The sequence below is a fragment of the Sinocyclocheilus grahami genome, unplaced genomic scaffold (assembly GCF_001515645.1).
Source record: "Sinocyclocheilus grahami isolate Dianchi unplaced genomic scaffold, SAMN03320097.WGS_v1.1 scaffold204.1, whole genome shotgun sequence".
Taxonomy (NCBI): domain Eukaryota; kingdom Metazoa; phylum Chordata; class Actinopteri; order Cypriniformes; family Cyprinidae; genus Sinocyclocheilus; species Sinocyclocheilus grahami.
The window spans coordinates 325,072-383,204 of NW_015505383.1; the positions used below are offsets into that span (position 1 = coordinate 325,072).

The following is a 58,133-nucleotide window of genomic DNA, read 5'->3' on the forward strand; positions in this document are numbered from 1 at the left end:
AAAAACTAAACTAAAACTAACAAAATTATTAATGAAACTAATAAAAACGAAACTAAATTGTATTGCAAATTTGAAAACGATATTAAAATAAAACGAATTTAAAAATGCAAAACTATAATAACCTTGGTCTCCAGCAACATTTCCAGTTTTTGTTATTGTTCGATTTGTTTGTTTTCTGCAGTGACTCGGAGCACTTTCATACCCTTTTTTTCTGGCTGAAGCACATTTGTTTCAATCTATAAGAATAATCAGCCTACACTACCTGTCAAAAGGTTTTTTTGAACAGTAAGATTTTTAATGTTTTTTTTTGTTTTTTTTTAAGAATTCTCTTCTGCTCACCAAGGCTGCATTTATTTGATCCAAAGTACAGCAAAAACAGTACAATTTTGAATTCTTTTTACCATTTAAAATAACTGCTTTCTATTTGAAAGCAGTTATTTTAAATCTTCAGAAATCATTCTAATATACTGATTTGCTGATTCTCAATATCTAAAACAGTTGAGAATTTTTTTTTCAGGATTCTTTGATGAATAGAAAGATCCAAAGATCAGCATTTATCTGAAATAAAAAGCTTTTGTAACATTGTACACTATTCCATTCAAAAGCTTGGAGTCAGTATAATTTTGTTTTTGGGAAAGAAATTATAGAAATTTTATTTTAATTAATTTAATTTTAGCGCTGCAATTTTATTTTATTTAGTTACTTTTATCAAAAAAGATAATAATGTTACAAAAGATTTCTATTTCAGATAAAATGCTGTTCTTCTGAACCTTCTATTCATCAAATAAACCTGAAAAAATTCTACTCTTTTGTTTTCAACATAATAATAAATGTTTTTGAGCAGCAAATCAGAATATTAGAATGATTTCTGAAGGATCGTGTGACCATGAAGACTGAAGTAATGATGCTGAAAATTCAGCATTGCATCACAGGAATAAATCATATTTTCAAATAGATGTTACTGTTTTTTCAAAATGTTACTGTTTTTGCTGTATTTTGGATCAAATTAATGCAGACTTGGTGAGCAGAAGAGAATTCTTTAAAAAAAACATAAAAAATCTTACTGTTCAAAAACTTTTGACTGGTAGTGTATGTCAGCCTATAGTTTGATATAAGGTAAACATTAATTTATTTGTGCTGTTTTATAGGAGGAGGTTTCATAGACTTGGAAACTTCATTTTTCAGAAGTTTTTAGGTACAGACATCTGTTATGGGTGTTCTTGGCAGTTTTTATGAGGCTTTTTAAAAAAAAATAGTGTTCATATCGATATCGGAATTATATCGTATCGACCGAAATTAAGAATTATATCGTGATATAAATTTTGTCCATATCGTCCAGCCCTACCTTAACCCAATAACAGTGTTTAGAGTGAAGAGTACACCTAGTATACAGGAGCTTTAGAGATTCCAGAGCAGGAGGGGAATTAAAAAATCACTTTTCTTCTGACCTGGTAAATGCCTTTTTGCATTTTGTTAGTTTGTTTGTGTTCTCCCAATTTGAATTGCTTTAAAATAGCTTGAAATATCAGAAATTAACTTTTGCATTGTGCAAATAATTGTAGTGTCAGCATTCGCTGATAACCGTTCCTGATTGTAAATAATGGTGTGTTCAGTTCCTCCGGGGAAGTTCATATTTACGAGTTGGGAAGTTGTAATTACGACGGTTGTCAGGTGCGTTCAGATAACTTTAGGTTGGAGCAAGATGGCCATGTACCTTTTCTGCATAATATTTTTTAACTCTATATCCATAAAATCAGGAATAAAGAATGCACATTGGGTGTGCTTTTGCTTTGTTTTTATTCATTTGACGGATGTGCTGTAAACTGTATCATTATATTCTATAATAATTGTACAATACTTTGGTATTTTGTATATGCAGCCTAATTTTTCTCCCTGACACTTTTACATTTTCACAATTTAAATATCGGGGGCACTTTTAGTGACAATATTGCTGACAATATTCCTGTCCAGGGTTCAACCTGAGAGAGGTTTGAGCCAGTTGTCAGAAGTGTCACTTGCCCTACTGGTGCTGTGTTACTAACTAGCTTATGTTGACCAAATATGCGTGCCTTTACAACCAACAACTAAACTTAACCTGTTAACTGTCCCACTGTTTCAGCATAGACCTGATAATAACATTTCCAACTGAAATCTGTACATCTTGGATGGTTTTAAGTTTAGACTGGTTTTTAAAGAAAGCACTTTGCACATTATTGAAGTCAAGCTAGTTCTAAATAGAAAATGGGGGGGGGGATACGAAAAGAGCTTTCCAATGATATACAGTTTGTCTTGATTAGGAAGGTTAACAATGGGTTAATTGGGCCCACCGCTTGGCCAGTGACAGTTAAAATGTTAAACATGGCTTTCTCTGATGAGGTCTTGCTAATATTGACTTTGAAAGTTCATAAGCATAAGGTGCTGTAAACTGTATCATTATATTCTATAATAATTGTACAATACTTTGGTATTTTGTTTATGCAGCCTAATTTTTCTCCCTGACACTTTTACATTTTCACAATTTAAATATCGGGGGCACTTTTAGTGACAATATTGCTGACAATATTCCTGTCCAGGGTTCAACCTGAGAGAGGTTTGAGCCAGTTGTCAGAAGTGTCACTTGCCCTACTGGTGCTGTGTTACTAACTAGCTTATGTTGACCAAATATGCGTGCCTTTACAACCAACAACTAAACTTAACCTGTTAACTGTCCCACTGTTTCAGCATAGACCTGATAATAACATTTCCAACTGAAATCTGTACATCTTGGATGGTTTTAAGTTTAGACTGGTTTTTAAAGAAAGCACTTTGCACATTATTGAAGTCAAACTAGTTCTAAATAGAAAATGGGGGGGGGGGATACGAAAAGAGCTTTCCAATGATATACAGTTTGTCTTGATTAGGAAGGTTAACAATGGGTTAATTGGGCCCACCGCTTGGCCAGTGACAGTTAAAATGTTAAACATGGCTTTCTCTGATGAGGTCTTGCTAATATTGACTTTGAAAGTTCATAAGCATAAGTTAGAATGGGTTGGAAAAGAAAAAAAAATTCAGTAATATTCCAAGAAATGTGTGTTTATAAATGTATCCCTGTCGTGGCTTATTTACTTATTTTAAACCGACAGCTAAATGTCAATTCAAGACCGTTAGCCGCCACCTTGGCTAGTAGATAAGCAAAATACAGACTGCATGCATGTATCTGCGTTCATCTGGTGGTGGGTGTTCATTTCACACCTTGCTTCAGAGGGATGCTGCTATGCAACTTTCTTACTGTATGACTAATGTTTTCATCCACAGGTCCAAAATGCCACAGACAACTCCATATTCAAGCAAATTCAACCCTAGCACTTACAGCAGCAGCCATAGTCACCGCCAACCTGTGGAGGAGAACTATGGGGGTCTGCACTATCGTGATAATAAGCTTGTGTCTGGTTCTCTGGAAGCCCTGATACAGCTCTTAGTCCCTACTGTGGACTATTACCCTGACGTAAGTATACAGCCTTCTCTGCCTGTGATAATCAGTAGTTTCATGGTAAAGGTCAAAGTTTGACTGACGCTTGAGATTTGCCTGTCATTTTTCAGCGATCATACATTTTCACCTTCCTGCTAAGTTCCCGTCTCTTCCTGCATCCGTTCGAGCTCATGTCTCGTGTTTGTTACCTCTGTGTGGACCATCACAGGGTTGGCGACCCACAGATAGATAAGGTAATCTTATATCACCAAATGAGTATTTTTATGTCATAATATTGTTGTCTGTGCTGGAAATATAACTCAGATGTGTTGCATAACCATGTGGTAATGTCTGTTTTTGGATAATCCACTAAATTAATCAAACTTTGCCAATGAAAGGTATTTGATGGACGTAAACCAAAAGATAAGATTTTTCATAACAAATGAATGAATAAGTCTGGCATCAGTGCAAAAACGCATTCAAATTATGTAACACTTGAACAAAAGATTCAAAAGAGTCATACATAATGAATGATTTGTAACCACGTTTGAATCATTTTTTAAATAGCCGATACACACACACCTGTGTGACAACTCATGAATCAATTCTATTTTAATATGCCAAAATATCCGCAAACACCATGTGACACAACACATTAAAACTAAATCATTCCCATTAGGGGTTTAAATCTTTGGGTTCATAGCAAATGCATTAAAGGGATAGGTCACACAAAAATGAAAATTCTGTCATCATTTACTCACCCTCATCTTGTTTCTGTCTTCTGTTGAACACATAAGATGTTTTGAAGAATGTTGGCAACCAAAGCTTGCCATGGAAGTCAGTGGGGACCAGAAAATGTTTGGTCACCAATGTTCTTCACAATATCTTCCTCTGTGTTCAACAGAAGGAAGAAACTCATACAGGTTTGGAACAACATGAGGGTGAGTATATGATGATAAACTTTTCATTTTTAGGTGAGGTTGAAGTTCTCTGGTTTTCAATGTAATATTAAATTTTTTCCATATTGATTCAGTATTTACCCAATATTATTATTAGAAAGTAACTTCAAAATATAGTGTTTGTGAGGATCTTACCCCCGAGATCTTATATATTTATTTATTTATTTATATAACTTATTTATTCACTCAAAAATTAAAATTACCCCGTGATTTACTCACCCTCAAGCCATCCTAGGTGTATATGACTTTCTTCTTTCAGATGAATACAGTCAGAGTTATATAAAAAAAAATGCCCTGGCTCTTCCAAGCGTTATAATGGCAGTGAATGGGTGTTGAGATTTTGAAGCAAAAAAAAAAAACTGCATCCATCCATCATAAAAAGTGCTCCACACGGTTCCGGGGGGTTAATAAAGGCCTTCTGAAGTTAATAGATGCGTTTGTTTTGAAATTGAAATCTACATGCTAATACACACTATAGGCAATGCTGATGTTGTTAACATTAATAACTTGAGAATAAAGTATAATAATAATAATTTGCACGGTTTGATGTGTTATGAGCTAACCGATCTTTAGATTAAATCACCATTGGTAGCGAGATTTATTGTAATGCTTTTTTCCTCAGTTGGTCAGAACAAACGTGGCAGACTTGTTACTTGTTCAGATGACAATATCCAGTGAAAATTCTTATTTGGGTCATATATTCCAAGATGTAGGCTAGAATCTGTGATTGCGAAGTACAGTAAATATCCACACCGGTACGGTGACTGACAGCCACACATACTCCTCAAAACATTAGATTAATCCGCACTGGAGTTGTGCCGGCTCACAACCCACGCTAGGAAGATAATTCCACAAACAGCTGCAATTGCAGGTTTTCAAACAGAGATGGTGACAAAGAGGCAAAACTTACGGACTGCAGCTTTAAGAAAATATCGATATTTAAAACTTTATTAACCATAATCTCTAGCTTCTGCTAACTGTCGTTACGCACTTTCACGAGAGAGTGGCGTTCGTGAGTGACGAGCATGAAAACGCAGAGGAGAGAGCAAAACAAAACACCGGTCATGAATTAGAAGTACAAAATGAGGATTTGTAAAGAAAAAATGTTGGAGGATTTCAATATAAGCCAAGAGGACACTGGTTTTCCTTTGCTGTGAACAAAATTAGTTTGTCGTGAGACTAGCATATTCTCACCGGAGCTTATGCTACACCTACATCATCCGCTGGAACACCACTCTCATGTGAATGCGCATACAACAGTCAGCAGAAGCTAGAGATTATGATTTATAAAGTTTTAAATATGGATATTTTTCTAAAACAAAAGCATCACGTTACTTCAGAAGGACTTTATTAACCCCCCGGAGCTGTGTGGAGCACTTTTTATGATGGATGGATGCACTTTATTTTGCTTAGGCAAAACTTACGAACTGCAGCTTTAAGAAAATATCGATATTTAAAACTTTATTAACCATAATCTCTAGCTTCTGCTAACTGTCGTTACGCACTTTCACGAGAGAGTGGCGTTCGTGAGTGACGAGCATGAAAACGCAGAGGAGAGAGCAAAACAAAACACCGGTCATGAATTAGAAGTACAAAATGAGGATTTGTAAAGAAAAAATGTTGGAGGATTTCAATATAGGCCAAGAGGACACTGGTTTTCCTTTGCTGTGAACAAAATTAGTTTGTCGTGAGACTAGCATATTCTCACCGGAGCTTATGCTACACCTACATCATCCGCTGGAACACCACTCTCACGTGAATGCGCATACAACAGTCAGCAGAAGCTAGAGATTATGATTTATAAAGTTTTAAATATGGATATTTTTCTAAAACAAAAGCATCACGTTACTTCAGAAGGACTTTATTAACCCCCCGGAGCTGTGTGGAGCACTTTTTATGATGGATGGATGCACTTTATTTTGCTTTAAAATCTCAACACCCATTCACTGCCATTTATACAGCTTGGAAAAGCCAGGACATTTTTAAATATAACTCCAATTGCATTCGTCTGAAAAAAGAAAGTCATATACACCTAGGATGGCTTGAGAGTGAGTAAATCATGGGCTAATTTTCATTTTCGGGTAATTCATAATAGAAAGGTGATTTATTCACTGGGGGGGGGGGGGGGGGGGGTTTGTGCATTTAAATTGACTTTACTAAAATAAACTTGATAATGTCAGATATTAGTAAACAAATTATTTAGTAGATATTACCTAATAGCTTCTATCTTGTAGCAAACCGTAGGTGATTCAGTGCTAAATTGTCTTGCTTTACTCAACAGAAAAGAATACGGGAAATAGCACCGAAAATCGTGCAGCTGCTCACAGAATGGACAGAGACCTTTCCGTATGACTTCAGGGATGAGCGCATGATGCGCAGCCTCAAAGAGATGACCCATCGTCTTGCCTTCGGAGATGAGGTCAGCAGAGATGATCCTGATGATCTGGCAGAAACATCATGATTGCATCATGTTATTGTTTGTTTTTGAACGGAGTTGAATCTTGAATAAATGAACAGTGACATATTGACTAAATTCTTAACGCTATTGTATTGGGATATCGCTAAATTGGACAACAACAACAGGACATGGTTATGGAGCCAAATGCAAATGCGTTGGATTTGCATGTACACTGTTTGGCTTCAAACCCTCTGACGTATTTCCTTTTTGCTCAAGCTGTGATATCAGCAACACTGCTTACAGTTACCAAATGTTGTCTTTGGCTACAGTTACGACTGGATATTATAATGCTGATGTAGGAAATGGTTCTGTTGTTTTTAACTAGCTCTCACGGAGGGCTATGCAGAGACTCATTCAGCGTCTCTTACGCAAGCTGACCACCCTCGGACAGTACGAAGAGTCGCTGGCGACATCCACCGCTGCAGCGATGGACAGACCACTTGTCCTTAAGTCCAAACAGCAGTTAGTACGCAGAGACGAGTGCGTTTTGAACCTGTGCGATGACCCTTTTGTCTTCGCCCAACAGCTGACACACATTGAGATGGTGAGAAACATCAAGGTTCAGTCTGATTGGCTGTCACTCAGCACTGAAGTTCTGTACTTCATGGATTCAGTCTTAAATAGTGAAAAAAAAAAAAATGAAGATTTGCTGCAACTTTACTCGCCCTCAGGCCATCCAAGATGTAGATGAGTTTGTTTCTTCATCAGAACAGATTTGGTGAAATGTAGCATTACATCACTTGCTCACCAATGGATCCTCTGCAGTGAATGGGTGCCGTCAGAATGAGAGTCCAAACAGCTGATAAAAACATCACAATAATCCACACCACTCCAGTCCACCAATTATTGTGAAGGGAAAAGCTGTGTGTTTGTAAGAAACGAATCCATCAAGATGTTTTTAACTTCAAACCCTTGCTTTCAGCCAAAATACGAGTCCATAATCCATAATTTAGCTTTCTCCAGTGAAAAAGTTAATATGCACCGATCAAGTGCACTGTTAATAAGTGAAAACAGTTCTAAACAAATATGTGTGTGGATTGATGTGAGAAGACAACAGGAGATGGACTTTTTCCACTGGAGAAAGCATTTTTGTGGATTATGGACTTTTGGTATTTTGGCCAGAAGTGACGGTTTAAAGTTAAAATGCATTAATGATGGATTTGTTTCTTACAAACACACAGCTTTTCTCTTCACAAGACTTTAGCTGATGGACTGGAGTCGTGTGAATTATTGTGATGTTTTTATCAGCTGTTTGGACTCCCATTCTGACGGCACCCATTCACTGTAAAGGATCCATTGCTGAGCAAGTGATGTAATGCTATATTTCTCCAAATATATACTGGAGAAGAAATAAACTCCTCTACATCTTGGATGACCTGAGTGTAAGTTTTCAGCTATTTTTTTATTACCAGGTAAACTACTCCTTTAAACCTGCTCTCATGTTTTCTGCATGCAGGAGAGACTCGGCTATATTGGCCCTGAAGAATTCGTTCGAGCGTTTGCTCAGAAAAGACCCTCGGACAACCATAAGGTAAGCTGGTCACATAGCTGTAGTCAAAAATGACATCAGACACTGTAAATAAATTAAAACAGAATGGCCACAGATAAAGACCAAGCTTGACTATTTCAATGACAGTTGAACTTTTATCTATCAGAGTTTCTTCAGCAAAAGAAAAGCGAGTAACTTGGAGGCTTACGTTGAATGGTTCAACAGACTGAGCTACCTGATAGCCACAGAAATTTGCATGGTGAGCACACCTTTCATCTATTTTTGGGAATACAGTAAAGCAGTGCTATCAGTTTTGTTGTTGACGTCAAAGGTTGTGTAACCACTCTCACTTGTATAATTCTGAGCTTGTGCAGTTCATTTTGTTACTTTTGAATGATCTGAAGGTGTCGGTTTGCTACTTCATTTCCAATGTAAAATCTGCATCTTGAAGCAAAACCAACTGAGAACACTGTTCTATGTAACCGCGCATGATTGTAATCACTGACACATGCTGCCCTCTGCTGGATTGTCTTCAGCCGGTGAAGAAGAAACACAGAGCAAGAGTGCTGGAGTTCTTCATAGACGTGGCACAGGAATGCTTCAACATCGGCAACTTCAACTCATTAATGGCCATTATTAGTGAGTACATATTGAATTGTGTTGTCATTAACTATTCTTTTTAAAATGCCAGTGTCTTGATTTGCATTGAAATGATCTCGCATTATTAACAATGTTTTACTCTGTAGCTGGGATGAACATGAACCCTGTATCCAGACTGAAGAAAACCTGGAATAAAGTCAACACAGACAAATTTGACATCCTGGTGGTAAGGAAAGCTGTTATGAGGAAGAGAGAAAGCTACGCAGTGGGGTCCAGCAGTCTGAGACCACCGTCTAATTTACACTCTTTAATTTTAAGATTTTTCTTTTTTTTTTTTTTTTTTAAACAAAGAAACTTTGAGATAAAATTAAGGTATATTTAAAAAGTCTGCACCATTTCTCTATCACCACACAATTTGTCACAATGACATTGTGATTTGCACAAATAAAGTTTATTTGAATTGGAGTTACGTTCGAAAATTACAAATTGAAGTCTTATTACAAGTGGTCTCAGACTTTTAGACTTCGCTATATATGGATGTTTTAATCTATACTATCAACACAGTTAATTTTGCTGGTTGGTTTTGTTTTTTTTTAGCACCAAATGGACCCATCTAGCAACTTCTACAACTACCGCACTGCATTGCGAGGAGCGACTCAGAGGTCTAGTACAGCACACACAAGCCAAGAAATGGTAATTTTGTGTGCTTTTTATGCAAAACTTTCATTTTTAACCAATCATTTCACATGAATTCCATGTGCATTTAATTTGAATGTCCTCTTCTTGTCTTTCAGATTGTTATCCCATTCTTTAGCTTGTTCATAAAGGATATCTACTTCCTGAATGAAGGATGTGTCAATAGATTACCTAACGGCAACATCAATTTTGAGGTACGTTGGATGTAATATTCTATAAAACTGTATCATTTGGTTATCTAGTTGCTTGGAAAATAAAGCTTTTCTTTACTCGTATTACAGAAATTTTGGGTGCTGGCCAAGCAAGTGAGTGAGTTTCTGTCTTGGAGGCAGGTGATCTGTCCTTTTGAGAGGGACAGGAAAACCCTGCAGTATCTCATCAGCGCACCAGTGTTCAGTGAAGATGGTGAGCCTTCGTTTTTTTTTCTAGTCTTAGAAAACTAGATGGTGAATTGGCTGTAGGTGGTTTGCGAAAAGAAAGAAAGGACCAATCACAATTCAGTATTCAAATAATACGATGATATCACCTATTTCTGTAACAAATATTTCTATAACTTTATTTTAAGGTAACGTTTTTACAGCGCAATTACACAAATAAGTACCGTATTTAGTAATCATAATAATCTACATGTACTTACTATAGGGTTAGGTTTACTGTTAGTTGCATGTATGCATAATTTACTGTTATTGCTGTAGTAAGTACATGTAACATGTAACTGTCACATTACAATAGTGTTACCAATATTTCTGTACATAAAATGGTTTTGGGTGAATTAATTGGGTTTATGGAATGAATGTATTTGTGTTGTGTTGCAGAGCTCCAGCTCGCGTCATATGAAAGTGAAGGTCCTGAAAACAATCTAGAGAGGGACACTCGCCGTTCACTCAGGTCTGAAGTCTTTTCTGAAAACCCTTGTTCCAGACATTAAGTTATAATGATTAAATAACAATGACTTGCCTCTACTGTATATGCACACTCAATTTCATTTCCCGTTTGTTTCCCATTGCTGCAGATCGTCGCTCAGTAGAATGTGAACGGTGAATTTGGGATTGTGTCCTAACACAAGGACTGATGGCACTGAAGACTCTGAAGGACTTTTATAATCGTTCCACTTTTCTGTGGTTTCATCGCTGAAATTGAGGCTGGATTCTCATTGTGACAGTAACACTATGCTAAAGGAAACATACTCATCTCATTTACCTCAAGTACCTTAATGAAATGTGTTATAAACATGCTATAGATCTCCTGGGTGAATTAAGAGCATGTCGCTGGCTGACCTGTTCTACTATTACATTGTTTTGTTTTTTGCTTTTGGTAAGTGGTATTAATAGTTTGTGTACTGAACATATTTGTTACGATATTATGAAAATATATTTTTATGTGTATTATAGTTTCATGTGATCAGTGTGTATGTTTCCCTATAAAGGATCTCTGAATTAAGCAGATTTTTGCGTGGTCACTTTTTTTTTTTTTTTTTTCTTCATTCATATAGGATGTTTTTTTTTCTGTATTTTGTTTATAGTTTATGCATCGTGAGGATTAGTCAGTTGATAGTGTAGAGATGGATAGCAAATAAGTACTTTTTTATCAAACTAGTATTGCTACTACGACTTGTGACCAATTTAGATACACAGATACATTATTTTTTTTAATCATTTCAATGTACTAATACAAAAAGAATGTGTTTGAGCTCTTTAGGATTAGTTCTCACACGCACACAAAGTAGAATTGAATGCTGTTTCGCAGTTAAAAAGCTAATATATGATACAAATATTCACAAAAATGTTGCTTAATTTTTATTTAAAGGACAATAAAACTGTCGACATCAGATAGTGTTCTAACAGCACAAATTCATGGTACAGTTGTTTTCATATGGTATTAGTTTCTTGAAATTAAATAGAGCATAACACAAAGTCACACCACAAATAAAATACAGTGTTATTAAAAACGAAGAGTTTTATTTTTGATTTCTCAAACATTTGTGACCCTGGACCACAAAAGCAGACTTTCGTCACTGGGGTATATTTGTAGCAATAGCCAAAAATACATTGTATGGGTCAAAATGATCGATTTTTCTTTTATGCCAAAAATCATTAGGATATTAAGTAAAGATCATGTTCCATGAAGATATTTTGTAAATGTCCTACTGTAAATATATCAATTTCATTTTTGATTAGTGTCACAGTGTTTGTTGTGGTGACCTGGACTGGTCACTTGAGGGCGCTCTTCTGTTTTACGTTGTTTGTGTTAAACTCCATTTCCCATAGTCCCCTGCTCACTAATCCTGGTCTGATCGGTAACACCTGTTCATCATTATCCCATCTATATATATCATGCCTTCTCTGTCTGTCATTTGCGTCTTGATTGTATTGTCTTCTCAGTTTGTGTTTTCTGTGGTCAGGTTTTGGATTACCTTTTGCAACGTTTTTGTTCTGTTTTGTTCGGTTGTTACTTTCAAATAAACTGCACTTGGAACTTACCTTGTTTTCTCCTGGCATTCCGTGACAATTAGTAATATGAATTGCTAAGAACTTAATTTGGACAACTTTAGAGGTGATTTTCTCAATGTGATTTTTATTTTATTTTATTTTTTTTACACCCTCAGATTCCAGATTTTCAAATAGTTGTATCTCAGCCAAATATTGCCCTATCCTAACAATAAAACGTATTATTACAAAACTTATTTATTCAGCTTTCAGATTATGTATAAATCTCAATTTTGATAAAATTGACGCTTAAGACTGGTTTTGTGGTCCAGGGTCACATTTATTATTTTAAAAAGTAACTAATTAATCTAAATCGTAAACATAACGTTTTATGTTTAGTAAGTGATGCCCCTCCACATTCCCTGTTGATCGCATTGGCATTGTCTAATGCAAAAATATATAACAATACATAATATCACAAAATATATCACAAAACAACACTGTGCAACAAGTTTTTGTTGTTGTTTGTTTACATGAGCTTATGTATGAGAGGTCTAGTGACATGAGAGGTGATGACGCTCTCTAAACGTTGCGTTACATATCGGACACTTCAGCCTCTCATCCCTGACCCTGGACTGCCTCTCATTTGACCTCATGTGTTGCACCAGGTCTGAAGTCATTTGGAAAGAAAGGTTACATTTAGCGCACCAGTTCTGGATAGGTAGACCGAGAGAGTGGGTCAGTAGCGACTGCAGACGAGTAGCTTGTGGACGCTGCAGCTGAGAGGTCCTGGACCAAATGTTTGCGCTGGGAAGAAGAGCCAACTGTTTTGGAAGATCCATGTTTAGTAAAGCAGAGCTGTGGAAGTTGAGTGGGAGAATGGCAGGGAGGACAGACGTCCGGTTAGGGATGAGGTCGCTGGTAAAACTGGTTGACATCAGTGGGATATCAGGCATGGTGTGAGGAGGTTGCATGAATGCGCTCTTCTTGTTCTCGTCACCTTGAACATCTTTTGACACTCTAGTGGTGAATGCAGACTTTGTCGCTGTTGTACTAGACTTCAAATCCTGGTTGTCTGGGTCAGTTGTCATGGCATTGTGGTTGGCTGCATGGAGAATTCTGGCCCTCACTGACAGGCTTTTTGCTGGCAGATGACCAGGAACATCTATCTCACCTCATTAACACAAAACTTTTTCACTAATACCTTTTCATCTCCATGGGTGTCAAAAGATTCGGTTCGCCATCACTCTCATCTGTGTCTTGGTGTGAGGAGGTTGCATGAATGCGCTCTTCTTGTTCTCGTCACCTTGAACATCTTTTGACACTCTAGTGGTGAATGCAGACTTTGTCGCTGTTGTACTAGACTTCAAATCCTGGTTGTCTGGGTCTGTCGTGCAGTTGTCATGGCATTGTGGTTGGCTGCACGGAGAATTCTGGCCCTCACTGACAGGCTTTTTGCTGGCAGATGACCAGGAACATCTATCTCACCTCATTAACACAAAACTTTTTCACTAATACCTTTTCATCTCCATGGGTGTCAAAAGATTCGGTTCGCCATCACTCTCATCTGTGTCTGCTTCAAGAGACTGTCTTCTTTTAGGGCTCTTTGCATCTCCAGGACGATTTTTCGTGCAGTTCTCCTGCTCTCGTGCTAAATTATGGAAGTTTGTGGTAGGTTTGCTACTCACTGAATACATTTCTGGAACGGCGAGTTCCTTCAAGAAGCTTGCAGGTTTCTTTATGCAGAAAAATCTCTTGTGTGCCAACAGAGGGAATTCAGAGAGAAACCTCTGTTTGCATTCAGAGCAGATGAAACCTAAAAGAGAAAGACATAAAAAGTAAATGCACATTTCTGTAATGTTTATGTATTCATATAAGACGACACTGAATCATTTATTTAACAGTTTCAAAAACACCGATTCATTCAGAAACTAATAAATCAGGGTTTTTGAGTGACTGACTGAAACTCAGCCAGTTTTTTTTTAAGGACTGATTCATTCAATAATGAGTGAGTCATTGAATCACACATTCAACTGTTTTGTATTTTTTATGTGTATATATTTTTAAAAATGTAATAACATTTCCAAAAATGCTTGGGCCTAATGCTTGTTTTACAGTTTTTGATATAACTGATATAGATCTATTTTGATCTATCTTATTTGAGATAAAATTCAAAAACACTGATTCATTCAGTAATGAAACATGCATGGGTGATTCATTGAATCATTCATTCAGCCAATTCGTTCAAAAACACTGATGCATTCATGAACTGAAACAAGTGATTGTCTTTATTAGTGAGTCATTGAATTATTAATTTAACTGATTTATTAAAAATACACTGATTCTGAAACACTGCGTTTAATATAATGTGGTCATATAAATATATAATACATTCAAACCTTTTGTGTTCTTTTGCTCTGTGCTGAGGCCAAGCAGTTTGGTTAGATCTCTCCCATACCAAACTAAAAGCTCCGTGTCTTCAGGAATATCCTTAAAGGCTCTGAAAAATAGATGTCCGTTCTTCTTATACGCCTCTAGATTTTGCTCCTCTGCATTCCTGGCTGACTGAATCATCTGCAGGCATTCGCTGGACGCTGATGGGTCCATCTGAACAATGCAAAAGAACATGTCCTTAATATCTAAAAATTAATAGGGCCTACATTTACTATTTGTAATACAACAAAAATTAATCACATACTTCATAATAGCCTAAAGGGTAGATACCTTTTATTTTAGATACAGTTTTAGATTTTAAATATTTAAAGGAAAAGTTGTCAAATGTGAAATAAACAGAATGTTCCTATTGTGCCGACTTCTGACAACATGCCCCGCTGTAAAGTGTTCCAACGTAACGTGTGTTGAATGAACTCTATCTCTTTCCTAGGCAATAATGGTGAACATAGCTTCTTATAGCAAATACTTTATATAGCAAAGGTATATGTCCTACATGTAGCCTACAGAAATTAATTTTCATCCTAAGAAATATTCACGTGTAAAAGCGTGACAACCAGCCCCGGTCTAAAAGTCATCATAGCGCGCACATTACCTGCAGCACAAAGGCGGTCTCTCGTCTGTCCGAGCTCTTGCAGGCGATGAAAGCGATGCTGTCACAGAGGGAGGTGTGTGTTAGAGCACATGGACCGAGCCCAGCTCCTGCAGGCACAGCTCGAGAGGTGCTGATGCTGCTCAGCACAGCCGCTGCGTCCAGCAGAAAACAGTGCCAAAATCATTGTTGGCATAACATGTCTGATTAAATCATCTGAAAAACATATTTACATTATTTAAAAACCTATTTTCAAATGGTTAATTTTCCAATGTACTATTTATAGTTTCTGACCTCTGACCTTTGTGAAGTGTTTAAACACTGTCTTACAACTGTACCACCAAGGGTCCGGTGATGTCTATGGGCCACAGACTCACTGCTGTGATGGCATGCAAGGGATCTGCAACTAAATTTAAGCTTTTAAACTTTTTATATTTTGCTTTAAGTTCAATTGTTCCAATACCTATGCTCACATCAGATAGAGGATGGAACTCTAAAAGTTCTTTCCTTTTTATTTGGTAAAACATGCATGTGTTGAAACAGCTAAATGTGACATATACTGAAACAAAGCAAATTTGTCTTTACTGTCCCAATACTTATGGAGGGCACTATATACAGTGGGTACGGAAAGTATTCAGACCCCCTTAAATTTTTCACTCTTTGCTATATTGCAGCCATTTGCTAAAATCATTTAAGTTAATTTTTTTTCCTCATTAATGTACACACAGCACCCCATATTGACAGAAAAACACAGAATTGTTGACATTTTTGCAGATTTATTAAAAAAGAAAAACTGAAATATCACATGGTCCTAAGTATTCAGACCCTTTGAGGGACTAAGAAAATGAAAACAAGACTCTATTACCAAAACAATGTTTTTAAATATTAAATTTGTATATTCAGTGTGCCAGTCAATTTTTAGGTTCCAGAAATTATTTTTCTCTCTATAATTTGTCCTCTGTGAAACGGACATGAGAATAATGTTGGAAAAAGATATTTAGAGAACATTTTTATTTTGCATTTTGTATGCATACTAGTGCCTGCATTTAATAGGCGTTTAATGGAAATCAGGGTTTTCAGGTCCAGAAAGCTCCAGAAAGCTCCAGAAATCTTCCATGTGAACCAAACTTCGCACAAAGATCTGTTCAAACTTTCTCAACCATGGTGTGAACGAAATTAAAGAATGATTTGATATACTGTTGGCCAAACAAACATGGCCAAAAATGTATTTTGCTATTATAATCAATATATCTATTAACTGTCTCTAATTTGCATATTAATGTGTTATTTGGGCAACATGTAATAAAAAAGGATAATAATGAGAGGAACACCATAGCAACATTTTCATATAAAATCTCATATTTCATAGAAATGTTGATATAATTTCTTTCCCTGTCCACTTATTATGTCTACCTAAAATGCATGATAAGCATAGTATGTCCTGGTGTCCACATGTATGACATTGATGCATGTCTCACAACAGAAAGTCATATTCTGCTTTGAAACCCCACTAAAATATTATAATATAGAGTGCTGAATTTAGTCATACAGTGAATGTATGCGATTTTTAAAGACCAAGGGAGAGGGAGTTGTCCTGATGAAACCTCCAAACATTTGGTATGTGTACAGGATATCCAGACTTACATTTATTTTAGTCATGTCTAGTAATGCACAACATTTTTAATATCATTTTCATATAATACAATAAAATAACATTTTAAAAAATATAAATCATTTAAAAAATATATAATATAATTCTACATTAATATAATAACAGTTATCTAAAATTATGTAAAAAGTACAATTGAAATATTATTCAAGGATCTACTTGTAGGAATGACCCATATGGCCAGCATCCTTTTGCTATTGTTGTCCCTACTCTTTTTATGTAGCTACAGGAGCGCAAATACACATTCAGCGCATGCGCACGGAATGCGTAAACGGGGCCCGCTTTGAATAAAAAAGAAAACTTTACGGAATGAAATTAATCTGGACATGGATTTTTGAAAACGGGAGAAAGCGAAAGACAGTTCCCGGAGACCGCAGCAGGAGTGGCTTTTAAAGGCTGTTTATTGCTCGGTGGTGCGCTCCATCCACGCGCTATCACTGGATTCGACGTGTTCCCATACAAACAACGCGCATCACTTGACAAGAATGAACGGAGACAGCGATCATGCCTTTAAAGCGACTTGGGTCCTCCAACTTTTCTGCATCTCTCTCCTGACTTCCTTTGGGAAAGGAGAAGATGGGTCCTGCCATGGAGCCTTTGATTTGTATTTTGTGCTGGATCGGTGAGTTGAGTTTAACAGCGTTTCATTGGCTCTGTATGTCTATAGGCTGCTGTATGTTTATGAAACGTGCAAACACATGCGCACACACCTCTCTCTCACTTTCTTTCGGCGCGTACTTATCTGAAATATTATCAATAAAAATAATAACTCCAGTGAGCTCATTATTAATTCTGGTATGTTTAGGTAGCCTACAGTGTTTTTTTTCTACATAGCCCTCAGGAGCCCTTATATGGCCCTGTTTATCTTGTAAAGCAGCAAATGTTCACCATCATTCTAGGTCAGGCAGTGTTTCTGACAACTGGATGGAGATCTATGGATTTGTGGAACAACTTACTAATCGTTTTGTAAGGTAAGAAACTACAAGTTAAAAGTTGTTGTTTTTTTTATAACCAACTAGCAAATAACAAAAGCTATTGAAGGGGTTATAGAGTTTCAGCACTTCCACACCTGACCACTTGTGCCAGTCTCAAGCTCTTGCACATGTGTGGAACTAAATATAAACTTAATTTTAGATTCAGATTTAGTCTGTGTCAAATATATGTTTGGATTAGTGTGTGGTATGGTGACCTAGTTAATGCAAGTTAGGGCACAATGGTCAACCTCAAATAGTGTCACGGTTGTGATTTACACCAACCACTGCACTGCTATAAAGTTATATATCAGCCTCTTTCAGAAAACATATCATTTCTCTTACCCACCCACACTCTTAAAAATAAAGGTGCTTCAAAAGGTTCTTCAAGCGATGCCATAGAAGAACCATTTTTGGTTCCACAAAGAACCATTCAGTCAAAGGTTCTTTAAAGAACCATCTCTTTCTTACCTTTTTGTAATCTGAAGAACCTTCTTTCGCCACAAAGAACCTTTTGTGAAACAGAAAGGTTCTTCAGATGTTAAAGGTTCTTTATAGAACCATTTAGACAAAAAGGTTCTTCTATGGCATCGTGAAGCACCTTTATTTTTAAGAGTGTAGAGAGTAAATTTGATTTTACAATTCATAACTGATTATTTCTACTTCCTTTAGCCCGAAAATGAGAGTGTCCTTCATAGTCTTTTCCTCTAGTGCAGAAGTAGTCTTGCCTCTCACTGGAGACAGGTGAGATTTCATTCAGTCTATTTTGAGTTGCACTGTAGTATTTTTAGTATAAATCCTACTGTAACACAAATAAAAAGTATAAAGCTGGTGTGTTTGCCTGGGTGTTTAAGGGCAGCTATTGATCGTGGTCTGCAGAGTTTGAGCAAGATCAGACCTGCTGGTGATACCTACATGCATGAGGGGTTAAGAAAGGTAAGTGGATGATATATTATCACCAAAAGCATGTATTGCATATTTTTTTCTCCTATGTATTTCAGAGATCATAACAAATAAAAACATTTTAGGTATTAAAACAAATGACTACCCAGGGCGCAAGAGCATCCAGCATCATTATTGCACTGACTGATGGGAAGCTGGAGGTTTATCTACATGACCTTGCTGTGAAAGAGGTAAAGCACCATACTACATATATGAAATATTAAAGGTGACATATCATCAAAATCTGACTTTTCCAGGTTTTAAGTGCTATAATCAGGTCCCCGGTGCATCTACCAAACAAGGAAACGTGAAAAAGATTAACCCAGTAACTTTGTTTTGGTAAGCCTTTTTCTGCAAGCGTCTGAGAAAACGAGCGCGTCTGATTTCACTCCCTTGATGACGTGGCAAAGGGGTCTCATTATAATATTACCGCCCCTTAATCTGTAAGTTTACACCCACGTGCTGTCATTTTGATTTCACAACGGTGTGCCAGTTCTAATGCCATGGCGAAAGTTTGAGCAAAACATGCTAACTGTTCTGCACAGACGAGCACAGAACAATATTTCGATCTAAAATAAACATGCGATTTATTTCCTAGCAGTTTACCTTCACAGACATAACCGACTTTTTTTTTAACTCATGTGTGTTTTTAAAGTCAACTTGTGTGTGAATGAGAACTCACATGCTGTGTGGTGGCCGCTTTCTGTGTGTGTGCTTCGGATGTGTGCACTCAGAAAACCATATATCAGAAGTTTAAACTAATATGGTTTAAACCGCATGATTTCATTGCGATAAACATGATAATCAGAACCATAACAGATGTTTTTAGCAGGTCCGAGCTGTAATGGCGCAGCTCTATTCTGGAAAAGGGGGCGTGGAGCAGCAGCTCATTTGCATTTAAAGAGACAGGCCCGAAAAACGGCGTGTTTCTGCTTCCACTCAAAATAGGCCTTTTCAAAATGATATAATAAATGGTCTGTGGAGTATTTTGAGCTGAAACTTCACAGACACATTCTGGGGACACCAGAGACTTATATTACATATTGTAAAAATGGGCATAATATGTCTCCTTTAATACTGCATAACCAATGGCAGTATTTATTACATGGAAACAATTACATATTTGAACTGAGATGACTTAATAACTTCCACCTTACAGTTTTGACATGTTCTGGGTTTATTATTGTTTTTAATATTATGCATATTAATTTTTAATAAAGTATTTAATGAATTCCCCATTCGCTTTCTCAGGCTGATCAGGCTAGGCAGTATGGTGCACGTGTATATTGTGTTGGTGTGAAGGACTTTGATGCAAACCAGGTAAGACTTTTCAGCAGGGAGATGGAACCTGCTGTAGCCTAAATATTAAAGACATACAATTTTCATCTATTGGATAATAAAATGGATGGAAAATCCCATAGACTTACATTGTATATTATATCTAGAGACTACAATATCATATAAGCTTGGATGGGGACTCTTTTGACTTGGATCATTAAGCAATCAGCTTGAAACCATACAAAAATATCCTTATAAACACTTGGCAACCACCTTGAACACCCTAGCAACTGCATATCAACGTGCTAAAATTCACTCTGAACCCCAGAGCAACACCTTGGCAGCCACCCGCACCATCCTAGCATCGTTGGTGCATTTCACACTGGCGAGCAAAACTAATTTTCTTCAGAAAATGTGAAAAATATATTTTCTAACATTGCTTTGTCTGAATCTATTGTAGTTCATTAGTGTATCACTGTCTCGGGAATGTTGTTGTCATGACAATATTGTTTTTTTCATGTGCATTAGTAACAGCATTAGTGTAACAGAGGGATCCTTTATATTGACGTTAGTGGATGTGCTTGTCCGGGCAGGATGATGAGAGTAATTGCATTCTGCAGAGAACATATCCGGCCCATTTTACATTAGAAAGAGATTGATTCTGGCTTGGGAAAAGGTAGCAAGATTGCTTCAGAAATTGTCAGCTTCAGCGATGTGAGATTCTGAAGAAAAACAATTCTGACATGATATGCCAGATTTAATATGTTTCCATAGCTTATAGATATTGCAGACAGCAAAGATCAAGTGTTTCCTGTTGTGGATGGATTCCAGGCCCTCAAAACCATTGTAAATTCGGTGAGGCTTAGCACAAACAAAGATTGCTATTCTTGCATGCGGTTGGTATGCTGCCTTGTAATTGACTTGCATTTGTGTTTACAGATTTTAAAGAAGTCCTGTGTAGAGATTTTTAACCTTGAGCCCTCCAGCATTTGCGTCAATGGTACGTCTAAGGCCGCATTTAAATTACATGGTTTTCCTCCTTGCATGTGGCACATATCGGATATGACCCACGAATGTGTAAGCAGGAAAAAAGCACATGGATTACGATATTCGTTTAAATAAATCTGATATGAATCAGATACGTGCATTTGCATATGCCATGTAAGCGAACGGAATGGATATTCCAGGGTTGCCAGGTCTCCGAAACAAATCCCAATTGCTATTCAAAACTAGCCAAATTGTGTGTTTTCCCATCCATCCTAATTGCATTCCGGGGGGGGGGCAGTGTTGCCAAGTCTGCGGTTTTCTTGCGGAAATGGGCTGCTTATACACAGTGTCTACACCGGACGCGAGGTGCACGACAAATCACAGACAGTAAATTGATGCCTCTTTCTATTTATGACGTACTGACACAAAGTACAAATAATTTTTAATGGTCACTTTGCTGCGTCCAGTGTAGATTGCATTCACATGGGGCGTCGGCGTTAACGCTTCTCATTTACTTTGAATGGGTGACGTCATGCGTTGCCGAACTGAATTGTGGACCCATTGCGTTGCGCCTCTGGTGTTGCTTGTGGCAGAAGTTGAAAAACTTTTAACTTTTCAAGTGCCAATGTAGGCGTCAGCCAATCAGATCACCTTATGCAAATACCATAGCGCAGACGCTAGCCAATCACGTTCATGCAACACCAGAAAAGTAATGTGATTGGCTGTTCTCACTATGATGGTCACATCAGCACCAAGCTTCAAAAACGCTTTCCGTCAAGCATCGTAGCACCGTGTCAGTGTAGCAGTTGCAGCGCGACACGACAACTGTCTGTCCAGTGTAGACACAGTGTTACGCTGTTGCCGTGGGTTGTTTTTTAGTTTGCATGTTAAAGCCATCTTCTCCTCCCCCCAAAATGGGATTTTGAGGTAGAGGACCCCCACAGGGAGGGGAAAACCAAAGAAAAACTGTGACTGGGTTAGTTTTGGGCTAGTTTTGATAAGCAATTGGCTGGTTTTGTTTCGTAGACCTGGCAACCCTGTTTCTAGGTCAACGTCTAACTTGGGTTGTTTCACCAAGCGTATAGCATAAATGCAGATATTGGATATGGGTCACTTTTAAAAGATGTAAGCTGATTGTCCAAAAAATTGGATAGAGTCAACCAATCAGAATTGGGCATTAAGACATGCAGTGTAAATGCAGCCTAAAAGGTCCATTTAAACCCAATTTTATCCATTTGAACTAACGATCATGACTAATTTAAGTGTAAACACTGTGTTTTAGAAACATTCAACATTGTTTTGCGAGGACGGGGATTCACGCAGGGAAGAACCTCAGATGGTGTGGTCTGCACATTATCTGTCAATCAACAGGATCCTTACAGTAAGCCATTCAATGCATTCCTTCTATTATAAAACATATCCACAAAGATACGCCTTACAAAACAAGCCATATAATTCACCTCCCCATTTAGCAAATGAATAAGTGCCACAGTAAGCCACAATGTTGTTATTTTTTGTTAGCAAGAGAGATCCCAAATTCTGCGTGGCCTCGAGGCTCTTGCTCTTTTTTTTAGCCGATGGGGAAGTTTCATGCAGCCACATCCTTAAATAATGCCTCTGTGTTTCAGCCTGTGTTTGGCATTTTACGGTAGTCTCATGCTGCTCTCTCTTCCTTCTAGATGAGAAGCCGAGTGCAGTGAAGGATAATTACGTGCTGTGTCCAGCTCCAGTGCTGACCGAGGTTGGACAGTAAGTGGCATTGGACCAGCTTCAGTTGGAGAACAGTGGCTCTCCATTCAGAGCCACAGCTGTTACAAGCCGACATGCAAAGGGAACGAGTTCATCATTTTTTCCTGGGTGTTTTTATCTCAGTTTCTGTTTATAGCTTAGCTAATATTCAACTGATAAGGAGCAGGCTCAGTGCAGGGCTGAAACAAAGCAGCGTGTGTGATGGCAGCACATTTTTGTTTGCCGTAGGGCACTGCCTTAAAGAGACATGCAAAATGACTTAATGGTTGCTTTTCATCATGACCAAGTTTGAAACGGATGGAAGAAACTTTTCAAGAGACATTCATCTTGTTGTTTTAAAAAGAATACTTTAGCACAGCGCTGTTGGTCTTATGAACTATGCTCTGTCTTTGGCATTTAATCATATAATAACAGACTTTCCCTCTCTCAACAGCTCCCTCGATGTGCTCATTAGTCTGAATAATGGCCAGTCTTTCATTTCAAGTCCAATCACAATATATGCCACCACATGTGTAAGTACACAATACATTTCTTAACAAACCAACTTTAATAATACATAAGTTTACTAAGAAGGTCAGTAAATATCACAATAAACAGTCTGATTATAGGAACAGAATTAAACCAAATTAGTTGGTTATTGCATGTTCTCTTGAAATATTGTATTGTATTACAGTGTCAGTGTTATTTTAGTGTTTTATATATATATATATATATATATATATATATATATATATACTATTATTGTATTTTTGTAATATTTGAATAAACATGTATTTTTTTACGTTTTAATTATTTTATGCGCTTTTATTTTTATTAGATTTAGATTTTATTTTTTATTTCAGTTTAAAGGAACACTCCACTATTTTTGAAAATAGGCTCATTTTCCAACTCCCCTAGAGTTAAACAGCTGAGTTGACTATACTCTCATTCCGGCGTAATAATCAAGGAATTTTGCTGCTGTACCATGGGTGCAGCAGGTGCAATGATATTATGCAGCACCTGAAAATAGGCTTATTGGAAGTTACCTAGCTGGGACTATTTTCAGGCGCTGCATAATATCATTGCGCCTGCGCCGGAATGAGAGTATAGTTCCTAGCCATATCGGCCTAGAAAATCGCAACTTTTCATTTTCTGTCGGTCTTAGTACACGATGTAACTACAGAAGAGTCAAGTTTTAAATAGGAAAAATATCGAAACTCTTTGGTCGTTTTTGAGCGAGATGCTAACGGTCTAATCAGATTCAATGATCTATGCTAAGCTAAGCTAAAAGTGCTACCTCCAGACCCGGAGATCGGCTGAATGGATTCGAAAACGGTAAAACTCAACTGTTTAACTCTAAGGGGGGTTGAAAATTAGCCTATTTTCAAAAATAGTGGCGTGTTCCTTTAAGTAATTTTAGTATTTAAATTTCTGATTTTCTTTTAAATTTTCCCCATGTAATATTTATTTTTAAATATATTTCAGATATATTTCAATTATATATATAATAATGTTTTGAAACGAAGGCTTTTCTGCTCACCAAGGCTGCATTTATTTGATCCAAAATATAGCAAAAATGGTAATAGTGTGATATATTATTACAATTTAAAAGAGCTGTTTTCTATTTGAATGTATTTTAAAATGTTATTTATTCCTCTGATGCAAAGCTGAATTTTCAGCATCATTACTCCAGTCTTCAGTGTCACACGATCCTTCAGAAATCATTCTATGCTGATTTGATGCTCAAGAAGCATTTCTGATTGATTATCATGTTGAAAACAATTGCGTAATTTTTTCCCCCCCAGGATTCTTTGATGAATTTAACTGAAATAGAAAGCTTTTGTAAGATTTTAAATATCTTTACTGTCACTTTTGATCAAATCAATGCATCCTTTCTGAATAAAATTGTACACAACTTTTATGATTATAAATCAAACATATTTTTTTAATTTCTTATAGTCTGATGGGATAGTGATAGTGATTGTCATCCTGATGCTGCTGGTGTTATTGGGTCTAATTGTGCTCTGGTGGTTCTGGCCTCTCTGCTGCACTGTGGTGAGTGCTATAGATACACATCTTATGTTATTTTCCACAAATGTGTATATTAGTGAGATTACTATTTATAAGTGCTGTTTTTCTCCTCCTATGACAGGTAATCAGGGATCCACCTCCATCTCGCCCTCCACCTCCATGCCCAATACCTGTAAGTACAGTACATCAGGGCTTGAAAGAAATTATAATTTGCAGAAATGCCCATTTCTTAAAATGCTTGGTACATAACTTATAGGAACCTGAGGAGGACCCTCTGCCGAAGAAGAAATGGCCTACAGTGGATGCGTCTTATTACGGTGCCAGAGGGCCTGGTGGCATCACCCCGATGGAGGTAACGCGATAATCCAACGCCATCCAAAAGAACATAGAACAAAAGTTTTATGGATGTATGCTGAAGCTCACAGCATCCGCAGGTTCGCTGGGGTGAGAAGGGCTCTACAGAGGAAGGGGCGCGGTTAGCGAAAGCTAAAAATGCTATGGTCACAATGCCAGAGGAGGAGTTTGAAGAGCCCGCAAAAAGACCCCCACCCAGACCACCACCAACATATCAGCCCCCAGTCCCAGACAAATGGTACACACCCATTAAAGTAAGTTTCCTGTCAACACTTTGGCTTTTTATTGCTGGACTGTGCTAACGTATGTATTTTTAAAAATACTGTTGTGCTTCTGTGTATTTTTCTGTAATGTGAATGTTTTTAGGGGCGTTTTGATTACTATTTATAAGTGCTGTTTTTCTCCTCCTATGACAGGTAATCAGGGATCCACCTCCATCTCGCCCTCCACCTCCATGCCCAATACCTGTAAGTACAGTACATCAGGGCTTGAAAGAAATGATAATTTGCAGAAATGCCCATTTCTTAAAATGCTTGGTACATAACTTATAGGAACCTGAGGAGGACCCTCTGCCGAAGAAGAAATGGCCTACAGTGGATGCGTCTTATTACGGTGCCAGAGGGCCTGGTGGCATCACCCCGATGGAGGTAACGCGATAATCCAACGCCATCCAAAAGAACATAGAACAAAAGTTTTATGGATGTACGCTGAAGCTCACAGCATCCGCAGGTTCGCTGGGGTGAGAAGGGCTCTACAGAGGAAGGGGCGCGGTTAGCGAAAGCTAAAAATGCTGTGGTCACAATGCCAGAGGAGGAGTTTGAAGAGCCCGTAAAAAGACCCCCACCCAGACCACCACCAACATATCAGCCCCCAGTCCCAGACAAATGGTACACACCCATTAAAGTAAGTTTCCTGTCAACACTTTGGCTTTTTATTGCTGGACTGTGCTAACGTATGTATTTTTAAAAATACTGTTGTGCTTCTGTGTATTTTTCTGTAATGTGAATGTTTTTAGGGGCGTTTTGATGCTGTGTTAGCATTGCTGCGTAGACAATACGACAGAGTTGCTATCATGAGACCCACAGCAAATGACAAGGTACAGTGACCTTGGTTTATGCAATCTGTATATTATTATAATCAACAAGAAAGGAGCTTTTGTTTTGTATCAATAAAGAAATTAATTTGTTCATGTTTTTTAGATTCATTCAGGTAAAGAAAACAGTAAATTGATGAGTTGTGAAGACATACATGGAACGCTATACACAGGGAACAACAAATTTGTGTCATATAAATAGCACTCCACCTACAAAGACATCACTGTACACTTAGTTCTCTACTGCTTTTAATACAATTTGGTGTATGTTACTAAGCTAATAGCGTGAGACTATAACAAGCATAAAAATACTTAACACAAATTTTTAGTGAAATTGTATATATTAAAAAAAATTTTGTTGATACTTTGCATTTATACTTCGTATTTATATGTATATTTTTAATGGTAATTTCTCTCAGATTGATTTTTTTCACAGTGCATTAAGGGATTGCTCTTTTTGTAAAGCAATCTGCAATTTGGCAAAATGGGGTACAGTATCTTTGACAAGTCTACATTAATTCGGATCCAGAAAGTGTTTTCATTTTAAAAAACGCTGTCCGTCTATACCAGTATTTTAAAGCATTTTCCAAAAGTTTCTCATCCCCACACTTAAATGTTAGAAAATGCTTAAATCATCTTCCTGTTCGTGCATAAAATGTAATAAAAGCGCACTGAGATGATACTGACAGATCAGGCATAAAAAAGATTTCATGGCATTCTTCTGGCACATAGAACAAAAGTTTTATGGATGTACGCTGAAGCTCACAGCATCCGCAGGTTCGCTGGGGTGAGAAGGGCTCTACAGAGGAAGGGGCGCGGTTAGCGAAAGCTAAAAATGCTGTGGTCACAATGCCAGAGGAGGAGTTTGAAGAGCCCGTAAAAAGACCCCCACCCAGACCACCACCAACATATCAGCCCCCAGTCCCAGACAAATGGTACACACCCATTAAAGTAAGTTTCCTGTCAACACTTTGGCTTTTTATTGCTGGACTGTGCTAACGTATGTATTTTTAAAAATACTGTTGTGCTTCTGTGTATTTTTCTGTAATGTGAATGTTTTTAGGGGCGTTTTGATGCTGTGTTAGCATTGCTGCGTAGACAATACGACAGAGTTGCTATCATGAGACCCACAGCAAATGACAAGGTACAGTGACCTTGGTTTATGCAATCTGTATATTATTATAATCAACAAGAAAGGAGCTTTTGTTTTGTATCAATAAAGAAATTAATTTGTTCATGTTTTTTAGATTCATTCAGGTAAAGAAAACAGTAAATTGATGAGTTGTGAAGACATACATGGAATGCTATACACAGGGAAAAACAAATTTGTGTCATATAAATAGCACTCCACCTACAAAGACATCACTGTACACTTAGTTCTCTACTGCTTTTAATACAATTTGGTGTATGTTACTAAGCTAATAGCGTGAGACTATAACAAGCATAAAAATACTTAACACAAATTTTTAGCGAAATTGTATATATTAAAAAATTTTTTGTTGATACTTTGCATTTATACTTCGTATTTATATGTATATTTTTAATGGTAATTTCTCTCAGATTGATTTTTTTCACAGTGCATTAAGGGATTGCTCTTTTTGTAAAGCAATCTGCTAAAACTTTTATTCTGAAAGGATGCATGAAATTGATCAAATGTGAAAATGAACATTTATAATGTTACAAAAGATTATTGTTGTATTTCAAGTTATTTAGAATTTTCTTTTCATCAAAGAATACTGAAGGAAATATGTTATGATTTCCACAAAAGTATTAAGCAGCAGAAACTTAACTCTATAAAAACTTTATATCAATACAAAGAACAATTAGAAGAATATATCAATAATAAGAACAATTAAGTTCAAATAATAATTGAGCAGCAAATCAGCATATTAGAATGATTTCTGAAGGATCATGTGTCTCTTTTCAGGCAGGCTACATTAAATTCATCAGTGGCATTGTGACATTGTTTGTTAATGAAGTAAATGGCATCTAAATCCATTCAAATAAATGTTAGTAGTTCACTTGTGAGCGTTTATGATGTAATGATTGTTAGTCTTTGAAACGTAACAGCCTGTATTACATTAAAAATGAAATGTCAAATGGTTAATTTATGAGCTGATACTATGAACAATAAATTCTTGACATGATTACTCAAATGGTCTGATAGAATATGTGACTATATGGAGATTAACGTCTGACAGTGAAAGATCACAGTTAGGCAGGGATTAGTATGAAACAATTAACAGACTGTATAATGTCTGATAGCCAGAGATAGATTTTAGCCTCCTTGAACTGATGAGAGATGAATATGGGGGAAATTATAAGATCTTTAATTCATACATCAGAGGAAATTATTATGGTTATTTACAGATTTATACTGATGGTTCTAAAGATCCTAAAACGGGTAGAGCAGCAGCAGCAGTAGTAGTAATCCCTGAGTTTAATGTTGAGAATTACCGATGATATATCTGTATATGCATGTGAAATGATGGCCATGATTATTGCTTTGCAGTGGGTAGAGGAGGTCAGGCCAGAGAGAGTGGTAATTGCATCAGATTCATGTGCAGCATTAATGAGTTTAAAATTTTGCAACCCCAGGAGTAGATAAATACTACAACCATTATTCAGAATTCATCAAATACATTTGTCTGTTAGGTTTGTGTGGGTCCCTGCACATGTTGGAATTGATGGGAATGAAAAGGCAGATAAAGCAGCAAAATCTGCTTTGAAGAGTGGAAATAAGCACATAAATATAAATATTAGCAAGTCAGAAGCTAAGGTGGTGATAAAGGGACAGATGTGGCAAAATCAATGGAACAAAGAAACCAAAGGGAGATACCGGTTTAAAAATATCCCATTAGTTGGAAAGATAGGAACTGGAGGACGAAATAGGAAAGAGGGGAAGGTTATAACAAGAATAAGGAATGGTCACACTGGTCTAAACAGTTCTCTATGCATGATTGGAAAGCATAATAATGGAAAGTGTGAATATTGTGGAGAGGAAGAAACAGTAGACCTTGTGTATAGTGATTTAGCTCCTGAGTCCATGCTCCAGATCAGTGGGTGGCGGTAATGCACCCGAAAGCTGTTTGCTAACCGCCAATAAAAACAAAAGAAGAAGAAGAAGAAGCTGGACTGTTTTGGGAACAACAGGAGAAGGGGTTAAAGATGCACTGGATGCTGTTGTGGAATATCTGAAGGATACAGGGGTATATTATAGGATTTAGATAGTAATGCTATAATATTTATTTATAAATAAAAAAATATATAATGTAAAGTGCATTCAGGGAGATATAATCCATGCTGCATACTCCGATACAGTAGGTGGCGGTATGCACCTGATAAGTCATGGTTGCAATCCGCCATAAAACTAAGAAGAAGAAGAAGAAGCTGGACTGTTTTGGGAACAACAGGAGAAGGGGTTAAAGATGCACTGGATGCTGTTGTGGAATATCTGAAGGATACAGGGGTATATTATAGGATTTAGATAGTAATGCTATAATATTTATTTATAAATAAAAAAATATATAATGTAAAGTGCATTCAGGGAGATATAATCCATGCTGCATACTCCGATACAGTAGGTGGCGGTATGCACCTGATAAGTCATGGTTGCAATCCGCCATAAAACTAAGAAGAAGAAGAAGAAGCTGGACGGCTAACCGGTGGTCATCAACATGACGCTCATATTGTGATACTAAGCAGAAATGAAGGAACAGACGGGGCTGAATGGGATAGACGGCAGGCCTTTACCTGGAGGTGAGGGGTTTGCCGTACTTACACGGAGATCTAATGGATTTAAAAGCCTGATCTAATCCCCGTTAGAGCGCAGTTAGCTGCTGCACATCAGCGGCACAAACAAAACATGTATACATGTTCCAATCTGTAGTGCGATAAACGGCAGTGCATTGCTTGTTTGGTTGTGTTTATGATATATTAGCTTTCAGGAGAATACAGACTTTTGTGTTTGAACGTATCTTACCAGCCATAGATGTCAATCTATGAAAAGCTATGTGAACTCGAACAGGAGCACAATGTGTCCTAGTTTAAATCTAGACCGTTATCTCTAGGGCTTTTTGTTGGAGCTGGTTTTAGGCTTCTGTGCTTTTACGCGCATTGTGAAGTATCGCATCAGAATCGAGAGATGGAAACGCTGAATTTCGAATAAAAGAAGGTTTTACGCTCGCTTGAGGTGGATTTTGACTTGTGCGAATAATGGGAGATGGGAATGCATTTTGCGAATAAATTGCTCCAAGCGCATCAAAACAAGCCATGTGACTTTGCGCTATGGGACGGCGAATCCTGACTAACCAGCGGACGGGCCTTTTTGAGACAGTCGTAGTGTTTTATTGAAACGAATGAGACATGCATCTGCTTTGCTCCTCCAGCCACATGAACCAAGATGCCCCAGAACACCCTCAAGAGCACTCATTACATTGAGCTGGGCAGTTATCAGTACTGGCCTGTGCTGGTGCCCAGAGGAATCCGATTATACACCTATGAACAGATCCCAGTGTTTCTGAAGGAGAATCCGTACATCACAGACGGATACAGAGCACACCTGCCATCCAAACTGTGCCTCAGAAGGTGCGTTTCTTTCCCTTTTGATAGTGTAGATGTGTTGCCGTTCGTTTACTCATTATTTCTCATATCCCACAGCATATTCATTCTGTCCAACGAGACGGTGAACATCTGGAGTCATCTGCTTGGGTTCCTGCTGTTCTTCTCGCTGGGAGTGAATGATATGGCCACAGTTCTGCCGTCTGCGGGGGCGTCACGAGAGGACTATGTCATTTATTCAATAGGACTGTTTTGTTTTCAGGTAATACATAAAATGAGCGGTGGGAAATTTTTACCTATATTTCTGTTTATGCGCTTTGACAGAGCTTAGATAATCATGTGTTATACACAGGAACAAATAAGTGTTACATATTAATGAATGGGTTTTTCTTTTTGTATTCTATGGTCAGGTTTGCATGCTGTGCTCTGTGGGCTATCACTTGTTCTGCTGTCATCGCTCGGAGAAGACGTGTCGCCGCTGGCTTGCTCTGGACTATGCTGGAATATCCGTGGGGATTTTGGGATGTTATGTGCCTGGAGTCTTCTATGCCTTCTACTGCAACAGTGTATGACAGATGTGTTTTATAAGAGCGGACTTGAAGTATGAGGATTGATGGTTTCTTTTTTTTGTATTTCGTATTTAAATGTTTTATTGTATGTATGTAATTAAAATTACATTTTATTTATTTGAAGTTTTTTTTTTTCCCCTTGAAAGACAGAAAGGCTGCATTTATTTTTGATTAAAAAAAACAGCTGGAACAGTAATATTGTGAAATATAATTATGCTTTAAAGTAGCTGTTTTCTATGTGAATATATTTTAAAATGTACATTATTTCTGTGATCAAAGCATCAATTCAGCATCTTTACTCCAGTCTTCAGTGTCACATGATCCTCCAGAAATCATTCTAATATGCTGATTTAGTGCTCAAGAAACATTTTTGTGAAAACTGTGATACACTACAATTCAAAAGTTAGTGGTAAGATTTTGTTTTTTTTTAAAAAAAGAAAGAAATTAAAACTTTTATTCTGAAAGGATGCATTAAAGTGATCAAAAGTGACAGTAAAACATATTGTTACAAAAGATTATTGTTGTACTTCAACTTATTTAGAATTTTCTCTTCCATCAAAGAATACTGAAGGAAATATGTTATGGCTTCCATAAAAGTATGAGCTGCAGGAACTTTATAACTCTACATAAAAACTTTATAGTACTGATAATAAGAACAATTAAGTTCCAATAATAATTGAGCAGCAAATCCGCATATCAGAATGATTTCTGAAGGATCATGTGACACTGAAGACTGGAGTAATGATGCTGAAAATTCAGCTTTGCGTCACAGCAATAAAAACATTTTAAAATATATTCACACAGAAAACAGTTATTTGAAGTTGTAACATTTCAGAATATTACTGCTTTTACTGCATTTTTAATCAAATAAATGCAGCTTTGGTGAACTTGAGTCTTCTTTCAAAAACATTTTAAAAACGTCATTATTCCAAACTTTCAAACGGTAGTGTATATATTATACATATTTATTTGTACTTATAAATATATTAAGATCTTAAATAATTACAGAAAGAGTCTGTAGTAAGATCATGTTTTGCTTGTACATGGCTTTAAAAGCTTGGTTTATGTAGAGATGGATATGGTTATCTGATTTAAGTATGAATATAGATTTGAGTATCAATCAATTTTTTGATATCCTTTGCGGATGTAGTAACACGTGACATTTGTTTCAGTTTTGGAGGCAGGTGTACCTGCTGACGGTGCTGGCGCTCATCTTGGCTGTGTTTGCGGCTCAGATTCATCCGCTCTACCTCACACAGCAGTGGAAGAAACTGCGCTCTGTCATGTTCTGCTCTGTGGCCGGATACGGCATCATCCCTGCCTGCCACTGGGTCTGGATCAATGGAGGATTTGACTCTGAAATCGTAAAGGTGATATATCTGCTTGTTGCATCATGTATTATTGGAGACACTGTGAGGAGGGAAATAGCAATATATCACTTTTACCAGTGAAGGTTGTGCTATTATTAATACCGAACACTTTATCTCTTTGCAGGTGTTTTTTCCTCGAGTCATGATCATGTATTTGATTGCCGCCTCAGCATTCCTTTTCTACGTCAGTAAAATCCCAGAACGATACTTTCCAGGTGAATTGTCTATTCTAAATTGCCGTATTTTATTAAAGGAATAGTTCACCCCAAAATAAAAATGTGCTGAAAATGTCAGGACATCCAAGATGTAGATGAGTTTGTTTCTTCATCAGAACAGATTTGGAGAAATGTAGCATTACATCAGTTGTTCACAAGTGGATCCTCTGCAGTGAATGGGTGCCATCAGAATGAGAGTCCTAACAACTGATAAAAACATTATAATAATTCACAAGTAATCCACACCCCTCTGGTCCATCAATTAACATCTTGTGAAGCCAAAAGCTGCGTATTTGTAAGAAACTAATCCATCAAGGCGTTTTAGCTGCCTAAATTTCTCTCCTGATTCAGATGCAGTATTATGGATAGAGGACTTGTATTTTAGGCAGAAGCAATGATTTGAAGTTAAAAACGTCTTGATGGTTTTGTTTGTGGATTATTGTGATGTTTTTATCAGCTGTTTGGACTCTCATTCTGACGGCACCCATTCACTCCAGAGCATCCACTGGTGAACAACTGATGTAATGCTACATTTCTCCAAATCTGTTCTGATGAAGAAACAAACTCATCTACATCTTGGATGACCTGAGGGTGAATACAACTATTTCTTTAATCCAAAAAAATCTTTCACCCTTCTTTTCAACCCACATATATATATACAGTGGGGCAAAAAAGTATTTAGTCAGCCACCAATTGTGCAAGTTCACCCACTTAAAAAGATGAGAGAGGCCTGTAATTTTCATCATAGGTATACCTCAACTATGAGAGACAAAATGAGAAAAAAAAATCCAGAAAATCACATTGTAGGATTTTTAAAGAATTTATTTGCAAATTATGGTGGAAAATCAATTGGTGGCTGACTAAATACTTTTTTGCCCCACTGTATATATATATAAAAAAAAACTCTTTAAATGCTGATGTTAGATTTTAAGTTGTTGAAAACTATCAAATCCAGATCACCAAATTCTGGTTACATGTTGTGCTTTTTTTAATGAATCGTATTGAAGTCTAATCAAATAAAATCAAATTGTGACCAAATCAGTCAAGAATCACGTTGATAATTTGTCAGAACAAATATTTACCCACATTTTTATGTCTGTCCTCACAGGCCAGCTGAACTATCTTGGAGCCAGTCACCAGCTCTGGCATGTGCTGGTGGTGGTCATGTTGAGTAAATGACAGCATTTTCATTTTTGGGTGAACTATCCCTTTAAGTAATAACAGCTGTATATTATGAACAGTAATTAAGATGATCTGTGAGTTTTCAATTCTGCAGACTGTTTTTACACATGCTCATGTTTAATTAGGACATGAATTTCAATAAAAACCCAAATTACAGTATGTAAAATCAGTTTTCATTGCATAAACAGTTGTTTGCTGCTCATAATATTTCATCCTGCTTTCTTACCAAGTGTAATATTAGCACATTCTCAAGCTATATCACATGAGAATGATTTTCCCTCATATACAATCATACTTCAGGGCCTCAAATCACGTTGTGACCTCACAGATGCTCCATAGCAAATTAAAACAGGTTTCAAGTCTTATCAGTGGTCCTTATTGGTGAAAGCGGCTATGAATCTTTTGTGGGTTTTAGCAGCATCTGCAAACATCACTTTCTCATGACAATCTGCATTGTCTTGGGGGATTAGATATTAATAATTTCCAAATGAGGATGAAAGTCTAATTTCTGCAGCAGAACTATGACCTAACGTCATCCTACTTCTGGTTTTATATACTTATGAGGGAGTGACAAGGCAAAATGAGCAGTCACGTAAATGCTTGTCCCACTGAAATCCCAAGATATTTTAATTGTTGACCAATTTGCTACCAAATACATGTACTTCACTGTCACCTGCTGCATCAGGAACAAAACTACACATTGAAGAGCATCTCAAAACGCAAAATGGCATGGAAAAAATGTCAGCTATTCATTCACTATGTAGACATAATGTGTAATAAAAATTTGACAAATTAAAGTGTAGTTTCTGATTCAAAAAATGTTTTGTGTTATACTAGGGTAATTCTAAAACCAAGTATACAAGTTATCTATGATTTAAAAAAATCAAGCTAGTTCAAAAATACATAAAGCTCTTCTGATTTATTAATAGTATTGTAATTGTAATAAAAATGATATTTGGACATCCTTTCACATTATAGCACTTCAGCGGTGATGAATTCTTTGGCAGTGGATACATTCATTTTCCATCTTCACCACAGATCTTCAGCAGGGTTTGACAAAAATCCCCTGATGTTTCAGACTACAATAAAGATATAAAAAGGACATCATTAATGTGACTACTGACATTAAACCACATACTGCACTTGCTAAATATTGAGAACCTTTATTTATTTATTATTTAGAAATATATTGATTATCTTTGTTAAAAGCACTTGTTTTAGTGTGGCAAAAATGAAGAGACTTGAGGGCAATAGCAACTTCATAGTAAACTAGGAACAGTAATGTATGGAAAGGGAACAAACAAAGAAACATGACTGCTTTAAAGCAGCAGATTTGTTATTACAAGGGGCTTGTCAGGTCACAGTGCAACGCGTGTTTGATGGTCTAGAGCAGGGATCCTCAAATCTGGTCCACGAGATCCACTTTCCTGCAGAGTTTAGCTCTAACCCTAATCGAACACACCTGAGCATGCTAATCAGTGTCTTCAGGATCATTAGAAAATCACAGGTAGCTGAGTTTGATCAGGGTTGGAGCTAAACTCTGCAGCGCATTGGACCTCCAGGGCAAGATTTGAGGAACCCTGGTCTAGAGAGTATGCAGAGGCACACACGGTCCAAAGAATGCTGCAGTACAATGTTAAACTCTCATGTGTTTTCCCATTTGGTTTTACGCTGAACCTCAAGACAAATCGGCACGACTCTGGATGTTGTCATGCAGTCGACTGAATTAACTAAATTAAATTTATGAACCTCTTCAAGATGCATCAACCACATGCAAGTCCTCTGGGAAGATCCTACTATACGTGTTCAGAAGTCATCATCTTTACGAGTGACTTTGTTCAGAAAACAATGGACTAGCTTTCAAATTTAGGCTAATTCTTCCTTTTTCACAAAGATGGGATGCTTTTTGGCTTTTTTGTAAGCAAACTGAAAAGTAAAGGATGTGCATTAGTGTGCAACTCATGCTTTTCTATGCATTTTACAATTCTTGTGCAGCCACAGAGAATGACGGTAAATGTTTCCCATCATTAACCTCTTAAACCCGCTAAGTGAGCAGTGAATTCTGACCAGCTGTATCACTATTCTTTATTAACAGAGCACATAATTCATGTAAACTAAACAGTCAACGCGATTAAAACTTAATTAACTCAGTTATCCTCCATCATTATTTTTTCACTGACACGCCCCAACTCAGATAAAGAAAATCCAGCCTCCCTCTGGTAATCATAACATTACAGTGGTGTTCATGTGAACTCAGTTTGAAAATATGATGATAAACACATGACTTGGAGGCAGCTATAGCCAAGAGAACACACACACACACACACACACAAGGCCCTTCCTACAGGGTGGGGTTAATCACCAGTCCCGCCCACTGAAGATGTCAATCATTTAATCTGCAAATCACTATCAAACACTGGTCAAGGTTACTCCCTACCTCACACTTTAACCAGAGCCGTTCAGATATTACTGAAGGTGTACATCAGAAAATGCAACAGGGTCTTGTTACAATCACATTAATAGGAGCAGAAAAGGATTTTGAACAAAGCCTTAGAATCTAGATTTTCAAGTTTAATGGAGTATGTTTTACAAGATAATACTAGTCGAGTCTTTCTACTTCAAAATTTCACATTTAATTCAATGTGTTACTTGACAATTCTTTGTGAAGTTTACCAGCACAAGCAATTTCCTGGCAAATGTTTCTACACCACATTTTTTCAGTAGACAAGTTCTCATTTAATACTTCTTACCTCAATGTCAGAGTATAAAGAAGTGCCAAAGAGCTTCTTATATTCTGCCTTGATGTCCTGCAGATCAACCTCTGAACGGCTCACTATGATTCTAGTTAAGGTAGATTCAGTGGTACCAGCACCCTGAAAAAAATACAAATGCTTCTTATTCAAAAATAGTCTGCTTATAGAGGCATTGCAGAATCATGTTTCAGTTTTAGACATTTCACTGTACATCATTTTTGTAATATGACAAAATAGGGGAAGTCAATACAGAAAAACAGTTCTAACCTTCATGTTTTTATACAGACGCTCTGCGAGGTATGCTGGGACGCTCTTCACACATTTCACTAAAGCAGAGTCATTTTCAATGAGATTTTTCAAGTAGAAAATGATACAAAATAAAATAAAAAATGTATTATGTCTAAAAAAAAATTCTAATTAAATTGTACACTTTTAAAAGTACTTATAAGGAATAGTAATTGCCTTAACAAACACTTAATAATCACCTATAGCCACCAGAATCTCCTCCAGTCTTCCAGACACCTCTCGTTCAATGCTTTCCTGAAGAGTCTTTCCGCTCAGACTCTTATACTCAACCAGAGCTGAGAGATAAAGATTGAAACACATTTCAGACACAGGAACACTGATCATCACTCAGTGGTTTTAAAACTACAGTTCCATACAGTTCTTATACATTAAGTTTACAGTTCTTTCAGAATTATTACAAAATAGTATAGAAAATGAGGGACATGAAACTAAGCCAGCAGATGGTACTTTGTCTGAGCTGAGGAACGCTCCTGTGGCAGAGGATGTCAATAAACTTGCTCTCGTCTGTTCCCCACGTTTTCTCTCCTGCCTCATACAAGATCTGCACAGTGGGAATAATAGAACAAGAAGAATTTTGGTAAGAATGTTAAACTCAATGGGATCTTTTCATGTTCTGCAGAAGAAATACAAAGTTCTGTCATGAAACTCTAGATGGCGCAGGCCGGTAGGTTCTAACTTAAATCTAATATAATCGCATCATTATTCACATGGCACAGCTGATTGGTTTCTTTTCACATCAGCAGCCAATGAGCTTGCTGCTCAACATTCAAATACTAGGCTAGTGCTTGCTGTAGCAGTTGCAGTGCACTTCAGAAACCCTCCACCTTCCCCAGCTCCACCTGTATAGATCTCCTACAGGGTAATTTCATGTATGTTATGCATCGGCAGTAGCAAGTCTCGGTACTTGGTCTGCCACAGCAGCTGCATAGCAGAGCTATACCTCCAAGACCAAACACATTAACATTGCCATGTATATTACCACGCTAAACTCTTCAAGAGTTGTCATGACAGAAAGAAACTCATACAAGTTTGGAACAACATGATGGTGAATAAATAATAAAATACTTTTTTCTATTTAAGACTATTTTTGGGTGGACTGTCCCTTTAATACACAGGCATACATGCGCAGAATAACTGAAGTATGTTTAGTTTTTTCATTCGACTCTTTTAGCGAAGTTTGATTGTACTTATGTATACACCTAATAAAACATCAGCAATAGTGTTTTCACTTCACCTTGGCATCCTCTTTAGCTTTTGCCATGTCGACATTTGTACTTTCATCCCTCTTGCCCTTTTAGTTAGAAAGACCAACATATTGTAAGTGAGACAGCTGCATCGCTCATTTGAATGAATTTAAATATGACGCAGGACCAAAAAAAAACTGATTTGACTGAACCTCAGCGAGGATCAACAAGGTCTTTTCAAAGTCCCCTGACACTTCCGATTTCAGGTCGTGAATTAGAGCTCTTCCAGTTTCTGGAAAACAGACAACATTTAAATGAGATCCAAGAGTCAAAGAACCATAACAATGTTGTGAAAGATATTTTTAAGGTGATAAAAAATGAAATAAGTAACAATAAATGATACAAACCAGCCAAATATGCATCACATATAGCCTTGATTTGATGGTTGGAGCGTGATGCAAATAGTTCTATCAAAATGCTTTCGGTTGTACCGGCACCCTGTGATCAAATTCAATGTGTTTACAACTTCAGTGACTCAATCTTGGTTCAATTCCAAATAAAGACATTTAAACTATTAGCAGTCAAAAAGAAAATTCATTGTGTTGTACCTTTATAGCCTGTATAAACTCTTGGCAGTCAAACTTAGCAGGAGGAGTGATCAGGGCCACCAAAATATCTTCAAAATGTCCATTTGTATCACCTTCCAAGGCATCGCAAAGAGTCTAAGATGAACAACATATGTATGTTTTTAAATGTCAGACAACATTCAACAGTTAGTTCAACATGTGTACAGGTAATATGGTATTTTACCCTCCCAGTGGCATCCTGATAAGCTTTACAGATCAGCTGGCGCTGGGCATTGCTTCTTTGAGTCAGAACGTCAATAAGAGTCTTTTCAGTAGTGCCTGAGGAATTACAAAGCAAACACACAGTTCCTCATTGTGACAAAGTCAACAGCCAGCAAACAGAAAGCAACAGGACTTTAATATCTCAGCTGGATGTGTGCAGTGTAAGTTCACTAAAAGTCCACACCCATGTTAATGACTTACCAATGCCTTCAATGGCTTTCCTTAAAGCGGCAGCATCCTCGCTTGGATTAAAGCCTGGCTTCTCCTTAATGGTGCCACGTACTGTTGACTTAGTAAAACATGGATTATGTTGATATATAAACCTGTTTAACCTACTATATAAAATGTATGACTGTATAAAACCACTGTACAATCTTACATTTACAGTCAAAGAGGAGGGGGACTCCAGGAGGAGATCCAAATCATCCTGCAAATGAAACAGAAAGTACTAAATCTTCTGAAAAGTTATTATCTTAAGTAAACAACACTTTCAGAGCAAGAAATGTAAATGTAGATTGACTTTATCCTGAAATGATTAAAGTAAAATGGAAATAAACAACCGTACTGACCCATACAGAAGACATTCCTGCTGTTGTTGTGGGTGGGTTTCAGGTTTCAGTTCTGTAAACAGATATTAAAGGGGTCATATGATGCGATTTCAATTGTTCCTTTCTCTTTGGAGTGATACAAGCTCTTGGTGCATAAAGAAGATCTGTAAAGTTGCAAAGACTAAAGTCTCAAATCCAAAGAGATATTCTTTATAAAAGTTAAGAGTCAGCCACACCTACCTAAAACGGCTCGTTCTAACACGCCCCCACATGTCTACGTCACTATGTGGGAAGATTTGCATAACGCCGCCCAAATGTTCACGCAAAGAAAGAAGGCGTAACTTTTATTCTCGCTGTAGTATTGTTGTTGCCGCCGCCGCCATGTCGCGAAGGCGCTGTGTTTCGTTGTGAAAGCGAAACTACTTAGTTTGGCCTTCCAAAAGAGGACGATATCTGCTTCGTCATGCCTAGAGCTGATCTGTGCTGGTCACTGAGGAAATACTTCAACTTCACGCTGTGGATCGCCGGATCGGCTTTCACATGGACGAAGCAGAGTCCAGCCCGGGGTCGTCACATGTGGTTGCCACAAGCCCTCCGGCCGCTCCTTTGTCGAATCCGCCGGCCGCGCCGTTCTCAAGCCTGTCCGCCTCTGCTCACTCTAGCCGGCCTCCACATACTCTGTCTGCTGGCCACTCTAGCCCGCCGTGTGTGACACTGTGTGTTTCGTTGTGAAAGCGAAACTACTTAGTTTGGCCTTCCAAAAGAGTTTTGTCTCTGACAGAGCATCATCACAGTATGGTAAGGGGCGTAACATTTAAGTCACACGCTTGAGGTATTCGGCCAATCACAATGCACTGGATAGCTGGCCAATCAGAGCACACCTCGCTTTTCAGAACGATGAGCTTTGTAAAAATCGACTTGTTTCAGAAAGGCGGGGCATAGAGGAGAAACAATAATGTACAGTATGTGGAAAATAATGTGTTTTTTAACTTTAAACCGCATAAACACATTTCATTACACCAAATACACAAAATAATGTTATTTTTAGCAGCATCATATGACCCCTTTAATTATATTGACCATAAATGTAAATTATATGCTTTATGTTCTTTAGTTACATACTTTTAACAAAAAAAAGGATGGTTTCAAAGGCATAAAGCAGCATTAATTGTCCTACGCATTAATGAAATATGCTCAAAATGGAGGATTAGATCCCGATTACATAAAACACACTGCAAAGTTTATTCTCTATGCAATTTTATATGCGATTCACGACAGCATGACAAAATCCGCTAACATCACTGTACGTGCTCGCTGAGGGCAAACCCAACATAACGAGAAAATCTGCCGTCTTTTACAGATTAATACTTGGCAACACATATCGTAACAATCAAACTCGACTATGTTGGTAAGTGGTAAGGCTTTGACAATGATTACTATAGTATAGACAGAGGAACAAAACGTTCAACTTTACCTTTGCTAAAGCGTCTCCGTGCGTCCACCAGCCACACCTTCGCCGGCTCTCTCTGTGACGCTCCCAAACACAGCCGAGGATGCGCGCGGCCACAACGGAGAGCCAAAAACACATAGCCTATGTGACAAATGTGGTGATAAACGAGTTCAAATGTGCAGTGGGGTCCAAATATTTCAGATTATTTGTGGCTTCTATATTTAGCTTTTTCCCTTCATGTAAATGTAAAAAAAACAAAAAAACAAATCTACGTTAAATATACATATTTTAGGTTATAAATTAAATTTCATTCTTTACAACCCAACAACAATACTTACCAGAGACAGATGTTAGCCAATTGCATTCAGATCATTATTAGATAAAAGTCAGTATTTTCCATGTGACTCACCTCTTTTTGAGTCCCACAGTGTAAAGTGCAGAGCAGGTAGATACAGATGAGAAGAAAGACAACCGACCATATGACCGTCCCATACAGAACAAACAACAACAGGTTACCAACAGGTGTCCTCTGCATCTTTACCTGAGGACAAAAAGCAGACATGGAGAGTGAGGTAACTGATAGCAGGGTTACAAAAATCACTTTCACATCATGGAAAAATATGAGGGAGTATTAAAAGTGAGCTCTTAATAAACACAGACTGTTATACTTTTTATTTAGAGCACAACTCAATATACATTCACACATAAATAAGGAATATACACAGGAAATGACACGCTTGCATAATAATACTACTGACAGCTGGAACATAACAGCGTCCAAACAATGTATTTCTGCAGTATTTGCTCAGGAAAATTATATAGTTCATTAAACACGTCAACTAACAGAGCATGCTGGAATACTGTATGGGGTAAGTTGTCACAATAGGAAGCCTCTGTTTATTGACACTCATTAGAGAAGAAGAATATTTTTGAAACATTACATTTTTAGAAACATTACACAAACGTCATATTGCACAACATACCGAATATTATTTAGATCTAAATTATACGCTGTAAAAAAAAAAAAGTCTTAAATTGTAAATAAAATATTATTGGAGTAAGTTTCACAAGAAAACACTTAAAAATATATATTAAAAAATCAGTCTTTTTACTTCACAATTCCACTGAATTTAATTCAGTGTGTTACTTGAATTTTGTTTTTAATTATTTTATGATTAATTTACTAGCCATGTGACAATAAGTAAACACATTTTTTTAGTGTAGACTGTTTAATGGCTTTCAGTAAAATATAAACAGTAAAACATTTATGAAAAAAAAAAGAATTCATGAAATAACAACAATGGAAATAGTGGGGGAAAACCCTAAAAAAATGTCAAACTATTGTTTTGGCCATCATTATAATTGTAATTAGCTGTTACCGTAATGAATGTATTATTTCTTATAATAATAATAATTATTATTATAATTGACCTTCAATTATATATAGCTGACTCGTGTAGTTTTATTGTGTTCATGTTATGTATCCGGTAGCCATCAGAGGTCACCCTTTCCATTTTCATTGACTCTCGCACTACACACTGTTGCATATCACCCCGGACTACATATCCCATCATTCATTGCACTGATTGCACACAGCACTGATTGCACACAGCTGTTTCATATCACTCACTCACTATTTAACACTCACTCTCACGCCTTCCACGACCGAGTATTGTATGTGCTTATCACCAGTAGTGATAGCTACTCTACAGAGCCCTCGTTAGCTGCCTTGCCTTGCCTTGCCTTGCCTTGCCTTGTCTGTTTTCTCGGTTTCTGATCTTTGCCTGTTTTCCTGGATTTATCCCTTTAGTCTTGCCCTTTTGATTCTGTTCGCCGTTCGTTGACCTTCGCTAGCCCTAGGATTATTCTTGTGTCTTGCCCGCCATATACCTGTTTGCCACCGTTCGACCCTGCCTGTGTTTCTGACTTCCCTGCTTTAATAAAGCTTGCACATGGATCCGCATGTCTCATGTCTTGTCAGCCCCGTAACAGTTCAGTTGTTCACAGGTATTACAAAATATGAAGATATTGTAGGCTAATTTTAGCTTAGTTATTTAAAAAGGGATTAAATGAACTAGACGTTTGAATACAGCATAAAAAACCACTGCCAGAATTAAGGGGGGAAACGAAAAAAAAAAAAGATAACTGGATTTTTACTATGCTTTTAATATGACTGAGATTCAAGGTCTGTGACAACTAACCCCGGTCTCTCTGTTACAGCGGATTCTAAGCATGTTACACTGACTGTCTGCTGTCTCCCTCTGCCGGTCATTACTGTGCAAAATACAACATTAGCTTGATTTTTCGAAAGCCCTGATCTCGTGGACATTTCTGAGAAACGAGAAACGGATAAAGTGTGAAAACCAAAGAGCTTGATGAAAGTCTAGCTTCTTTGATCCAGCTCTCATTTGCCAAGAGCTGTTGAGGTTTACATCCTCAGTAAATCACCTGTTCTCCACACCACTGCTGTAGATACATTCATATTTCAATTTCACGAGAGCCCAGCTGAGTGTATGTAAAACACCGGTCCTGTAGTCCAATCTCCAGTGCAGCACCCTTGAGGAAATTGTGGGTTGAAGGAAGCAGCGGACCATCCGAACCGGAATAACGTCTTGAGTGCAGACTGATCCAGAACACTGTGGGATACCAAGTCTTTCCCAGAGAGCCCAGAAGAGCTGTGTGCTCTCAGAGGATTGTGCACTATCTGAGGCAAACACATCAAATCCAGAATCCAGAGTCATTTCCTTTTTGTTTATGAAATATGATGTATAGAATTTAATTTAATTTTCTGGATAAAGTGAGCACAGCGGAATATTTAAAAATCATAAATTAAATATTAAAAGGATTTTAGAATTGTCATGTCATTATGTGTTTGTAACATACAAAATATGTTCAAATATATTTGTATATTCATATTTGCTGTATATACTGAAATGGTAAGCCACTAACGGCAAAACCATGTACTCATAAATCATATTTTAGTTTTGGGCTAATATTCTTTCTCTTTTTTTGACATCCTCTGATATAATAGTTGATTGACTGACTGATTGATTTAAAAAGATGTTCATAAAAGATTATTTAATCTGCTAAATAAATGCATACAAATTTGCAGTGCCTGGCTTTAATAAGCATTTTTGCACAAAAATCAGTTTCCAAACATACATGAACCAAACCTTGCCTATAGTTTCTCACATTACAGAATTATATTTACTATTAAACGATTGTTTAAGCATAAAATACAAATATGCTAATTAATACATTTAAAACAATGTTAATTGATTATATTTTAAAATGATTTTACTTTTATTCAAATAAATGTATAACATTTCAAACGTGTGTCAGCTTGCCTGACAAAGAAATACTCTTGTCCTGAGAATGCAGGTCAACCTTAAGTTAAAATCTGCTGTCATTATATTTGACTATAGTCTGAATGTCGGCTATGGTGAAGTTTCATTGTTTTCACAAGTAGCAGCTTTAGTAGACATACAGATTTTTTTATTAAAAAATAAATACTTATTGTTGTATACATTTTTAGTACATTCAGTGCAGCACCCTTGAGGAAATTGTGGGTTGAAGGAAGCAGCGGACCATCCGAACCGGAATAACGTCTTGAGTGCAGACTGATCCAGAACACTGTGGGATACCAAGTCTTTCCCAGAGAGCCCAGAAGAGCTGTGTGCTCTCAGAGGATTGTGCACTATCTGAGGCAAACACATCAAATCCAGAATCCAGAGTCATTTCCTTTTTATGAAATATGATGTATAGAATTTAATTTAATTTTCTGGATAAAGTGAGCACAGCGGAATATTTAAAAATCATAAATTAAATATTAAAAGGATTTTAGAATTGTCATGTAATTATGTGTTTGTAACATACAAAATATGTTCAAATATATTTGTATATTCATATTTGCTGTATATACTGAAATGGTAAGCCACTAACGGCAAAACCATGTACTCATAAATCATATTTTAGTTTTGGGCTAATATTCTTTCTCTTTTTTTGACATCCTCTGATATAATAGTTGATTGACTGACTGATTGATTTAAAAAGATGTTCATAAAAGATTATTTAATCTGCTAAATAAATGCATACAAATTTGCAGTGCCTGGCTTTAATAAGCATTTTTGCACAAAAATCAGTTTCCAAACATACATGAACCAAACCTTGCCTATAGTTTCTCACATTACAGAATTATATTTACTATTAAACGATTGTTTAAGCATAAAATACAAATATGCTAATTAATACATTTAAAACAATGTTAATTGATTATATTTTAAAATGATTTTACTTTTATTCAAATAAATGTATAACATTTCAAACGTGTGTCAGCTTGCCTGACAAAGAAATACTCTTGTCCTGAGAATGCAGGTCAACCTTAAGTTAAAATCTGCTGTCATTATATTTGACTATAGTCTGAATGTCGGCTATGGTGAAGTTTCATTGTTTTCACAAGTAGCAGCTTTAGTAGACATACAGATTTTTTTATTAAAAAATAAATACTTATTGTTGTATACATTTTTAGTACATTTTGCCCATATAATAATATAGTAATTTTTTAAAATGTACTTTCTTTCTTTCATTTGCTGTTTAATGTATTGTTTTGTGTTTCAAAATTGTTTTACTGCTTATATTTAACAAAAAAGATAGACCGCACCAGCTGCACCCCCCTAAGGACGGCCCTGGTGGCATATATGGTCAAAAAATAATTGCTCATCCCTAAAGCAGAACAGATGACCAGCTGAGAGGCTGTTGTTCTGTCTGCTGCCACATGGTGGAGTCTTGTCTAAATCAGGAGAATGTGCATTGGCTAAAATTGCAAATACATGCTCATTCTTAACAAACACATTAAATGAAGCCTTCGCTGCCTTAAAGGCTAACCACAGCTAGACTAAAAAGACGAATGATTGATATGTGTGGATAGACAAACAAACTCCTTCAGCTTTTTTTATTTTGTATTTTGGCATCTTGTTTGAGAGAAAAAACAAGTATTTTTCTCTGTGCCAGCAGAAAGCATATGTGGTGCAGCTCTTCATTGTTTTCTTTTCTTCATTTCCAGCGACTGTAAGAAAAATTAGATGCTGAAAGACTCTATTAATTTGGGAAACACTGCCAAAACCTAAATCCACATGAAATTCTCTACCCTCTGAGAGAAATGCCTCCTCTTGAGCTACAAACCAAATGCCCGATCTCCTCCCAAAATAACAGTTAAACCCATCAAACGGTGCACAGTCCCTGCACTAGGCCTTACTTCCCCTCACAACGCTCACCCAAAGACCTCAAAAAGATTTTAATCATCTCGTAATTAATATTCCTTGAGAAAGAACCCATGAGGAACCAATTATTCAATAAGACCCCCAGCCCCCATTGTTTAATGTGACATACAGGACGTATGTACGCCGTGGTTGACGCTTTCAGTCGGTGAATTCAGAGGTCCAACATCAACGCCATTGGCTTGGCTCGAGCCTCGACCGATGCACGGCGGTAATTGACATCAGATGCGAGTGCGACCTGCTCGGAGGGTAACCTGGAAGCATTTATTTTATGGAAAAGATGTTTAGTTAAGTGCAGCGCTGTGGTCTAATGAGGCTGGACTGGGTTCTGTGATGAATATGATTGGTGAAAGCTCTGAAGGCTGGTTCCTGAGTCCTTCCTTCCTTGCGCATCAGGTTACAGATTAGTAGACTTCCTGTCCACTCCATGCATATACACTCGAATAGACAATTCTTTTTAATGAAGCTTATCATGTATTGGACTCATATGCATTAATCCTTCTTCTTTGTGACTTAGCGTTTGATAAGAGGGGTTCTGTAAGGCATCATGAGTCCGCTCTCTGATGACATTGAACTCTGGGGGGCATTAGCCTATGACTAATTTAGCATTATAACTAATTAGGCATATAGCATTTTTTGTCCTATCTATTAATAATAATAAAAAAATTCAAATGCAATTCATAGATACAGACTTGCATCTATGATGAGCATTTATCAAAATTTGTCAAAAATATAAACGTGATACAACCATCCTGAAACACTTGATTTAAAATGTAATTCCTTAAGTATTTAACAAAATTCAAAAACAAAAAATCAGTCACGTGGTCCAGCAACATGTAAAAAAAGAAGCAGCATAAAAACAGGAAATGATATTGAGAGGACCCCGCAGACCCTTATTATGACTGTTTGTCAAGATCAATAAATCACCTATAATATAACATAATTTGATTTATTTATACACAGACAAGGTTAGTTCAGTTTTTAATATATCATGTGATGTAAGATAAGTACACTCACAATGTAAGGACATATGGTTCCCTTCCGAGGGAACTTCGAACGGCGTCCTCTAGAGGTCGCTATGGGGGGAACGCCTTCAGTGTGACCGGTGTCTGAAGCATACATCTAAAAACGACAATAACATTGGCTGGCGACAGCCTGTGACGTCATTACCCAGCGCGATCACAGTATAAAAGGGCGACGGGAGAACACATAATCCTTTTCTTCATCTTCACTGACCGTTTGTTTAGGAGTGCATGTTTTCTCATCAGAGGCTTTGCTTTGATACCCGCAGTTTCACAATGGCTTGCTTGTTGTATGTGTGTGGTGATGAAGAGCAAGCGCGTTCAGCTCTCGAGGGAATTGAATGTGCTCTGCATTCATTGCTTATTTCTTGTGAGGGATAAGCATGAATTGAACACGCACGACTCACGAGAAGACGGCTTGTGCTCATCGTGATGCATTCGCGGACTGATGCATTCGCGGGACTACTGAGGGGGAGGTGAGTACTTCACCATTTACCCGAGTTTGTATAGCGTTTGCATGAGTGCGTTCGCCTCTCGCGGGAATAGCGACACATTCGCAGCAGCAGTTTCCATTCTCACTTGATTTCCGACGTAATCTAGCATGTGGGCGGAATGTGTTTAGCTCCCGCAGGAGCTGAATGCATGCTGCGTGTTGCTGTTGCGGTGAGAATTGTCTGCCCATTGCCCGCGATTTGCAGTTGATGGGCAGAACATGGAAAGCATCTGACGGGAAAATTTTCCCTATCAGTGATTTCCTTCTTGTTATATAGGTATTGTATAATGTGGATATCTGTCTGCAGTTGTTGGACAGATGATTTATATCATGTCCTTATCAGATAACCACATTATACTGCACTCCGGGAGCCCATTTCTGAAACCTTTACTTTCATTCAGGGTTGTATGACTCTCTGTGCTCAAGTGTTGGCTTTCGAGCCTCCTTGATGCTTGGCCCTGAACTGAGCTGGTGCTCCTGCCCCCACAGCTGGGTGTGGTAGAATATCATGATCTCGGGGGCTAGAGGCGAGACTTGAGAGAGGTGATCCGGATGAGGCATCCCCAGTGCCTTTGTCCGGACCAGAGTAAACCTTGAAACATCTACTCACCTCCCTCTGAGGGTATTAACATCTGCTCTCATCTTCCTCCCCTTAATTCCCCTAAAACCACCCACCTGACCGAGGTTAGGTAGAAGCCTCCTGCGCTTGCATTGCAGTCTCTCATGCTGGACCTACGATGTTTTGGTTAGTTTCTATGTCACAGAACTACCTACTGAGGGTCCGGACCCAAGCACTCTTCGGACTTCGTCTTCAGATTATATCCGTGAGCTTGAGTCATGCGCGGGAGCCGTGGTTGGTGAGTACGATCCTTTTAATTTACTCTATTACTAGTTTTATGTGAGCAAGTTTTATGTGAATTCACTAACCAGCTTTTCTCCGCAGCGCTACTTGGACCTGTCTTTCTGTTTTTCTCTGCGAACCTCTGCGAGCACCTCCCCTGCTAAAGTCATGGTTGGGTGTTTGCTTCGCCACACGTTGAGCTCTGTGGCAGCGACATCAGGTAGTTTGGCTGCTTGCTGCCTCCCTGATTAGTTGCCCCTACTTGGTCGAGGCTAGCAGTGCTCCCCTCACCTCGGAGGGTTACTTTTGAGCATGCCGCTCCCAATTGAGCTTCTGAGGCCTCCTCTCATCAGGTCCTACGCTTTTGGAGCTCCATTGAGCAGCAGCCTCAGGTTGTTAGGCCTCTCTCTGCCTCCCTGTTAGGCTGCTCTCTTTGTTGGTTGAGCTTAGCAATGCTCCCCTCACCTTAGAGGGTTACCTTTGAGCACGCCGCTCCGCGATTGAGCATCCGAGTCCCCCTCCTATTTTTGGAGTTGGGCCTCCACTCCTTTGAGCTCTGATTAGCAGTCATGCCAGGTTGCTGGGCCATCTTCTGCCTCCCTGGCGGGTTGCTTGTTGAGTGAGCTTGCTGTGCACCCCTCACCATGGAGGGTCTCTTGCAAGCACACCGCTCACTTCTGAGCATCTGAGTCCCTCTCATTTGAGAGTCGAATCCTTCGCTCTGTAAGCTTCGCTGGGTAGCACATCAGGACTTTGCCTTTCTCTTAGGCTGCTCTCTTGGTGAGCTCAGCAGTAGCAATTATCTATGAGCACGCTGCTTCCTAGTCGGGCACTGGTGTCCCCCTCTCAGTCTGAGAGCTGGGTACTACGCCCCTTCTAGTAATGCATGAGCAGTCTGTTCTGTGACTGCTATGGTTGAGTTGGCGATACTCCCCTCACATGGAGGGTTTTTCTATGAGATACGCCTTTTCAATCCACATGTGCTCTGAGCACGCGGCCTCCCACTGAATTAATTGCCACTCCCTGAGCGTGCCACAGTCAAGTAGAGTTCCTAGGCCTGTTTAAGTTTCAGTTACCCCTTAGTAACGGTGTTTCTAAATCCATGCTATGGTAAGTGCACACGCTGAGCTTCTGTGCACTTTCTAAAATCCACATTGTGGTAAGTGTGCACGCTAAGCATTCTGCGCACAGCCTTGTTCCCTTTCTCTGAGTTGGTTTAGGGCCCGGTTTTCACCTTGGGCTCCACTCAACTTATGTATCCCTGTTGATACATTTCTGAGCAGGGTATAGCTACCAAAGATCTGTCGAGATAGTTCTTTGAGCAAGCTCATTCAGAACTGGCAGTAGCCCCTTGGGTGACAGGTCAGGGTCTGGTTTGGTTTTTTTAGACAGCTGGCCGTATCCCCTCAAAGGAATCTCTTTCTTCTGATTCCATGCCTTTAAGATCTGCCCTAGGCTCGGGCTTCCCAGCCCAGCCCTTATCAGGTAAGTTGTTTAGGGTATGCAGCTCAGACCCTTGGCTGGAGGGGATAATGTCACTGACAGCCATCAAGACGTCCTAGGGGCAACTCCCACGGCTATGGTAGAGTTGATACTTAGTGCTTGCCGTGGTTTCTGGCATGCCCGCCCCTCAGCATGGCGGCGTGGGCATTCCGTTCCCCATTGCGACCTCTAGAGGATGCAGTTCGAAGTTCCCTCAGAAGGGAACGTCTCAGGTTATGCATGTAACCATGGGTCCCTGAGAAGTTAACGAGACAGCTGGCCGTATCCCCTCAAAGGAATCTCTTTCTTCTGATTCCATGCCTTTGAGATCTGCCCTAGGCTCGGGCTTCCCAGCCCATCCCTTATCAGGTAAGTTGTTTAGGGTATGCAGCTCAGACCCTTGGCTGGAGGGGATAATGTCACTGACAGCCATCAAGACGTCCTAGGGGCAACTCCCACGGCTATGGTAGAGTTGATACTTAGTGCTTGCCGTGGTTTCTGGCATGCACTCCCCTCAGCATGGCGGCGTGGGTATACCGTTCCCCATTGCGACCTCTAGAGGATGCAGTTCGAAGTTCCCTCAGAAGGGAACGTCTCAGGTTATGCATGTAACCATGGGTCCCTGAGAAGTTAACGAGAGACTGCGTCCTCTAGTTCCCTTGCCATGCTTCAGACGAAGAAGCGGATGACGTGTTCTCCTGGGGCCCTTTTATACTGTGATCCCGCCGGGTAATGACGTCATAGGCTGTCGCCGGCCAATGTTATTGTCGTGTTTAGATGTATGCTTCAGACACCGGTCACGCTGAAGGCGGTCCCCCCATAGCGACATCTAGAGGACGCAGTGTCTCGTTCCCTTCTCAGGGAACCATGGTTACATACGTAACCTGAGACGTTTTACTTTTTACTTGATGGTAAAAAATGTATAGCCTGAATGCACTGTAAGTCGCTTTGGATAAAAGCATCTGCTAAATGCATTAATTATAATTAATTAAATTAAAATTAAGACATTTTTAGTCATTGAATTTAAAACTTTTCTTAAATTTATTATAGTTTTAGTATAATAATTTTTTAATTTTTCAAAACTGTATGAAACCAATATGATAGCGCCTATATTTACTAAGAACTTGGCGGCACATGTGTTATAAACTAGATTTTTAAAAGATCTTTCCAGACAGAAAATCTGAACACAACATCTACACACATTTGCAACCAGTTTCTTCCACACAAAAATGACTGTCATGCCTTTTTTATTTTTTAATATATGCCGGTTTATTATTTATTTCAGATGAGCCTCCTCTGATTGATACATAAAAACAAAATACAATGTGGTTGGTCGCTTTACATGTTGTTCTTATGGCAGTTAATAAACTCCAAAGTTGACCAGACTTTATGCCACTAAAAATAAAGGTTCTTGATTGACATTGATGATTCCATGAATTTTAACACTTTAACTTTAACATTCATGGAATCTTCCCAATGGACTTAAGTTTCTTTATATTACTAAAATGTTTCACACCAAGGAAAAATGGTTCTTTTAAGAACTCTTCACTGAAAGGTTCTTTTCGGAACAAAAATGGTTCTATACGAACCCCTCCTTTTGGAACCTTATATTAGTCAGTGTGTGAGACTTCTACCACCTCAACTTCATTCCTCAAGTAAAGTGTATTTTTAGATGTTACTGGCTGAAAAATCTTGGCGGCCTTAGACAGCAGTCACACCGCCAATCTTTAAATCTGTTTGTGACACAAAACTGCAGTCCACTTTCATTCCCCTTCGCTCTAGCTGCACTGTCACTTGTGATCAGGGGCTCAGTGAGGGGCCTCTCACCCCAGTCGCGTGTCCCTTTAACTAACTTGCATGGCAGGTGCCTCCGTTCTCATTTGTGCAGTAAAGACTTATGAATAATACACGCTTAGAACAGACAGCTTTGTGCATACGTGCATGTATGCCTTGACCCCCACTCGCCTCATCTCGCGTCTCTCCGTGCTTTGAGACGTTGATTACAGTCCTCCCGCGGGGATATCGAGACTCCATGGAAATGGGGGTATCTAGAGCTCCAGTCACATAAGATCAAGACAGGGGCAGGAAATCGCTACGGACTTAAAGCTAAATATATAATTCCTCCTGTGCCGGTAATCACAAGGTCCAGACGATTTGAAATGACAGTTTAACCACTTCAAACTCAAAGACGTTTCTGTTCAATAGGATTCATCTAATGAGCGCACCCTGGGCCAGGATGTAATTGCACATATAGCACAGGTTTAGGTCGTTCAGGTTGGATGGAGGGCAACCGGAAGGAAATCTATTTCCACAGACTACAATCCCAACTAGAATAGACCTAAGTCAGGTTTGCTCCATATTTAAGTTTTGACAGAAATGAAAACGAGGCTACAGTGTGTTCAATGGATTGTGCTGATGTTAAACAACCGACTGTCTAGCCGATGAAACGTTTTTCCGTGAAAAAACAAACAAACTTTCATTAGATTGAAAATTGTACATGAACTAGAACCTTTATACAGTTTGTGCCATTGTAAAGACTGTAAGTCTCTCTCACACAGCCTGGTTTCCATGTTAAATTCAATATGGCCTCTAATCTGATTATGCTCAATAGCTTACATTTTGTATACAAATCAGATTTGCATTTGTAGTGCTTGGAAGACAGCAAAAAGTCCTAAAATTATATGAATCAATTTACATTTAAAGAAAAAAAGAATATATAGAGCTTCAAGTAGGCTATATTTAATATAATATATATTTATAAAGTCCTTGTTTCCACTTATCGACAGTGGAATATCGACAGATATTGATGACCCATTTTGTCCAATCAAAATATACAAGTCCCTCCCTCTACTTCCTCCAATACCACCTGAACCTGAATATAGTAGCAAATAATAGTTCCTAGCTGTGGCTACTGGCTACTTTTTAATGATTATAAAGACATTTTTAAGGGATAAGTCCTTCAATCTGTCCTGTCTCAACTTCTGATTTCAACAGGAAATATGTAAACGCAAGGAAAGAAAACTGAGCTTGTCAAATAACGTGATGCAAGAAATAAATGACCAATCATATTTCTGCATACAAACGTATGGAGAACCTTAAACATCCATACACTCTCAAAAACATAAAGGTTGCATAAGAGGTTTTCGCAGCGATTCATCAGAGGAACGACTTTTGGTTCCCCAAATAACCTATCAGTGAACGGTTCCTAAAATAACCATTGTTCTTCTTAGTGTGAAGAACATTTTCCACTATAAAGAACCTTGAAAGTTTCCATGAACTGTAGAAAAAATAGGGATAAAAAGAGGGATTTCGATTCTGTGCTTCCTCACAGGCAGTATAATAAATGATCAGGGAGGAAAAGTTTGTTAGGCTGATATCGAATAACAGCAGCGAGCTCGAAGTCCAATTCAAGTGTGAAGTGACATGAGCACGCGGCTGTTAAATCTAACCGCGCGTTCACGCAGGCTATCATCATGTCTGCCGTTCACAACCAAGCCACATATTAAGTTGTGTAATTCTTTAAAAAGTGCTCAGATTGACCTGAGATCAAGAATGAATAATGCATTTGTCAGAAAAGGCTTTGTTTTTAACTCCTTATACAGAACGACTTTTGGTTCCCCAAATAACCTATCAGTGAACGGTTCCTAAAATAACCATTGTTCTTCTTAGTGTGAAGAACATTTGAATAATCTAAAGAACATTTTCCACTATAAAGAACCTTGAAAGTTTCCATGAACTGTAGAAAAAATAGGGATAAAAAGAGGGATTTCGATTCTGTGCTTCCTCACAGGCAGTATAATAAATGATCAGGGAGGAAAAGTTTGTTAGGCTGATATCGAATAACAGCAGCGAGCTCGAAGTCCAATTCAAGTGTGAAGTGACATGAGCACGCGGCTGTTAAATCTAACCGCGCGTTCACGCAGGCTATCATCATGTCTGCCGTTCACAACCAAGCCACATATTAAGTTGTGTAATTCTTTAAAAAGTGCTCAGATTGACCTGAGATCAAGAATGAATAATGCATTTGTCAGAAAAGGCTTTGTTTTTAACTCCTTATACGCTCCCCTGATATATGCATGACTATCAGAGGGAAGAGAATCCGCACTAATTTCCCTTCCACTTTGCATATGCAGTGATCATGCCCTTGTGGCACCGACATCCCGACGGAAAATCTCTTTTCATCTCCAGCAAAGTGCGTCTCACGCTTAAACTGATTGGATTCTTGATGAGGCGGTCGGGGTGGCTCGCGCACTTCAGGCGAGGACGCGTCGAGCGCGCGGAAGCCAATTCGGTGCCACTGAAGTGATTAAATGCGCTCTCGAGGCCCCCGGTAACTATCTCCACGTACAGATGCGTGCGTGGACCGTAATCAGGGAAAGTATAATAGCACCGCTCTGCTCCTTTGCTGGAGACCCCGTTGTCTGTAAAGTGCTCATATTCCCACCTAACCAGCATATCAGTGATCTAGCATTGTCACGAGACTGAGAGGATGAATAATGCAGTGCAGTCCTAACTCATTTGCATGCAAACTAGGGGGGAAATAAGAAAGATTTTCCATGCGTTTCCACATGGCAAGACAGAAAAGGCCTCTGGACACTTATCTCAGTTAATAGCAGATGTATTGTTTTGATTTTGTGCGCACACTGACCCCTTTCCGACACGGGTCAAGAGGTGACGGTCCACGTAACGCAGCGTATATATTTCTGCATTGCGAGTTTACTGTCAATTCAAGAGTTTACAGAGCCAATTTACATGTATATATTTCCAGCGACACAGAAGGAAAAACATTTGGTCTCCCCGCTGCTATCGCAATCCACTCCATCATGGTAGTGGTAAACAGAGAAACACACAGTCATCCACTTGATAAATGTCAAGTGAAATGAAGCTATCAGCTGAAAGCAATTTTCGGGGCAGCGCACGGAGCCAGCGACTCGGGATTTTCACCCCTCCATCGATCATGAGCCTCTCTCTCAGGCCAAGGTATACAATGCCCCCAAATTGCTGACATATGGACCGGGGGAAACCTGCCCATTTCCTCTGCCTGCGAACTAGCTCCTCTAAACTTTTGTTTATTTAGAGACCCCATGTTTTCATCAATTAGAGACCATGCTTTTTGGTTACTGCGTTTAGCGTATATATTTCTGCATTGCGAGTTTACTGTCAATTCAAGAGTTTACAGAGCCAATTTACATGTATATATTTCCAGCGACACAGAAGGAAAAACATTTGGTCTCCCCGCTGCTATCGCAATCCACTCCATCATGGTAGTGGTAAACAGAGAAACACACAGTCATCCACTTGATAAATGTCAAGTGAAATGAAGCTATCAGCTGAAAGCAATTTTCGGGGCAGCGCACGGAGCCAGCGACTCGGGATTTTCACCCCTCCATCGATCATGAGCCTCTCTCTCAGGCCAAGGTATACAATGCCCCCAAATTGCTGACATATGGACCGGGGGAAACCTGCCCATTTCCTCTGCCTGCGAACTAGCTCCTCTAAACTTTTGTTTATTTAGAGACCCCATGTTTTCATCAATTAGAGACCATGCTTTTTGGTTACTGCCAATGGCATGCGAGAAATTGTGCTGGATATGTAAGGAATAACTGACGATGGAATGGTGTATTATTAAAAATTTACAAAACAAGGAGTTGATAATGTAACCACAAAGCTGTTAGACCATATGTGTTCATTTAAAAAATTTCAGTGGACCTGAATCAATTATTCATACCACAGTTATCAGTCATATTTTGTCTCTAAAACTACTTTATTACGTAACTGATTAGAAACAGAACATGTTCCTGTTGACTAGGACAAAGAACCTTTCAGTAAACAGTTCCTAAAAGAACCACTGTTTTTCTTAGTGTAAAGAACATTTAAATAATCAAATTTATAGATTAGGAACCCTTTTCCACTATAAAAGTACTGACTGTACATTGGAACATTTCCATGGATGTTAAAGTTTCTAAATTAAACCACTGATTGTAGAGTGTAGCCAAAAAACCTCGGAACATTCATCAACCAATCAGAATCAGTATTGAGCACTGAGAATTCAGAAATGTTGTGGTAGAAGAAGATATATTTCACATTGCCATTCTAGAATAATTTTAGGGATTAAGTTTCAACATTAATAAACAAAGAACAGCGGATGCGGAAATATGATTCAAAAGACGCGCGTGCGCACACACACACGGACTACAGCACCAGGACAATAACTGATGCATTTTATTCAGTTTACACGGCTAGATCTGATCATATAGATGAAAATAATGACTATTTTTAGGATGCAATAGTGAATGTGAAACAAATGTTGGCAGCATGTTGCTTCGTGCTCTCATCCTCCATCCTGTGTGACTTTCAGCCTCCTGTAAAGACCACAGAGTTTACATTCAGTGCAGTGCTTTCTACATAAACACCACGTTTGTGGCATCGCTTTGATTAGGAGGAGTACCCCAAATCACATTAAAACTTCATTTATCCTGCGTTTGTTTGTTTGGAGAAGTGAACACAAGAAGCACCATAAGCCACAGGCGTGCCACGCCGACATTTGTTTATGCATGAGAAAAACACCCAAACACCACCTTCATCACTTCCATCACCAAGATCATGAACTGTTTTCTGTTTGGGGGATTTTTGTTCCAGTCACAAGAACAGCTGACTGCCTTTGACCTGATGATAGCGAGACAAACGGACCGGGGGCATTCTGAAAGTTTGGAAGGCCTCGCTGTCATCCGAGTAACTCCTTTGTTTTAGTGGCTAGCTGTTTGTCAATGTCTGCTGCATAACTGTCTGCCATTTGTTGAATCTGGTGATATTGGAGAACAAACGACAGAACAAATGTATGTGGTTATTAGTTACACATACATACCATACAATATTCACACAATTACACATTTGTGTGACTGCAAAAATTATTATTGGTCTGTTTATTAATTATAAAACAACAATATTTATTATTTATTAGTATCAGTACTAGCTGCTAATTATTGTCTATTTATTAATAAAACAACAATTATATTATTAATAATACAAACCCGATTCCAAAAAAGTTGGGACACTGTACAAATTGTGAATAAAAACAGAATGCAATGATGTGGAAGTTTCAAATTTCAATATTTTATTCAGAATACAACATAGATGACATATCGAATGTCTAAACTGAGAAAATTTATAATTTTAAGGGAAAAATAAGTTGATTTTAAATTTCATGGCATCAACATTATTTTATTTACATTACTGCAGCTACTACTAATAATTTATATTAATTTATTAATAATTAGACTAGTATTCATATTTATTACTAATAATATTACATTAATATATGTATTATTTCTAAAACATTCATTAAAATGAATAAAACAATTAAAATATTATTCATAATTATTTACTATTACAATTAATGCACATTAATTAATCATTAATAGGAAATAAATGATGATGATTAAAGGGATAGTTCACCCAAAAATGAAAATGTGATGTTTATCTGCTTACCTCCAGGGCATCCAAGATGTAGGTGACTTTGTTTCTTCAGTAGAAAACAAACGGAGATTTTAACACAAACCGTTGCCGTCTGTAAGTCATATAATGTAAGTGAATATGAATCACAGCTTTGAGAGTCATAAAACATACACAAACAAAACTAAATTAAACCCTGCGGCTCGTGACGATACATTGATGTGTAAAGACTGGAGATGATTGGTCTGTACAAGAAACTGAACAGTATTTATTTCATTTTTTACCTCTGATTCACCGCAATGTCTGAACTGTCCTGAGCGCGTTTGCGTCTTCTTCTTCTTGCTTTACGGCGGATCGCAGACTTATAAGTGCATTACCGTTACCTATCTCTCAAATGGACCATTGACACT

At 38.1% G+C, this 58,133-nt stretch overlaps 5 protein-coding genes and 1 pseudogene across 6 annotated transcripts in view; 3 read left to right on the top strand and 3 right to left on the bottom strand.

Annotated features, from left to right (window-relative positions):
* Positions 1–3,098: 3,098 nt before the first annotated feature.
* LOC107595538 (ras-GEF domain-containing family member 1B-B-like) lies at positions 3,099–11,090 on the top strand. The gene is made up of 13 exons (XM_016285966.1): positions 3,099–3,484; positions 3,580–3,702; positions 6,689–6,826; positions 7,191–7,409; positions 8,322–8,396; positions 8,521–8,613; positions 8,891–8,993; positions 9,101–9,180; positions 9,552–9,647; positions 9,749–9,844; positions 9,932–10,055; positions 10,466–10,538; positions 10,663–11,090. The coding sequence occupies exons 1-13, from the start codon at positions 3,191–3,193 to the stop codon at positions 10,682–10,684; spliced, it is 1,536 nt and encodes a 511-aa protein (XP_016141452.1). The 5' UTR covers positions 3,099–3,190; the 3' UTR covers positions 10,685–11,090.
* A 1,525-nt stretch (positions 11,091–12,615) lies between these two features.
* On the bottom strand, positions 12,616–16,610 carry LOC107595563 (PR domain zinc finger protein 8-like; annotated as a pseudogene).
* Positions 16,611–17,059: 449 nt separating this feature from the next.
* On the top strand, positions 17,060–26,374 carry LOC107595564 (anthrax toxin receptor 2-like). Its single transcript, XM_016285999.1, has 17 exons — positions 17,060–17,410; positions 17,688–17,759; positions 18,432–18,503; positions 18,614–18,695; positions 18,788–18,892; positions 19,953–20,021; positions 20,754–20,834; positions 20,919–20,979; positions 22,249–22,347; positions 22,646–22,715; positions 23,149–23,227; positions 24,654–24,749; positions 24,847–24,897; positions 24,982–25,077; positions 25,160–25,333; positions 26,095–26,175; positions 26,279–26,374. Exons 1-17 carry the CDS (start codon positions 17,274–17,276, stop codon positions 26,372–26,374), a joined length of 1,521 nt encoding a protein of 506 aa, XP_016141485.1. The 5' UTR covers positions 17,060–17,273.
* A 3,367-nt stretch (positions 26,375–29,741) lies between these two features.
* On the top strand, positions 29,742–34,065 carry LOC107595565 (progestin and adipoQ receptor family member 3-like). Its single transcript, XM_016286000.1, has 7 exons — positions 29,742–29,931; positions 30,561–30,759; positions 30,832–30,994; positions 31,143–31,298; positions 32,474–32,671; positions 32,796–32,886; positions 33,995–34,065. The coding sequence occupies exons 2-7, from the start codon at positions 30,575–30,577 to the stop codon at positions 34,063–34,065; spliced, it is 864 nt and encodes a 287-aa protein (XP_016141486.1). The 5' UTR covers positions 29,742–29,931; positions 30,561–30,574.
* Positions 34,066–34,175: 110 nt separating this feature from the next.
* On the bottom strand, positions 34,176–41,271 carry LOC107595539 (annexin A3-like). The gene is made up of 14 exons (XM_016285967.1): positions 41,182–41,271; positions 39,729–39,780; positions 39,539–39,586; positions 39,361–39,448; positions 39,122–39,216; positions 38,920–39,033; positions 38,719–38,809; positions 38,524–38,603; positions 38,362–38,418; positions 37,575–37,668; positions 37,307–37,402; positions 37,089–37,147; positions 36,819–36,941; positions 34,176–35,147 (listed from the first exon to the last, which is right to left on the bottom strand). The coding sequence occupies exons 2-14, from the start codon at positions 39,741–39,743 to the stop codon at positions 35,085–35,087; spliced, it is 1,023 nt and encodes a 340-aa protein (XP_016141453.1). The 5' UTR covers positions 39,744–39,780; positions 41,182–41,271; the 3' UTR covers positions 34,176–35,084.
* A 15,186-nt stretch (positions 41,272–56,457) lies between these two features.
* LOC107595542 (ribosome-recycling factor, mitochondrial-like) overlaps positions 56,458–58,133 on the bottom strand; it is a 20,923-nt gene continuing 19,247 nt past the window's right edge. For both annotated transcript variants that reach the window (XM_016285970.1, XM_016285969.1), the window contains one exon: positions 56,458–57,073. In XM_016285970.1, the coding sequence (XP_016141456.1) occupies positions 56,996–57,073 (78 nt within the window). In that variant the 3' untranslated portion in view covers positions 56,458–56,995. The remainder of the gene's footprint in view (positions 57,074–58,133) is intronic.

What these genes read in the sequence shown, in the direction of transcription:
- LOC107595565 (XM_016286000.1), top strand. Translation starts at nt 30,575, where the DNA reads ATGCCCCAGAACACCCTCAAGAGCACTCATTACATTGAGCTGGGCAGT. An exon ending in TTGACTCTGAAATCGTAAAG is followed by an intron (nt 32,672 to 32,795) that starts GTGATATATCTG and finishes ATCTCTTTGCAG; the next exon opens with GTGTTTTTTCCTCGAGTCAT. An exon ending in CCCAGAACGATACTTTCCAG is followed by an intron (nt 32,887 to 33,994) that starts GTGAATTGTCTA and finishes CTGTCCTCACAG; the next exon opens with GCCAGCTGAACTATCTTGGA.
- LOC107595538 (XM_016285966.1), top strand. Translation starts at nt 3,191, where the DNA reads ATGTATCTGCGTTCATCTGGTGGTGGGTGTTCATTTCACACCTTGCTT. An exon ending in GCGACCCACAGATAGATAAG is followed by an intron (nt 3,703 to 6,688) that starts GTAATCTTATAT and finishes TTTACTCAACAG; the next exon opens with AAAAGAATACGGGAAATAGC. An exon ending in TAGCCACAGAAATTTGCATG is followed by an intron (nt 8,614 to 8,890) that starts GTGAGCACACCT and finishes GATTGTCTTCAG; the next exon opens with CCGGTGAAGAAGAAACACAG.
- LOC107595564 (XM_016285999.1), top strand. Translation starts at nt 17,274, where the DNA reads ATGAACGGAGACAGCGATCATGCCTTTAAAGCGACTTGGGTCCTCCAA. An exon ending in TTGTATTTTGTGCTGGATCG is followed by an intron (nt 17,411 to 17,687) that starts GTGAGTTGAGTT and finishes CCATCATTCTAG; the next exon opens with GTCAGGCAGTGTTTCTGACA. An exon ending in AATGGTACACACCCATTAAA is followed by an intron (nt 25,334 to 26,094) that starts GTAAGTTTCCTG and finishes GAATGTTTTTAG; the next exon opens with GGGCGTTTTGATGCTGTGTT.
- LOC107595539 (XM_016285967.1), bottom strand. An exon ending in ATCAGGATGCCACTGGGAGG is followed by an intron (nt 39,034 to 39,121) that starts GTAAAATACCAT and finishes TGTTCATCTTAG; the next exon opens with ACTCTTTGCGATGCCTTGGA. An exon ending in ATGTGATGCATATTTGGCTG is followed by an intron (nt 38,604 to 38,718) that starts GTTTGTATCATT and finishes TCTGTTTTCCAG; the next exon opens with AAACTGGAAGAGCTCTAATT.